Source organism: Cavia porcellus, unplaced genomic scaffold (genome assembly GCF_034190915.1).
Source record: "Cavia porcellus strain 051 isolate PalLab524CR breed Dunkin Hartley unplaced genomic scaffold, mCavPor4.1 scaffold_32, whole genome shotgun sequence".
Classification (NCBI taxonomy): domain Eukaryota; kingdom Metazoa; phylum Chordata; class Mammalia; order Rodentia; family Caviidae; genus Cavia; species Cavia porcellus.
Window position 1 is genome coordinate 38,872,259 of NW_026947515.1, and position 70,874 is coordinate 38,943,132.

At 46.2% G+C, this 70,874-nt stretch overlaps 1 protein-coding gene and 1 long non-coding RNA gene across 3 annotated transcripts; one reads left to right on the plus strand and one right to left on the minus strand.

The window, feature by feature from the left end:
- Positions 1-12,751: 12,751 nt before the first annotated feature.
- Positions 12,752-34,297, plus strand: LOC100727290 (myosin-3). The gene is made up of 40 exons (XM_003466221.4): positions 12,752-13,467; positions 14,112-14,323; positions 15,931-16,074; positions 16,463-16,619; positions 17,087-17,114; positions 17,453-17,561; positions 18,173-18,265; positions 18,923-18,986; positions 19,068-19,166; positions 20,036-20,139; positions 20,217-20,355; positions 20,747-20,865; positions 20,943-21,092; positions 22,059-22,229; positions 22,315-22,621; positions 22,734-22,804; positions 23,608-23,695; positions 23,779-23,896; positions 24,278-24,401; positions 24,483-24,619; positions 24,704-24,959; positions 25,125-25,367; positions 25,458-25,634; positions 25,719-25,864; positions 25,943-26,033; positions 26,970-27,359; positions 27,564-27,690; positions 28,671-28,789; positions 28,941-29,137; positions 29,508-29,691; positions 30,368-30,533; positions 30,828-30,952; positions 31,443-31,751; positions 31,885-32,088; positions 32,165-32,290; positions 32,778-32,948; positions 33,035-33,139; positions 33,295-33,390; positions 33,493-33,630; positions 34,154-34,297. Exons 2-40 carry the CDS (start codon positions 14,120-14,122, stop codon positions 34,178-34,180), a joined length of 5,823 nt encoding a protein of 1,940 aa, XP_003466269.1. The 5' UTR covers positions 12,752-13,467; positions 14,112-14,119; the 3' UTR covers positions 34,181-34,297.
- LOC106026862 (uncharacterized) lies at positions 31,166-44,820 on the minus strand. Of its 2 annotated transcripts, XR_001200450.2 has the most exons (5): positions 36,870-37,153; positions 36,180-36,332; positions 34,580-35,417; positions 33,706-33,800; positions 31,166-33,055 (listed from the first exon to the last, which is right to left on the minus strand). It is a non-coding gene; the product is annotated as an uncharacterized LOC106026862 (long non-coding RNA). The 2 variants fall into 2 exon arrangements; XR_002790273.2 differs by lacking the exons at positions 36,180-36,332; positions 36,870-37,153 and adding an exon at positions 44,443-44,820.
- Positions 44,821-70,874: the final 26,054 nt, after the last annotated feature.

Sequence of the window (70,874 nt, forward strand, 5' to 3'; positions counted from 1 at the left end):
ATTCAATTTTAGCTAATGAATTCAGTACCAAAGTGTACTATATTTCCCCCAAATATTAGGTAACTAGAATGACTGAGCTGGAACCCCCCTGAGCTCGTCATCACCGTAGTGATGACAAGGGTCATGCCGAAGATTGTATATCGGTCTTCTCTTGCTCCGTGGCTACTCTATAATGGCATGTAAATAAGGACAGGTTGTTGAGGTGGTCATTTACTTTCTGATTATTCTTACTGTCTGGAAAACATAAGAGTGGGCAGGACAGCACGTGGTGACGACATGGCAGACAGTCTTTGTAATCCCGCCAGTGGTGATCATGAGCATGTACATAGAGCATTTCAAACTTTCCTTTTGGCCCCTTGGAATCACTTCCTGTCCTCCTATCCCAATCAGCTGTGGACTATCTGTCCCAAGTGGGTAGTCTGCATTTTCTAGATGTAAGAAAGGTATAGCCATTCAGGATGTAGTGTTTTTGTTTTTGAAAGAGCTTATTTACTCAGTATGAACTGCACTGAGGGGAGAGAACAGGCCCAAAGCAACCCTCCACTGTCCCAAGGTGAGTAGACCTCGCAGGAGGAACAGCGCCCCCCACAGGAGAGTCGCTCTGCATGATGGGTGGTGAACCCCCCAAAAGGTCACACAAGGGCAGTGAGCTTGCGAGCTTTAATGGTAATGACACATCTGGATTGAAAGCACAGAGCCATAGACTGTGAGATTTAATAACAGTGTGTTAGTAAATGTTTAATAACCAACATATATGTGCATGTATGTATATGTATTACATGTACACACATGTGACTTACACATTGTGCTGTTTTCAAAGGCATGGAACACACAACTTATGAAGAATAATAACATAGTGCTCTTTCCAAAGTATTCTCAGAAGGCTTTTTACATTTTTGAATCATAGTTGGCCTGTGTTCGCAATCGACAAATTGATGTAGTTCCAACAGCAGCGCCGGGTGACACTTTCCTCTAGGTTAAATAGTAAGAGAAAAGTGCGAACAACTGAAAACTGTGTCAGTGTGTTACTGGCTCCTCCATGATACGGGTGACCTCTTTGCTGACTGTAATAACGATGGATTTGGGTAGGAGAAGAACATCTCCTCTGTGTGCAGCTCACAACATGACAGGTGTCAACATGGCCTACTTCTACATTAAGCTCCTTTTAAGCCTTATTTTTCATTTTCTTAAGATTGCAGTCAGTCAGTGAACCTGCAAATCAAGGGCTGGTGTGCAGCATGTGATTTTTATGGTCTAAAACTTGTACCAGGCCTGGGATTAAGCTCAGCAGTCCAGCACTTGCCTGACATGTGTGAGCCCAGGGTCCATCCCCAGCCCCACAAGCAAACACACACACCTTCTTACCATGGTCTTTCTAAACTAGCAGTGTGGAGTGACCAAATGAGAAATGGGAAGCCATGACCAGTAGCGCAATTTACAGCATTCATGCCTTAGGGGAATAAAACAGGTAAGAATAGTCTTGAGAACACAGATAATAATAAAAATATGAGCCGGCTTTAGTAGCGCACACATGAATTCCCAACACTCTGAGAGGCTGCAACAGCAGAATTTTAAGTTCAAGGCTAGCCTGCATAACTTAGTCACATGCTTCCTTAAAATAAAAAATGCCAGGAATGTAGCTCAGTATGAGGGTGGTACTGGGGGAAGAGATCGGATAAAAGCCTTTGCATGTCTCTGGTCACCTGCCATGTGAGTGACCCCAGCCTTTCAGTCTGCATAAGCATCCCTACCACTGTCCTAATCTGACTTTGACCACATAATCTCTGCACGTGATAAAGTGAATGGTTTTACTGCACTTAGTTATGAGTATTTTGTCACCAGCAATGGAGTGGGCCTCATAGAAACAAGGGCTACCTTGCAGCAGATCGTGGAGCGTCCCGCAAAGAGGGACTTCCTCAAAGATCATAGCTGGTGGATGCTTTTAAGAAGCTGCCTCCATTTACAATGTTTACAACCCTTTCATTTATTCAACCGTTAGAAAACGTAGCCTCCAGCGAGTGCTGGTGTGTGACTGGCACTGTTCAGTGCTGGATAAAATCTTTGTCCTTGCGTGTTTGTCCTGTAGTGGAGAAGGCAGACAATATGCAGACAGATCAGCCTTGTTAGACCAGGCCTGAGGAGAAGAGGCAAAGAGACCATGAAGAGGAAATGCAGTGTCCGAGGTGAGGCTGGACCTTCAGAAACCATGGCCAGGGAAGGCCTCCTGGAGAAGGGGACTTTAATGAAGTCCTGTTTTGCAAAAGCCCAGGCTGGCCCCACCAGGCCCCACCTGGCTGTCCCCTCTCAGCACACACACTTGCCACTGCTGATGCCCAGTCACCTAGGGAGGCCTCAGGGCAACCTTAGGGTCCAGGAGTTTGGGCATCTGCAAACACCGTGCAGCTGCAGCCTGTTCAGTGGGAACCACCTCACTAAAGGGCGATGCGGCAGCGGGATACAGAACCAGAAGGAGGCCCTCACCTCTCCCCCTAGTGACGCTTTTCTAGTCCTGGAAGGAAATGCTACAACACGGAAAATAAGCCACTGGGACCAAGGTGTGCTAATTATAGCAGTGTTACTCATAGTAGTTAAAGAAACCTGAAATTTTAATTACTAAATAGAAATAGAATTATAATAGTGACTAACTTTTAGCAATATTATGTGACTAGCACTGGGCCAAGCACTTCATTGCATTCTCTCACTTCTCCCTCACAAAAGCCAGAGTCAGACTACTTTATCCCTGTCTGTTTGTTTAAACAAAAAAAGGTTGTTCAAAGTTATACATGATTAATCACTTCTAATGTCATGTTAGCTTTTACAGAATTAAATATAATGCAAGGAGTATATCATGATGGTCTCTTGAAGCCTTTTTAAATTTTAATTTGTATAATTTACAAAAAAATTACCAAAACATTTGATAATATTTAAATTTGCATAAAATTAATTCAACGTTGTACATAGTAACAAAGTATTTCTTTTTAGAATCTGTACAAAATTTTGTTCTTATAATGAGAATGATTTCCTCACCAGAGTTCCCTAATATTGACATCTAAGTCATTTTAACTGGTGTGAAGTGCACTTAGCAAATTCAAGAAATGAGGTTTGTGTCCCACTTCCTGTGTGATTTGTGTCTCACCCTAAGGACTTGTTAGTCTGTGTGCCTTTGAAGGATCAGGCGCTAAGACTTACCACTGTGAAAGCACGTGCCATTGAAAACGTAGGAATTCACTTTGCCTGCAATATGAGGAGAACATGAATAAAAAATTATAGCAGAATAAGGAAAATTCCGGAATATAATAACCTGAATCAATAAAACAGTGGATTACTAGTTAGGTTTGAAGCTTAATGCATTCACATTGTCTGTTACATTTAAAAATGAAAGATGTGCCAATCACTGTTAGTAAAGCATACTTATTTCAGACCATTTCATTTGTTAGACTAGTTCATAAGCTAGTAGTTTGGATCATCTGTTTCTTTTCTCAGCATGTTGATATAGTGGCTCTGGGATGACGTGTGGTCATTGGACAATTTCCATGTAGGCTGAGGACTGTTAGTACACACAAACTCACCCACTTGGCTGCTCTGTCCCTCTTTATAATAAATGGATGTCACTTACGTGCCTCATGAATTACATTACCTAGTACTTTGTTCTATAAAGTCTTGTGATTAGAATTCTTATGCAAATCTTCTGGTTAAACATTTCTTGTGTTCTGTTAACTTTTACAGAATTAAAAATAATGCAAGAAGGTATATCATGATAGTGTCGTGAAGTCTTTTCAGTGTTGAATTTCCACTTACATTTTCAGGTCAGTTTTTAGGTTTTCAAATAGCATTTTTGATACTATAAATTGAAAAGCCAGCTTACTCAGTTAGGAAAAAGTGTCAACTGTGGTTTTGGAAAATAACTTTGAACACTTCCTGTGTATTACATAGGTGTATTAGTATAGTATGTGTCCTTAGTGAAATTATATAGTATCTGGTAGCTGAGTAACTATTTGGAGGATAACAGTGTGCACAACAGTAACGGCTGTTAATTTCCTACTGTCTTATTTTTGAAACCCAAGTAGCTCTCATTGTATTGATTTGGTTAGTTTTACTTTATTCTCTTTAAAATAAAAAAAGAAAAGATATATAGGCAAAGTGCTTTTCAAAATTAACACAATTTTTTCTCCATGATTGTTATTTTTTGATATACATTCGGTTTATTGATATTTTGTCTGTTGAGTATTTGGTATTTGCAGTACCAAAGATTGAACCCCCAGCCTTCTGAGTTACATCCCAGCCCCTATATATTGTATAGGTGTTTATACAGATGTAAGTTATTAAATCATGTAGGTCATTAAGCTGAATTTGGATCTTTCTGCTTCAGCCTCACAGAGTGTTGAGATTACCATAACTTTATTTTTTAACCAAGAAACCACTGACATGGTTCAAAGTCAAAAGCATGTGTGATGGAGTAGGAACTGGTGGTGCACTTGAGGCCAGCTGGATTACATCAGCATGGCCCTGAGTGTAGATGCTCCACCTGAGGAAAGTTGCCAGCATAAATAGAGAGGTCTGAGAAGGAGAAGGAGGGCGTTAATGCGTTATTGCGTTGAGTCATTGTGGGTTGTCCTACGAGTTGCTGTTTGAGCCATTGTTTCTCCTGGAGAAGCTCTGGCCCTCACATTGAGCATTGCCTCCTGGCTCCAGAGGGGAAGACATGTGCCGCTTGGTCTCCAGGATGAACTCGACATGCTGGCTTCCTGGCAAGTACCCAACTGTGCTTGTCATAGGAGAAGCTTGGGGCCTCCATGTTGCTGAGGACAGCTTTGGTGCTTTTCAGGAGAGCCCTGGTCTTTTTGTGAGTGTGACTTCTCGGCTCCAACATCGAACCCTCATCCCACTGGCACAGCCCTTTCACCCTGCTGGCATGGACTTTGTGGCTTCCACCACTGACCTTTGGGCCTTCCCGGCACGAATCCATAAAAAGAGACTGCTGTGAGCCCTTCTTGTGGGCTCTGGACCTCCAGCTGGACTCACGGGAGACATTGTCATGGGCTTTAGGTCTTCATTTGGACTCATGTGGGACATTGCTGTGGGATTTAGGCTCTTGGCTAAATATTCAATGTATTTGGTGTTGCGGATAGATTTCCTGCATTTTCTTGTGTCAACTCCCGGTGACCATTATAAAAATAATATTGAAATCTCTTTGTCCTGATTCTCACACAACACCATGTAAACTGACATAGCTCTGAGTTCGCTGTCACCCTGCCTATGTAACTGTTTTCATTAGTTTTTGGTTTGTTCAATAGTTTTCGATTAGTTTTCATTACTTTTTGCAAAAAGTAGCAAGTATATACACTTATCTCTCCTTTCTTGTAGAAGAGGTTGCATTGTGTAGATACTTTCCTTCCTTTCTTCATGCCTTCCTTGTTTCATTTCACTTAGGCTATATAATGAAAATTAATCTGTGTCAGGTCATAAATGTTTTAGTAGTTCTGTTTCCTTCACGTGGATATAGCATAAGTTGCTCAGTCTGCCTCCAGCCGATGGGGATATTCCAGTCTTAAACTACTAGAAAAAGATTCCGCAATAAATAACCTTGTGCGTAAACTGTTTTTGTGTTTGTTAAATTTATCTTAAGAGTAGGTCCCTACAACTTTGTGATTTGTTTTGGTTTTGCTTGGTCAAAAGGAAATTGCGTGTATAATTTTCTTAGGTTTTCCTAAATTCTCCTGTAAAGCAATTGTATAATTTTCACCCTCCAGAAAAGCACGAGCATGTGGTTTTCACATCTTGCCGGCAGCATATGTTGATCAGCGTTTGGACTTTCTCCAAACTAGTCAGTGAGAAAGTACATTTTTAACATGCCTTTATCTTAAAGAGCATTTTTCATGTGTTTAATGTTCACCTAAATGCGTATCTTCTTCTATAATTGTTTTGCTTTTTTGTTTGTCACTTTTTTGAGGGTTTTTGTTTCCTCTTTTACCTTTCACAAACTATTTCTATTTTTAATTTTAAAGAGAAAAAAACCAAAAACCAAGAAGCCAACAGTCCAAAACAGCAACAAAAGCAACATGACACCAGCGACAGCAACAAAAAACCAGTAGTGATACAGGATTTCAAAAGAAAATGATTGGAATTTAATGATGGTTGTTATATTGTGTATTGTTATCTTAAAAATAGCCACTCAGGTTACCAGATGCAGGCATGTACGGCTGATCACACAATGTAATTTCCCTGTGAGCATTTTCTTCCCTTTTACTTAACTCTTGTAACTTTTGGGTCTTATTACTCTTTCCTTTTCTTCCACTAGTGAGACAATGTAGTGCTACATATGAAAGTCTGATTTATTTCAGTATAACTGTGGTTTCTAGTGACATTCATTTACTTATAAAAGCCTCAAGTGTGTTGTTCTTTATGGCTAAGTAGTATTCCATTGTGTAAAAATACTATCTTTTGCATCTGTTCATTGGTTGATAGACATTTGGGTTGTCACCAGGATCTGGTGTTTATAAATTGTGTAGCTGCAGACATGGGTGTGCATACACTTATTCATATGTTAAGGAGATTAGCAGTCTGTGATGCACCTTGCAAATATTTTCTTCCATTTTGTTTCTTGAATTTGCTAATTTTTGTTGTTATCAAGGATGTTTTTCAGCCCCCGCCCACACCACAAAGGATATCCTGGAGGCCACAGTGTCCCTGGACCTCTGGACCACCCAACGCAGTGGACCCCCATTATTAATAGGCATCTTTATGATGTTGAATCGTCCTATCCAATCGCAAGGAACATCTATTTTTATGGTAAGGCAGTTATTAAATTTTTGCACGGATTTTGTTCAGTTTGTTTTTGAACTATTTTGTTCTCTCAGTTGTTTGGAGGTCTTTGTTCCACATAAGAAATCTTATCTTTCAATTAGTTTTGTCTTTTTTGACACCATCCTGGGTATAGTTAGATTTCAAAACCACTGCCTACATGAAAAATTAGAACTAACCTTCAATTTAAGGTTGTGGGTTAAATCGAAATCCCTTCTCAGCCTCCAAACCAGCCGCCCTTGTTCTAGACTCTACCGTCCCGTGTGACTTTTCTCTGTTTTATCCCTTTGGCAACCTCACAGTGGTCTTTGATCTTTTCTTCCATGCCTCTCATCCAGCCGGGAGTCTAAATTATCTGCTCGTTGCTCTGTGATAGTGCTCAGAATTGCCCATTACTTCTAACTGCTATTCCTAAGTCCTTGGCAAGGCCCAGAACCATGCCTACGTTTCTGCAAATGCTCCTTTCTCTTGGAATCCCTCATCTTCTCCTGATCTACTCAGAAAGCATTCCTCTCTGCTGCCTTCATGTCACGCCATGTTCCCAACCAGTGAGGCCATCACGACAGAGTCCATGACGACTCCTGACAGAAGCTGCCAGCTGCCCCTCTTAGGTATGGGGGCCCATCTCCTCTTTGCCCGGTGAGTGTCTCCAACCCGAGTGGTACCCTTCACTTTGATCTATTCTGTTTCCCACTCTGGGAAGTCATCTCCTAACCTTCCCACCCCTGCAAAGCCCTGCCGCAGCTTCTCTCTCTCTCTGTGTCTCTGTCTTTCTCTCTCTGTCTCCCTGCTCTCTCCCCACCTGTCTCCCTCTCTCTGAATAAGGCTTGATATTTTCAAGAAGTGTGCTCTGATTAACTCTGCAAACATCCCAGCTCATGTCATAATTCCTGATTCATCCATGCCCTGATCTCTTCACATGCAGTTGATGACCTGGTTCATAGCACAGCTTTGACCCTAAGCAGAACTGCATTATGATCTTGGCAGGGCCACTTACTCACTGCACAGCCCCAGCAAGTTTCTCTTCCTCTCCTGTGCCTTGTTTTCCTCTTCTGTAATACAGAGCTCGACATCACGCTTTCCTTGCAAAGTTTATGTCAGTATTACCTGAACTAGTACTCACAAAATCTTTACAGCAGTACACAGCAGAGATTTCAAAGCTGGCAACTTTTACCCTTGTATTAATACTGAGTTCTTATAATAGGCTCTTTAGCCTCCTTGAAGGCAGGTCTGATTTCATTTTTTATTTAATTAGCAGTGTGGGGAGCATTTTTCTTAGTGTTAATTAATTTTTAAGTAGCTAATACATGTCCAGGAACATAGTTCAAAAGTTATGAAAAGGTAAACATAGAGGAATCTTGGTTCGTGAACTTAGTTCGTTTTGGGGTTCTGGAAAAGATGACCACAATAGTGTTTGTGTGGGAAAGATGGCCACGGTCATGTGTATCACCCAATGCAGAGTTTACACACACAAACAGATGTTTGCCAAACACTTCTGTTTGCAAAAAGAAGCATTCATGAACCAAGATAACACTGTTGTGGAAATCTAGAAGGCTGTCTCCCTCGCTGTCACTTCTGCCACGTGACTTCCTCTCGTAGGAAAGCAAATTATTGGGAAGTCAGTGAAGGACTTGGCTTTTACTAGCCTGCAGTTCACTGGGAGCCCCTTGTTTCCTCACTCCAGCAAGTTCCCCTCCTCTGTCTCCTTCCTGTGTGCCTCCTCCCACTACCGCACCTTCTCTTCTCCAATGCAGTCATTCCCCCTTACCCCCACCCCAAAATTGAGTTCATCATTAGGTACGCTAAGAAATTAATGGCAATAACTAATACAGTAGAATTATGTGCTGCCACACTCTATGAGAAATGGCCTCTCCTTGAAAGGGTCCAAATGCTGTGTTAATATTTTCAGGCCACGACTTACTTGGAGTTTCTGAGATTGTAGAGAAGCAGTAAAGTGGGGACAAGGTGGGAGCAATACTCACCCTGGTCTTCCAAGTCAGACTCTGCCTCCTTGTGAGTATCCTTTGATTTGTACCCTTGCCTACCTCGCCCGCGGATCCAGCCAGCAGCTACTGTCCCCTCACTTGAGTGCCATAGGCACAGGTAAGCTCTTTTGTACCACTCCTGCGATGCCACGTGGGTAACTTGGGTGCCTGTCTTACCATGTTCTCATGTGACTCAGGAAATGGAGGCCTTGTTGAGGATGGGCTATGCCTGTATCTCTCCCTTGTAGTGTGTGGTCTATAAAAACTGCTCAGAAGTGGATAAATAGATAGATAGATAGACGAGAGGTACTGTACTGGATTAGTTTCTAACTTGGGGAAAGAAGGAATCCAGTTACAACACTTGTTGGAAGAATGGAGAGGCTGCATGTCAAACCCGGAGTTGTTAACTTTATTAGGTGAGACGGTGGCCTGGTGGAGATGCCTCGTACTCTTTGGAGATGAGCGCTGAGGTAGTTAGAGGTGATGCTTCACCATGTCTGCTATTTACACACAGATGCAGGGCAGACGAGACAAAAGAGCCAGAGAAAGAGAGAGAGACAGAAACAGGAAAGAGTAAGAGAGTAAAAACAAATGGGCTACATGTTACAGCTGACTTTTCATAGTGGAATATTGCGGAAAGTGCACACTTCTGACTTGAACTAAAAAGAGTTGTGGCCTCTCTCCCTCTCTCTTTCTGCTTGAACCCTTCCTGGGGCTCTGGGCATTTGCTCAGGACCCCCACCCTTCACCTCAGAGCCAGGGAACAGTGTTGGCCCAGAATTACCGAATTCCCCGTCCCCAGTAACACCTAATCCCCCTCACAGTGGGACGTGGAGAAGGCGCGTGGGCCAGCAGGCCTGTGCTTATCAACGCTGACTTCAGCCCTGGCACCGAGCAGTCCTGGGAATGCTGCTGTGTGCCCTGGAGCTCCAGTGTCCATGCCATGGGGCTGGACATCAAACAGGAGGAAGCCAACTGGGGAGGAAGTGGCCAGGCCTTGCAAAGGGGGGCATTCATGGCCTCCCGAGCCAGCCTGCATTCTTGAGACACAATGCATTTTTCTTCCAGCTCATGGGGGATAAACTCAGCTCTGCCTGGCCATAGGGATTAGCTCTGGCTGTGTGACGGCTCAGAGAATAAGGGCTCATTTTGTGCCCCAAAGCCGGCTAATAATATACCAACCAATTATCCGTCCTGTTTATCAGGGGGAGAATGCCAGACCAGAGAGTATCCAGTTTGCCCCTGAAAGCTGCCTCTTGAAATGGCAAGAGGCTTTCCAAGGTTTTCTCTTTGGACAGACATGTTATTTATTTATTTTTAATGTATGTTTCCTTCTTCTCCTCCACATCTTTCTTCTCCTCCACATCTCCTCCACATCCCTTTCTTCTCCTCCACATATATGTATAATTCCTCAGAGTTATCTTTGAGAAAGCTAGCAATACATTCAGCAAAGGACACATCTATCCGACACTGACGCGTCAGACACAGTACGAGGAGCCCGATACTCCCTGCACACACCGAGCTGGTCTGTGAGGCGGATGTGTCTGTGAGCTCCACTCAGGGAGGGCAGTGCTGAGGGTCCTGTTGTGCGGAGGTCTCCCCTCCCTCCCACAGATCATCTTCCAGCTAAGCAGACTTTGATCTGAGTCTGGTTTTCTTGTGCTTTCTGTGACGTGGGCTGGTGCTCTTCCTGTTCTCCGCCGGAGCCCTTCAGGTCCTGAGTTCCACCCTGACCCTGGCCTCAGGAGGCTTCCTCCCACTCCCGCCTTAGCTTTGCCACACGCAAATGCAGGCTGTTCAGCAAATGAACTCTGCCATCTTCCCTTCCGCTGAACGTTCTAGGACTCCACCGTGCTTTCTCCTTGGTTCATCCCCACGGAGAAGCTTGATGGCAGGAAGGGAGAAGGACAGCAAACTTTAGCAACACTGGGTGGGAGGCCAGGAGCACTTCGAGCTTGTCCTAGATTCAGTAACATGACATGAGTACTTTCTTACAAGATACTCAAAGCATGGAATATTTCTTTTCTGTCTCCGGAGGTGGGTATAGAGATGGTTATAGGTAGATTGTTAATCTGGGGACTGCAAAGAAAAAAGCAAAATTATTCCATCTCTTCTACAAAAACCCTTTCGACAACTCTGGCTGTTAAAGAAAGAGCCCCGCTCTGACCATGCAACCTGCTCCCCACCACCCAAGACACAGCCAGGGCCCCTTGCACTGTCACTTGCTAATACCTCTGATTTGCAGGTGGCACCTAGCTGAATTCCTGTTGCTTCCCATGGAGGTGGTCAACCGATTGTATAATGTCTTGGGCTGATGTGTCACTGGGCAGGCAGGACAGTAGCTCAGGGACCACTCCCTAGTGGGATATGGATGGACGCTTGTTTAGGAGTGACAGTGACAGGAATGGCTGGGTGAGGAGGGGGCCCGAGGGTAGGCATTTCAATCACAATTAGAGGAAGAGGGCACTGAGTGACCGCTGTGGGGTGGGGGCAGCTGAGTTAGCACCTCTTCCTAAATTCCCTGCTTGGTGAACACTAACCTCGCTGGCCTCGGCAGAATAAGCACTATGCATTGCTTGGCTCTGAAATTGCCTAAATCTTGAAAACAAGTATGTGGTCCATATGCCTCATCCCTGATCATACAATTCTGGGGACAAGGGATGCCCCTTCCATTGCCCTTGTGTCTTCCTGAAGTGCTCTGGATAGCAGCCTGCAGGCAGAGGGCATTCAGTAAATGTTCCTCGGTCATGAAACGTGGTGCGCTCCTCTCCCCTCCCATGCCCCACTGAGCAGCCACCGTGTCTGGGCCATCGTGGAAGGGTTGGGAGGGGTCAGTCCTTAACCTCAAGTGGGCCGTGTGTTGACAGGTAGTTCTCTTTAGAATAAATGACCATTGGAGCCTACCAGGCTACCCTCCTGAAGGGCAGGGAAGAAATAAAACATAAAAAGTCGAATGGGAATAGATAAAAGCTTCAAAGATATCTTCATTCTTCCCGTAAGGCTTCGTTTTTCCAACCCTGATTTAGAAATGACCACATTTGTTAGACAACCCTCCTCCCTTGCTCTGTGGGCCACTGGCTCCCCCCGTGCAGGCTAGCAGCTGGCCTGTCCTAATTGTGTCTTAATAACAGCGGGTTCTTAAGCAGCTGTCATTGTGGATACTGGCTGGTGGCATAGCTCCCTGTCATTAATTTACTTGTTGGTACTACTACTGCTTAAGAAAGGATTAAGTTAATAATGAGACGGAAAGTTATACAGTGGAAACAGAGAAGGGGAAGAAGAAAAGAGTCAGGGAGCGAGGAAGCAGAATTAAGCATTGCTATCATCGTTACTATCATTCCCAGCATAAGTTTTACAATCACACAGCTCTGCCACACTACTGGGTTGTGAACAAAGTCTTAGTGAGAATTCCAAGAGTGTGTCAACTTTTTCATCTTCTTGTTTATTCATTTTCTTATATGAGATTTCTTAGCAAATCACTCAGCTGAATGTCCCCATTCCCACGAGGTAGAGGCTTCCACTGATGTCCAGGGGGGGCACTGCAGAATGGGTCATCGGGATCCCTGCAGGAAACTGCCCCAGAGCATCCAGTGGGAAAGCCTGGGCCTCAAGTTCAGAGAAAGGCATCTCAAACTCTCAACTTTCTACAGTTGGAAAAGTGGTTATAGATCCTGTTCATTTCTATATATACCTTTCCCTTGGCAGCAACCAAAAATACGTGTGGAAGGAGCCGGTCCTCAGCTTGTGGTGCCGGTCATTCTCCTTCCAAATATAGAGAAAGAATGAACCCGGGGGTTAGCAGTGGCTTATAAAAGCCCAGGGAGCAGCCGCCCCTCTGTGGCTCCCTCTCCCGTGGGCAGAGGTAAGTCCACTCGCTCCACTGGGTGGCTCTTTTCAGTCTCTGCTGCTTGGAAGCCACTAGCCTGGTATGGCCACTGCCCTGTGCTGTGGGCCTGCCCGGCTTTGGTAAGGTGGTAATCGACTTCTCTTTCTGAGATGTTCCCATAGAATTAGATATATAGCAAGGTCTCCCTGGGCTCAAATGCCCAGCTACCCTCTGCCGCCAGCACCTCCCCCAAACCACAGTCCTGCCGACTCTGTTTCCTCCTCCCATTCTTCTCTGCCCTGCTCTTCGAGGTCCTGAGGAAGCTCGCTCTGCATCTGTCTACCATGGCCTGATATTCTCCTCTGCCTCTCTGGGTGACCAGTGGGACCCGAAGTCTCCCCCGCTTGTCCCTCACACTGGCTGTGGTTTACAGGTGTCTCCGAGATTTCTTGTTTGCAGATGACCGAGACGTCCAGTTGTGGTCTGGTACCAACAGAGTTTTCATTGAGATCTCTGTTCTGTTGTCCAGTTCTAAATAGAGGTCCATGGTGAGGAAAGAAGGTGCCAGAGTGGACCTGGAGGAGACAGACGGTGGACAGCCCTTCCTACATTAATGGCCTATCCGGGGGTCCTGGCCACTGCTCCTGCAGCTCACGCTTGGACCAAAGCTCTTGCTGAATAACTGGTCCTTTGCATCATTAGCTAACTCACATCAAGAGCTGAGTCAAACAGAGCCAGCCGCCTGGCTGTCCTGCAGCCTCTGCGTGCGCGAGTCTGTGTCTGTGTGTGATTGCAGGTCCCAGAGCTCTACGGCGGCTGCTGCTCCTGCTGTCCTTCTGCCAGTGTGACTCTCAGGTGAGAATCAGGCCACGGCCTTAGCGGCTGGGAGTCCGTGGGCAGGCCCAGGTTACTTGTTGCTCCTTCCTCTCTGTGGCCTTGAAGAGCCAGAGCGCTTAGCTGGGGAAGCTCAGGTGCAGAGTCGGGAGACGCAGCCACACTTTGGGCTCATTCCCATCAGGTGCTGCAGGGGCAGGCTTGTTTCTCTTCCTAGCAATGGGAGGACGCAAAAGTCTGGCTTCAGAATGCTTCAAAACTGTCTTAGCTCTTTGCCATGTAGGCCACTTTCTTTGAAGAATGCCTTCATGGTGTGTATTTTTAAATGTTCCCTCTGCCGCACCTGGGTTTTTCAGAAGAGGAAAATGAGGTCCAGAGAGTGTCGCTCACTTCTAAGGCCCTTCATCAAATGGGAAAACCGAGGCACTGGGATTAAGTAGGCTCTGTGCCCTTAGGGTGAAGTAGCTACTCAATAAATACGTGCCAATTTCATTTTCTCAGCAGGAAAGCCTTGGGGTGGAACTCCAGGGGGCACAAGGGGAGCCTAGCTGCTGAGGTCCCTCCTTCTGCAGCCCAGGGGTGATAGGCAGATGCTGGGACTGACCGGAGCTGCCGGGGGCGTGGTCCAGGAGGCCACTGTGCTTACCTTTGGGTTTGCTTTCCAGCTGACACCATGAGTAGTGATACTGAAATGGAGGTCTTTGGGGTAGCCGCTCCTTTCCTCCGAAAGTCGGAAAAGGAGAGGATCGAGGCTCAGAACCAGCCCTTTGATGCCAAAACCTACTGCTTTGTGGTGGACTCAAAGGAAGAATATGCCAAGGGGAAAATTAAGAGTACCCACGACGGGAAAGTCACTGTGGAGACGGAGGACAACAGGGTAAGGTTCATGCCCGCTGCTCTAGCCAGCTGGCTTCTTATAGTTGCTTTGTATATGCATCGAGCCACTGGGATGAGGCTCAGTCCTGAAATGCCTCTTACAAAGAGGTTTCCCAGTAGTCAGTGGAAGAAACAAAGCGAGCACTTATCTCAGGCTTCAGAGTGGAAAGGAGCCCGATTATGTGTGTTAAAAGCAATTAGCTTGTTAGGTGATTTTATCAATGTTCATGTCACTCTGGGTTGGAGGAAATCAGCAACATGCATCTCAACAGTGTAGAGCTGAGAGTTCAGTACTAGGGGAATTGTTTTAGACCACTGTCCTTCAGTTTTCTCGGGTTCCTGTTAATTCTAGCAGTGGCCATCTGGCCAAGGAAGGTATGTCAGAGATCCCAGTCGATCCAAAGCTCAGTGTGGAACAGGGTCTCACTGTATCAGGAAGGGCGTGAACACAGTAGCTTGCTGCATTTTGACCCAAGCCATTGTGGGGATGAGGGAGGAATTTGGGGTTTCAGTACTTTCTGAATCTAGACATGCTCTAAGAAAAATAAAAGAAAGGAAAGAGAGGGAGGAAGGAGAGAGAGAGAAAAATTCAAGAGACAAGCAAAAGAAATGGTGTCAGTGGGTTGGGCGTGAAGGGACAGGGCATTGACACCTACCCTGTGCCACTGCCAAGTGCTGAAGCTCCAAAAAGGTGGTATTTCTGATAATGCAGTCAGGAACGGGCTTGGAATGCAGGAGGGATGGCACAGTCTAGACCTGATGGGTGGTCATCTAAGCAGTGTAAGAGATACGCGCAGTTTTGCCTTCAGATCAGGCAAAGAAAAGGCAGTTTCCTGATCACACTGACCAGAGAGAAGACCAGGAAAACTGGCCATTTTCAGAGATCTCAGAGAACAGAAGGCCCACCCCGCCAAGGTGCTTCCAGCCCTCCAGCCCTAGAAAGCCTGAGGGCACAAGGGGAAAGGACTTTGCCTGTTGAGAGAGGTGCCAAACCCTTGCCAGTGTAAGGACTGCTGAGCGGCCCCATGGCACCTTAGCACCCTTCCCCTTCCTGTGATCCTCTGTCTCCAGAGAGGGGACGGAGGGGTGCAATAAGTGGATTCTCTCATGAGCATGCGCGAGGAGGGGGCTAATGGAGCAGAGATGGAGCCTGGAGGTAGACAGCTCTTTCAGAGAGCTCCAAATGTTGGCCTGCTCGATAAGGGTCCAGGGCCACCTCCTTCCTGCTGTTCTGTCCCTGCTCAGGACAGCCCACGGACGTGCCGTTTCTCTGAGCAGGTGTTGAAGAACCCATCTGCTGTCGGAGATGGGTCTTGATGCAACCAGCACCCCGGAGCCAAAATGCTCCTGCTGGCTCCAGTTCCCTGCCACAGGCCCCGTCCTCCCCATGTACCCTCTTATCTCATTTCTAGTCTCGTTCCCTCCCTCCAGGCCCACTGAGGTGAAAACCACAAAAGCCCTGAGTTACAGAAGCAACCCAAGCCACCTGCAGCCTCACCCTCCCTGCCAGTCCGGTGTCTCCAGTGATCACTTTCGTGGGTGTCTTGGTGGGTGACAGACACCTGCAAAGCAGAGAGCAGTGGGCAAGCACTGTGATTCTCTTTTCAGACGCTCGTGGTCAAACCCGAGGATGTGTATGCCATGAACCCCCCTAAGTTTGACAGGATCGAGGACATGGCCATGCTAACGCATCTGAATGAGCCCGCGGTGCTGTACAACCTCAAGGACCGATACACGTCCTGGATGATCTATGTCAGTGGTGACACCGCCGTGGCTCTCCCAGGGTGGGGCAGGGGCCGGGGGGCTTTGGGGGTTACGTGGTTCTGAGAGATCTGTGCTTGGCTGTTGAACAAAGAGAGGAGTGGGAATGTCAGAAGGAAAGGAAGAGGAGGAGAGAGATGGGAAAGCAAGAAATGAAGGAGTAGGAGGAAGAGGGGTTAGACAAGGGAGCTGAGGAGGAGGATGAGCGAGCCAGGGTTGGGGTCAGCATCACCAGTAGCCTCATCTATAAGTAGAAATTGTATCTCTGCTTCTGTACAGGTTTATCAGAAAGGATCGTAACAGTAAAGGCGAAGGTCATATATAATGTATAATACACACACAAACAGATACATCCCCTTATCATTTTGTCCCCTCCCAGACCTACTCGGGCCTCTTCTGTGTCACCGTCAACCCCTACAAGTGGCTGCCGGTGTACAACCCCGAGGTGGTGGACGGCTACCGAGGCAAGAAGCGCCAGGAGGCCCCGCCCCACATCTTCTCCATCTCGGACAACGCCTACCAGTTCATGCTGACCGGTACGCTGCCGAGGAGGCCGTGCGGTGTGGCACAGCCAGCACCGTATGGGCTCAGGGGCACTGTCCTGTGGTCCTTGTCTGCCTCCGGGGTACACACTGTAAGGAGGGGCAGGGAAAAGATGCCCAAAGCAGCAAGTAACCAGAGCACTGTGACCTTGCAGGCCAGGGTGAGGTATGTATTGTTGAAAGTGCACAAAAGGACATATTTTGGGGAAAAGTGGCTGGCACTTTGATATGGTTCAACTCAGGTGATTCGAGGCCACGGGTTTTACTTGGGACCTTTACGTCTTTGAGTCCTGTTCTGAGTGAGGCCCCTCAAACTCCCACCTAGGCCTGAACAACAAAAATCAGGGGGAAAAGGAATTGTACAATTTCTTTTCCTAAGTCTGACTGTTGGAAAGACAGAGGAGAACGGCGGAGTGCTTTTTAGGTGGCCATCAGCACTTTCTTGTTTCTTTCTTTAACAGACCGTGAAAACCAGTCCATTCTGATCACGTAAGTACCCCGGGCACAGCGTGGCCTCACAGCCATGGCCACAGGCGCCACTTGCTGTGTCCTGTTCATGAGGACATGTGGGAAGCAAAGTGCAGAGACAGGCTTGGGCTGGGCAGGAAGGTGCCCATGCAGGCCTCCGAAAACCAGAGCCATTCATCCTGGGCCAGCTCCACGGTGGCTGTGCCACCCTGCCCAGGCTCTGCCTCCCCAAGCGGTGCCTTGTACTTGTGCCAGGCACGGTTCTGGCCAAGTCCAGGTACTGGGTGATACCTTGGGGAGCTTGGTTACACTAACAGGACCCATTTCTCTTCCCCTGTCTTTCCTTCATCCCGAAATAGTGGAGAATCCGGGGCAGGGAAGACGGTGAACACCAAACGTGTCATCCAGTACTTCGCAACAATTGCGGCTACTGGGGACCTCGCCAAGAAGAAGGATGCCAAAATGAAGGTGTGGAGGGCACGGCGTGCTGTTTTCTGCTCCTGACCTCTGTGCTCACTGTAGAGCAAGGGGGCCAAAGGTGCTTTGGGCTGGGAAGAGACAGCAGGCTAGGGCGTGTCGTCTGGAAGGACAGCTGGTCACCTTGGAAACTCTGTGCATGTTAGATCCCACAGCATGAGCTCCTGAGGTTCCTTAGGAGGTAAGGCTGTAAGGCACAGCTAAGACGGTCAGTGGGTGCAGGCCAGAGACCTTCATCTATTATGGCGGACTCACAAACAGCGATGGGAGAGGACCTCTTCACCTGCCTCTTCACACAGATGTATCACAACAGTGTGAGAGGGATGCAGACCGGAGAAACGAGGAGCCGAGGTGTTAAAGGGACATTCCGTCAAGAGGCCTAAATGCTGCCGGCCAGGACAGAATGCAGAAGTGTCCCGAGGAGGACAGGCGCCGGGTTGGGTGGTCCTCAAATTGGGAAGTCAGGAAGGGAAGGAAGGACAGGGCTCGCCAGAGATGCCAGGCAGCAGGGCAAGCAAGAGTGGCAGAGCCGGTGTGCAGGTTTTACTGTCATTCTGGGCTTTAAAAAAGTTATTTCTTCCTCCCTCCATTCCCTGCACCAGGGGACTCTGGAGGATCAAATCATCAGCGCCAACCCCCTGCTGGAGGCCTTCGGCAACGCCAAGACCGTGCGGAACGACAACTCCTCCCGCTTCGTGAGTCTGAGTCTCCTTTGGGATTCCTCTGGGGCCCGGGAGACAGGTGACGCAGTGGTCCTGGGAGTCAAAGACCAATGGGAGAGACAAGGGGGAAAACAAGACAGAGTCACATGCAGTTTAGTAAACAGGGTGTGTGACCAGCTCCCCGGGGCCAGGGGCACGTTACATAGGGATGGCAGGTGAGCCCTCTGCAGAGCTGGGCTGTGAGCCGAGAGCCCCAGAGAGCCAGAGTCAGGCGGCAAGGCAGACAGGAGGAGGGACAAGGGCTCAAGCCCTGGAATGGACAAGGTCGGGTACGCTGAGGGACCCAAAGAGGCTCCTATGGTGAGGGGGCAGAAGAGGACGCAGACCATGAGAAACAGCCTGGATTACTGCTCGAATAAACAGAGCTGAAGGGTTCCGTAAGAAGGGAAGGGACGTGGTTTGATGCACACATTGAAAAACTCAGTCCAGTTGCTTTGTTGACTGGACACACGAGGAAAAGAAGGCACATAGACTTAGAAGGACAGGAAAGAAGGCATGCCAAATGGAGGGAGGAGACGGCAGAGAGGGAGGAAGGCTTGAGTACAGACCGCAGACAGAGCCTCCTAGTCACACACCCGGGGGAGTTACCGAGCTGAGGCAGGGTCTGATCTCCCATCTCCCCGGGTGCAGGGCAAGTTCATCCGCATCCACTTCGGCACCACTGGGAAGCTGGCCTCCGCGGACATCGAAACTTGTGAGTAGATCTCCTGGGATCCGCTGAGGGTCCCGAGGAGTGGGGAGCAGGCTGGAAGCCAGATCTGTGTTTGTGCTGCAGATCTGCTGGAAAAATCAAGGGTCACCTTTCAGCTGAAGGCTGAGAGAAGCTACCACATCTTCTACCAGATTCTTTCCAACAAGAAGCCTGAGCTCATAGGTGAGAAAGCACCTGGTGGGGTGGGGAAGCCTCCGGGGGTGGCTCTCTGCAGTGTGGATCAAGGAGGGTTGTCCTGTTTGTAGGTGATCCCACAGCCAGCAAAGAAAGTTTGCGTGAGACTTGGGGGTGGCTATTTGGGCAGTGACATGTTAATGTGAAAAATCCAATCAAACCACTGCTGTTTTCAGTGCTGGTTCATAAAAACCTTCAGGACAACCAATCGTTTGCTTGTCCTTGGGCGCCCCCTTGTGTACTAGCACAGAAACGGGCCTCTCAAGTGGGTACTGGCAAAGTCAGCTAACAAAGCTGCTGGGGAGGGTCCTAGAGCCCCTCGTTCTGGCCCTCTGCGTGCAGTCTTGGCAGCAGCCTTCTGGTCTCCAGCTTGGAAACAGGCTACAGTTTTCACCAGATTTTAGAAAAGGCTATAATTATACCGAACAACTGTCATATCCTGTGCGCACGCATGTGCACACACGCGTACATGCACACACACCCACACAGGCAGGTGTGCACACACACAAATGCATGCGCACACACCCATACACCCTGCTGTGGACTCTCGAGCCATACTCAACCAGTTTTTCCTATTAACTTTCCCAACCTACACTCACAGGAACCGTTTCTGTGCAAAGCCAGAAAATTGAAATTCTCTCTCCAGGGTTCTTAATCTTAATGGCAGGGAGACTGCAAACCTTCACTGCTTTATTCTCAGTCAAGGCCTGAATATGGCAGAGGTGTCTAGAGACTTCCTTCTCTAACCTCCATCTTGACTCTGGCGGTTGAAGTCCCACTCCACGGGGTGCAGGAGCCCACATCCACAATGGAGATGTTTTCCTTGTGTGAAGCCCTCAAACCATTCTTCATTTCAGAGCTGCTGCTGATTACAACCAACCCTTATGACTACCCATTCATCAGCCAGGGTGAGATCCTGGTGGCCAGCATAGATGATGCCGAGGAGCTGTTGGCCACAGATGTAAGTGGGACCCTCAGACAGGGTGGGCCACTTCCATTGCCGGGGAGCTGATTGATGGCCTATTCCTTCCATGCCAGAGCGCCATTGACATCCTGGGCTTCACCCCTGAGGAGAAATCTGGGCTTTACAAGCTGACGGGGGCCGTGATGCACTATGGGAACATGAAGTTCAAACAGAAGCAACGGGAGGAGCAGGCAGAGCCGGACGGCACAGAAGGTACAAGGTCGCCACAGGGAGCCCGTGCCAGAGCTGGGAGGTCATTCGCTCGAGGGCATTTGGTGGCTCCTTTGAAAGGGATTCATTGGTCTTCCATTTGGAGAGGTCAGTGATCCTATTCTGGGGCTCAGATGCCAATAGGCAACATTACCACCAACTTTTCTGAATCCCCAGAGTGGTCCAACAGTAAGAAATGACCAGGGCTGTCTAGGAGTCCAGTCTGCCTTTTCAGAAAATCTACCATCTTATCTGAGTGGTACAGCATCCTTTGGCCATGGATAAGCAGTGTAACGATACACAGCCTGGACCCTACCCAGACATACTCTGCCAAGCTCTGATGGTCACAGGTGTCCTCTGGCCCTGCTGGACACCAGCATTCTTGTCTCACCAGTGGCGGACAAAACTGCCTACCTGATGGGGCTGAACTCCTCAGACCTCCTGAAGGCCTTGTGCTTCCCGAGAGTGAAGGTTGGGAACGAGTATGTCACCAAGGGCCAAACTGTGGATCAGGTAAGGTGCCCTGAGGCCGGGAGGAGCCTGGACCCCGCCAGTCACCGTCTTCCAGCTCATGAGCTGACTGCTCACAGGTCCACCATGCCGTGAACGCCCTCTCCAAATCAGTGTATGAGAAGCTGTTCCTGTGGATGGTCACTCGCATCAACCAGCAACTGGACACCAAGCTCCCAAGACAACACTTCATCGGGGTTTTGGACATTGCAGGCTTCGAAATCTTTGAGGTTTATGTTAAATTTATATTTATGCTTTTCTATACCTTGGGATAAGGAACTTGATTTCCCTAATCCTGCAGGGAAAACATCACGGTGTTCACCTTGTAGAAGAGGAAGCAGAAAGAGAAGGCGGTGGGAGGACCGTGTCGGGGTTGCATTGTTGGGGAGGTGAAGACACAGGACGCCATCGAATGTAGGAAGAAGCCTGAGCTGGGCGTGGTGGCACACACCTGTAATCCCTGCAGGCTGGGGAGCTGAGGCAGAAGGAGCACAAGTTTGAACAGAGCCTGGGCAACCTATTGACTTAGATCTCGTCTCAAAGCAAAAAATGACTGGGGCAGTAGCCTTCAGTTCAATCCCCAGTATAGAAGAAAGTTACTACTGGTTTAGGGAGGGCCAGGAAGGAACTGAGAATTTGCTACTAAATCAGTTGTGTTATATAATTGACCAGGTGTGGTAGCGCATGCCTGTAACCCCAGCCTTTGGGGGTCTAGGCAGGAGAATTGCCCTGAGTTTGAGGCCAACATGGACTACAAAGTGAGCTCAAGGCCAGCTTGCACTACATAGTGAGACCCTGTCTCAAAAAGACAAAGAAAAAAATGATGTACTTTTCTGCTTCTGGGTTAAAAGCAAATGCCAGGCATCAGAGTGCATATTCAGTGTCTGTCAGGTGCCAGGCCTGCAGGTGAAAGCAGAAGAAGGTTGAGGCAAGCTAGAAGTCCGCATGGCTTGCAGAAGTGTAGCTACACAACAGCACGCAGAGCGGTGCCCAGACTGTGGGGACTCGGGAGAGGGAAGAGCGTCTGCTGGCTGGAAGTTTGGAGAAGACTCCCTGGAGAGGGGTGGTCAGAGCCAGGCCTAGAAGAACACGAAAGCCTCTGGGAGCTGGGGAGGGGCTGAGGCCAGGAAGAAGCCTGCTGCTGGCTTCTGCTGCTGGAAGAAATCTAACTTTCCACCCCAACTCTGGTGTCCCAGTATAACAGCCTGGAGCAGCTGTGCATCAACTTCACCAACGAAAAGCTGCAACAGTTTTTCAACCACCACATGTTCGTGCTGGAGCAGGAGGAGTACAAGAAGGAGGGCATCGAGTGGACCTTCATTGACTTCGGCATGGACCTGGCCGCCTGCATCGAGCTCATTGAGAAGGTAACCTAGTGCTGCCCTCAGCACCTCTTCCCATGCCCTCTGCTGTTTGCACTCACACAGATGCTTTGCCTTGCCTTAAATCCAGCCGATGGGCATCTTCTCCATCCTGGAGGAGGAGTGCATGTTCCCCAAGGCCACAGACACCTCCTTCAAGAACAAGCTGTACGACCAGCACCTGGGCAAGTCTGCCAACTTCCAGAAGCCCAAGGTGGTCAAAGGCCGAGCTGAGGCCCACTTCTCCCTGGTGCACTACGCTGGCACCGTGGACTACAGTGTCTCAGGCTGGCTGGAGAAGAACAAGGACCCCCTGAATGAGACCGTCGTGGGCCTGTACCAGAAGTCCTCCAACAGGCTCCTGGCACACCTCTATGCCACCTTCGCCACAGCAGACAGTAAGACTCCAGATGTGGGCGGGGCAGCTTGTCTTCCGGTGGCCTTCCCCGCACTGTCCCCAGGCAGCTGCAGACCCTGGAGCTCTGCCGAAGCATTTGCCTTTTGTTTCAGTTGACAGTGGAAAGAAGAAGGTTGCCAAGAAGAAAGGTTCTTCTTTTCAAACTGTCTCTGCACTCTTCAGGGTAAGAAAAACATAAGCGTGTTTGTTTGCTACGCAAGTCAAATAAACATGAACAGCGCAGATCTAAACTTGGCCTATATGCAGGGGGCATGGTGGTACATGCCTAATAATCCCAGCATTCAAGAGGCTGAGGCGGGAGGATTCCCATGATTCAAGGCCAGCCCGAATTACATAGTGAGACCCTGCTTCAGAAAAAGCAAACAAACAGACAACAATAACAAAAAAACACATCACACACAAAACACAAAAAGCACCCTAAAAAACTGAAGAGCTAAAAAGAACCCTGAACGCTTGGCTTAGCTGAGTGTGCTTGTGCTTCAGAGGCTGAGGCAGGAGGATCCTCACGCTCTTTGATGGGTCGGGTATTTCTTATGTAAAATGCTCGGGACCAGAAGTGTTTCAGATTTTAGGGAAGTATCTCCTATACAAAATGAGATTCCTTGGGGTGGGGATCCAGGCCTAAGCACAAATCCATGTACAGCTCGTGGGTCCCTCATACAGGTAGCCTGAAGGTATTAGTTAGGGTGCCTCTGTCCCGCCTGTGACCCAGCACATAAGGCCAGGTGCGAATTTTCTACTTATGATGTCACGTTGGATCTCAAAAGGTTTCAGACTTTGGAGCATTTCAAATTCCAGATTTTCAGGAACACACAGTGGCTTGCTTAAGCTTGCAGCCCTTGGTCTATTAAAGGAGGGTTAAGGGATTTCCCTATCGTCAGAAGTTTAAAGCACGTATGTTCATTACGGCATATCTCTGTCTCTAAAAGCGTACAGCAGCCCGTCAAATTGAGTCTTTATTTTTAGGAAAACCTGAACAAACTGATGTCAAATTTAAGAACTACCCACCCTCACTTTGTGCGGTGTATAATTCCCAACGAAACCAAAACTCCAGGTGAGACACCTCCATCTCTCTCGGGAGCGCTCAGGTTCAGGGTGGTTCCTCGGGAGGCTGACATGTCTTGCGACTGTCCTCAGGGGCCATGGAACACAGCCTCGTCCTGCACCAGCTGCGGTGCAACGGTGTCCTAGAGGGCATCCGCATCTGCAGGAAAGGCTTCCCCAACAGGATCCTCTATGGGGATTTTAAACAAAGGTGCGTGCATGATCAGAGGGTCCCGAGTCTTCTTCACAAAGTGTGCAAAAACTGGCATGTGAGGGGGAGAAATACTGGCTTGAAAAGGCTTCAAAAAACCACCTTTAGGCCTCCATGTAAAATAATCTACCACTTGGTCGAGGCATATATACTTGTCTCTTCCATGTTTTTCTCTGGAATATATCTGTTATGCAAAAGTCCTGGCCCGATTCCCAGGCCTAGAGTCCAAGATGTGACCTAGAAGTGTGGATACGTGCAGGCTTCTTTGCCTCTTGGAAACCCGGCCTTCTTACCTAGAGGGGGAAGGACCTGAACTCACTGGCCTTCAAGCTCTGTGTCTTTGTAGACAGCCTGTGATTATTTCTGTGTCTACAATGGCAGATACCGGGTGCTAAATGCCAGCGCGATCCCAGAGGGACAGTTCATCGACAGCAAGAAAGCTTGTGAAAAACTCTTAGCATCCATAGATATTGACCACACTCAGTACAAATTCGGACACACCAAGGTAATGCGTGAATCTGGCCTCTCGGTTCTCCTAGCAGGACTTCTCTGGTGGAATCACTGTGTCTCCTCTCCCCTCTCTAAGGTGTTCTTCAAGGCTGGCTTACTGGGAACCTTGGAAGAGATGCGTGATGACCGCCTGGCCAAACTGATCACGCGGACCCAAGCTGTATGCAGAGGGTTTCTCATGCGTGTGGAGTTCCAGAAGATGGTGCAGAGGAGGTCAAGCAGGGTCTTTGCTCAATCGTGTGCCCCTTGGGGAAATGGGGGGTCTCTCTTAGGAATAAGCAATGTTGTTTTTTTCAGGGAGTCCATCTTCTGCATCCAGTACAACATCCGTTCCTTCATGAACGTGAAGCACTGGCCCTGGATGAAACTCTTCTTCAAGATCAAGCCCCTGCTCAAGAGTGCGGAGACTGAGAAGGAGATGGCCACCATGAAAGCAGAGTTCCAGAAAACCAAAGAGGAGCTCGCCAAGTCGGAGGCAAAGAGGAAGGAGCTGGAGGAAAAACTGGTGACTCTGGTCCAAGAAAAGAATGACCTGCAGCTGCAAGTACAAGCTGTGAGCATTCAGGGACCTTTTACCTCCGTGACTTGATTGTTTATTAGGAAGGCTGGGTTATTGGTGGGGCATTCTGATTTTCAGCTGGGATGCTAAAGAACAAAATACTGGACTGTGACAAACCTCGTCTCCTTAAAGGAATTATGATTCTTTTTTCTTTTTCAGGAAAGTGAAAACTTGCTGGACGCTGAGGAAAGATGTGATCAGCTGATCAAAGCCAAGTTCCAGCTTGAGGCCAAGATCAAGGAGGTAACCGAGAGAGCGGAGGACGAGGAGGAGATCAACGCGGAGCTGACGGCCAAGAAGAGGAAGCTGGAGGACGAGTGCTCAGAGCTGAAGAAAGACATAGATGACCTGGAGCTGACGCTGGCCAAGGTGGAGAAGGAGAAGCACGCCACGGAGAACAAGGTGCTCTTCTTGGGACTCTTTCATGCTTGGCACCCTGATGGCAAAGCAAACTTCGTTTCTTCTTAATAATTGTCTGTGGCTTCTTTTCAGGTGAAAAACCTCACTGAGGAGCTAGCCGGGCTGGATGAAACCATTGCGAAGTTAACCAGGGAGAAGAAGGCCCTGCAGGAGGCTCACCAGCAGACCCTGGATGACCTGCAGGCTGAAGAAGACAAAGTCAATTCTCTGAGCAAAACCAAGAGCAAACTGGAACAGCAAGTGGATGATGTAAGTGATGCTGCCGGGAGACCTCGGTCCTCCGGGCTCTCTCCCAGAGCATCTGTTCTCAGAGGGCGCTGCTGACTTTTGCAGCTGGAAAGCTCCCTGGAACAGGAAAAGAAGCTCCGCGTAGACCTGGAGAGGAACAAAAGGAAGCTGGAGGGCGACTTGAAGCTTGCCCAGGAGTCCATCCTGGATCTTGAAAACGATAAGCAGCAGCTAGATGAAAGGCTCAAGAAGTACGCACTGAAGCCGTCGGGTCTGTCCTGTGGGTGACTTAGGGATTTGGCCTCATGCGTTCTGCATTCCCCCCACAGGAAGGATTTTGAATACAGTCAGCTCCAAAGCAAAGTGGAAGATGAACAGACTCTGGGGCTCCAGTTCCAGAAGAAAATCAAAGAGCTGCAGGTAGGAGGCCTCCGTAGTCACCCAAGGTGAGCTGGGCACTGCCCGCGGGAAGCCTTCTAGGGCAAGTAAGCAAACCCGTGCAGCACGCCTGCTGCCAGGCTCACTGGCAGTGAACATGACTCTCAGAACTTACAGGACAATTTGCAATTTAAGCATTTAGGCCAACATCCAGGAGAATAGGAAATATGCTAGGTTGGTTACTGCAGGGCTAAAGAACATGTGGTTGCAGGAAAAATTCATGAAAGGAAATTTGAGCAGAGCAGAACTCAGTAGGACATGCCTCGTGAGGCTGAGGCAGGAGGATCTCGGGTTAGAGGTTTGTCACAGCAACTTAATGAGACTGTCTCAAGATCCAGAGGAGCGGGGTGTAGCTCAGAAATTCAGTGGTAGAGGCCTGCATGAGGCCCTGGATTCAGTCCTCAATACTAAAATTTAAAAAGTGAATTTAAAAAGTGACATTTTTACCTCTTGAGGAAAGTCTGTAAATTGGTTTGTCTGATGTACATGGAAATGAATCTGTCCTTTTATTATTGTTGTTATTCATGTACTAAGTTACACATCAGTGGGAGGTCAGGGTGATATTTCAACTCAGGCACCTCATGGAATCCACCCTCTGTTTACCTCCAGTGATCACTATCCTAAAAATTCAGGTTGATCCTCCCCCATCTCCAACTTCCGCATAGGAGAGCTGTTGTATTGTCCTTTGAGTCAGGTTTATTTCATTTTAGCATAAGGTCCTCCAGTTTGACCTGTTTTGCTGCAAAGGACGATTCATTCTTACAGCTGCAGAATATTCCCCTGCGTGCCTGCACGGCCTTGGTGTTGCCCATTCTCCTGCGGACAGGCGCGCGGGTTGATCCCGAATCTTAGCTGTTGTGAGCAGGGAGCCTGTGAGTGGCTGCAGAGCGGCCCGGGCTGAAAATCTGCTCCCCACAGGCTCGCATCGAGGAGCTGGAGGAGGAGATCGAGGCCGAGAGGGCGACCCGCGCCAAGACGGAGAAACAGCGCAGCGACTATGCCCGGGAGCTGGAGGAGCTGAGCGAGCGGCTGGAGGAGGCGGGCGGCGTCACCTCCACGCAGATCGAGCTGAACAAGAAGCGGGAAGCCGAGTTCCTGAAGCTGCGCCGGGACCTGGAGGAGGCGACCCTGCAGCACGAAGCCACCGTGGCCACCCTGAGGAAGAAGCACGCAGACAGCGCGGCCGAGCTCGCGGAGCAGATCGACAACCTGCAGCGGGTCAAGCAGAAGCTGGAGAAGGAAAAGAGCGAGTTCAAGCTGGAGATCGATGACCTGTCCAGCAGCGTGGAGAGCGTGTCCAAATCCAAGGTGGCTCACGCACTCTGGGAGGCTGAGGCAGGAAAACCCAAAGTTCAGACCCAGCCCGGGGAAGTTCTGTGACATATCCCCCCTCCCCCAGGGAGATTGAGATTGGGGTTGAAGGGAAATCCAAGGTGCCTGGGCGGGGCAGGCAGCACCCACTTTACGCCTGCGGCTAGTGGATCCACTTCTCTCCCTCTTCCTCCTCCTTAGGCCAATCTGGAAAAGATATGCCGGACTCTGGAGGACCAGTTAAGCGAAGCCAGAGGCAAGAATGAGGAGACTCAGAGGAGCCTGAGCGAGCTGACCACCCAGAAGTCCCGTCTTCAGACGGAGGCTGGTGAGCCCAGCAGGAATCCCGAGGGGCGGCTGCCAAGCCTAGGGGGCAGGAGTTCTAGGAAGGCCCACTTTCAGGGAGAGGTAATCAAAACAGTCTGCCCACGGGGCCACCCGAGATGTCCTAAAGGAAGAGAACGCCGAGTTCAGTAAAAGCAAGAGGCAGAGAAGCAGGATGGGAAGAGTCGCAGAGCATCACCATCACCCGGCCAAAGCCTTGCGGTTACCCTACCTCGTGTCAGACAGAACCAACTGGCAGAGAAAGGCCCAGAAACCAAGACCTGCGGCCTTTCTGATTCTTACTGCATGAGTCTGCATTGTAGAGAACAAGGAAAGAAATGGGCCTAGTGGTTAGGCTTTTGGTTGTTCCATAATAATGTAAGGGAGCGTTATTTGGGCCTTTTTATCTAGCAAATGTGGCCCCGCCCAGCACTGTGTCCTCATGGCAGATGAGTCCTTGTCCAGCAGCCATGGACATGATGGAGAAAGTGTTACTTCCGCTTTTCAGTAACCGTGGGGTTCACTTCCAGAACCCTAAGTCCTCCCGTCTGCTCCTTTTTCACAGACTTTTAGTTAAGCATATAAAATTGAACTTCACCATATTTACCCACACAGTCAAACTTCAAATTCCTAGAGATAAGTCCCAAGTACAGTATTTCCCTTAATAACAAGTCAGCAAATGGCTGGAAACATCAGCCACGGGGAGGTGTGCTGGGGTTCTGGACGTCTCTGGGGTGTTTAAGTGTGTAATTGTTCCCGACACATTTTACTCGCAGAAGTGGCTTCCAGTTTTCAGTAGTGTCCAGTCCAGCACCATCCTGCCCGGCTGTAATTCCGTGTCCTCTTCATGCACACGTCCTTTTCCCTCAAGAGGGCACGCCATGGTATCCTTGTTCTTCCCCCGACATTAGCACGGAGCCGAACATTCAGCAGGAGCTTGGTGAATGATAAGTGAGTGCATGAACTGTTTCCTTCTGGGTATAGGCGAGCTGAGCCGCCAGCTGGAAGAAAAAGAAAGCATCGTGTCGCAGCTTTCTAGGAGCAAGCAAGCGTTTACCCAACAGATAGAGGAGCTCAAGAGACAGCTGGAGGAAGAGAGCAAGGTGCGTGCGTCCTCTGAAAGAGGGTTCCCTGATCTCATTTTCAAAAACAAACAAAAACGCCGCAGCTTTACTCAGTAGATGATCATAGCATACTTGGATCCTACGAAGCATCCAAGTACTAAATCCACTAGGGTCTCCTTGTCTTCCACAGGCCAAGAACGCCCTGGCGCACGCCCTGCAGTCCTCCCGCCACGACTGCGACCTGCTGCGGGAGCAGTACGAGGAGGAGCAGGAAGCCAAGGCTGAGCTGCAGAGGGCGCTGTCCAAGGCCAACAGTGAGGTCGCCCAGTGGAGGACCAAGTATGAGACGGACGCCATCCAGCGCACGGAGGAGCTGGAGGAGGCCAAGTATGCAGCTCTGGGTGGCTTTGTAAGGACTGGAATCCCTGAGTGCTCCTGTGGCAGAGCACACTGGCCTCGGGCCTGCTCGAGGGTGAAGGCGAGGCGCTCGTTTCTAGATGTTCCCCCACCGTATGTGTCTTTAAAGGCAGCACTGAGACATGTGGGGAACTCGGTGTTAGCACTTTTTATTAAAACAAGCAACTTTGATCTTGGGTAGAGACAAAGCAGGCTATTGATGACTGACTTAGCAGACGGGGAACTCTACGGGCTTATGAAAGCACATGGTGTTTGAACTGCATAGATCAGTGATTGTAACTGATGAATAGTAAGGTTTAAGAAGACAGAAAATTACATCTGCTTCGCTTTCACATTTAAGGAAAAAACTTGCTCAGCGCCTGCAAGACTCTGAGGAGCAGGTTGAGGCGGTGAATGCTAAGTGTGCTTCCTTGGAGAAGACGAAGCAGAGACTGCAGGGGGAGGTGGAGGACCTGATGGTCGACGTCGAAAGAGCCAACTCTTTGGCGAATGCTCTGGACAAGAAGCAGAGGAACTTTGACAAGGTGCGAGATTAGCTACGTGGCCGACGGCTAGCACGTGGGGAGCTCTAGTGCCGTGGAGGAAGGAGAGTGGGTCACACACCTGACTGTTCCCCAGCCGGGTCACCTTGGGGAAGTTCCTGAGATTCCCTAGGATGTGGTTTCTTCATCTGTGGAACAAAATGGAAATGGGATGGGGCGGAAGTCACTGTCACACACTGGGGGTGGCAACATCAATTTCCCCACGGCCATTCAGGTCCAAATCCTTTTCCTTCCCACCTGTGGTTAATGTGTCTGGGTGGCTGACATGTGACACTCAAATTAGGTCTCAGTGGGAGGTTTCGTGAAAACCCCTCTCTCCCGGGATGGCAGATAAGGTTGACGGAAACCAATATTCTAATGAAACACTGAAGTATGGAATTTCGTATTACAAAAAGGACACTTGTGCCTAGCTAATTCCTTTCCAAAGGATTCACCTACTTTTGGAGATGGCAAAAGTATGGGGGGATGGTGATTGTTCCTGATTGGTTATGGTGGGTACATTTACAGAATGCAATCAGGGTTACCCCGTAATCAAAAACAAGGAGCCTGAGAAAAGATAACACCCAGTCTGGGGGTGCTCCTCCTAAAGCTAACGTTACACAGAAGCCTGCAGGAGGCGAGCTCATGCGCAGAACCCCTTCCCGTTCTGGCAACGCAGGTGCTGGCCGAGTGGAGGACCAAGTGCGAGGAGAGCCAGGCAGAGCTGGAGGCGTCTCTGAAGGAGTCCCGCTGCTTGAGCACTGAGCTCTTCAAACTGAAAAATGCCTACGAGGAAGCCTTAGATCAGCTTGAAACTGTCAAACGGGAAAACAAGAACTTGGAGCGTAAGCCCCTGCAGTGTAGAACGGTCCGCATCATTCTCCCTTCACACTCCAAAGCGAGTGAGCCGGAGGGGGGCCACTCGGTTTTCAGACCCTACACCGTCTCTGTGGATGCGCCTCAGAGCGCGCACCTTCCAGTGTGTTCTTACAGAATCTCTATCCACAATGCCTAGCTCTAAGAAACAGGAGGCCTTTCGAATTACAGTAACCCAGTCTAAAAGCATTGAGTCCGTGCTTTCTATGTCTGGGCACCCGAGCAGGGACATCCGAGTGCAATCGAAACTTATTACCTTGCAGAGGAGATAGCAGATCTCACTGAGCAAATTGCTGAAAATGGTAAAACCATCCACGAGTTGGAGAAGTCAAGAAAGCAGATGGAGCTGGAGAAGGCCGACATCCAGCTGGCTCTGGAAGAAGCAGAGGTGAGCCTGGAAGCTGGGGCACAGCAGCAGGGACAGAGGCAGTGACGGGCCCAGGGGACCAGCTGGCCCCGTTTGGCAGCTGCATTTTGGACTCTGTAAAACCGAAGTCTAACACCTGCCCACTAGACACGATAAGGATGAGACTGAATGAGCCTAAGATCTTCGCGTTATCTTGACTATACTGGATTAAGTCATTAAAATAGGTCTAAAAATGGGATTTGATAAAATTTTATTTGAGTTTAAATATCTGTAAAGTGCTTTGCACTCCTATCCCAAAACCCAGAATAATTTACATATTATTTGATCATATAATCAAAATGAATGCTCAGTGAAAGCACTTATAGCTCAGTACGAAGAGCAATTCAGATGTTTAAAGATGGTAGATTTGAGTGTTGCAGAGTCCGCTGAGGCCTACCCAGGGGCACTCTGTCACCCCAAGGGTGGGCTGCACCGGCTCGGAGGCCATGAGCTTTGTTCTTGTTCTTTCAAGGCTGCCCTGGAGCATGAAGAAGCCAAGATCCTCCGCATCCAGCTGGAGTTGACCCAGGTGAAATCAGAAATCGACAGGAAGATTGCTGAGAAGGATGAGGAGATCGAGCAGCTGAAGAGGAACTACCAGAGGACGGCGGAGACCATGCAGAGCGCCCTGGACGCGGAAGTGCGGAGCAGGAACGAAGCCATTCGCGTCAAGAAGAAGATGGAAGGCGACCTGAATGAGATCGAGATCCAGCTGAGCCACGCCAACCGCCAGGCTGCAGAGACTCTCAAGCACCTCCGGAGTGTCCAGGGACAGCTGAAGGTGCGGCTGCTCCCGCGGTGGGGTGAGGGCGGGGTTGGGGGAATCTGCCGTCCTTAGCTGCTCTGAGCTGTGATGAGGCTTCTGATCCTAAAACCTGCACTGCAGATGTTGTCTTCTTATTTCCTCTGGCCAGGACACCCAGCTGCACCTGGACGACGCTCTCCGCGGCCAGGAGGACCTGAAGGAGCAGCTGGCGATCGTGGAGCGCAGAGCCAACCTGCTGCAGGCCGAGGTGGAAGAGCTGCAGGCCACCCTGGAGCAGACGGAGCGGGCCCGGAAGCTGGCAGAACAAGAGCTCCTGGATTCCAATGAGAGAGTGCAGCTGCTGCATACCCAGGTGAGGGAGGCTGGCCGGGCAAGGTGGGCCAGGGTCCACCTGAGCACACCGGCATGACATAGCTCCTCTCGCCCAGAACACCAGCCTCATCCACACCAAGAAGAAGCTGGAGACAGACCTCACGCAGCTCCAGAGTGAGGTGGAAGATGCCAGCAGAGACGCAAGGAATGCAGAAGAGAAGGCCAAGAAGGCCATCACAGACGTAAGGCCTTTGTCTGGCTGCTTCACTGCGCGGCCTTCCCAACAGGGTTTCACGATGCCCCGCCTCTCTCCTACCCCAGACAGTCCCACCAGACGGGCAGATTCTCCGCCAGGATACCCCTGGCGTATATTCTGCTTCAAAACTGTCCCCAGCATCTCTCAGATGGACTGTGTACCAAGTCAGCCTTCCCAAGTCTCAGAGTCTTTTGAAAATACCATGTATGTAGGTGACAGTGGGGAAGACCCTCGGAGGGGTTTCAGGAAAGCCAAGCAGTGTCCCCATCCGGCCCTTGCGGGTCCCTTTTGTTCATTACTTTATGCCCTGGCTGTAGCTCCTGTCCTGTTCCAGGGTGGTGATATGCTCACTCCTGCCTCACCCATTATTAGTTTTTCTTTAGCCTGGTCTCTGGTCCTTGGCCCCCCCAAGTTTCCATGCCCGAAGGCCTTTGAGCTGGTCTGCATTTCTGCTGGTGTTTTCTGCTCCCCAGGCCGCCATGATGGCCGAGGAGCTGAAGAAGGAGCAGGACACCAGCGCCCACCTGGAGCGCATGAAGAAGAACCTGGAGCAGACGGTCAAGGACCTGCAGCACCGGCTGGACGAGGCCGAGCAGCTGGCGCTGAAGGGCGGCAAGAAGCAGATCCAGAAGCTGGAGACCAGGGTACTGCGGGGGAGACCAGGGCTGAGCTTCCAGCCTGTCCGGCTCAGGCCCCGGCCGCGGGCTGATGTCTCCACCGTCTCCCCCAGATCCGAGAGCTGGAGTTTGAGCTGGAAGGGGAGCAGAAGAAAAACACAGAGTCTGTGAAGGGCCTGCGGAAGTACGAGCGGAGAGTCAAGGAGCTGACGTACCAGGTGGGCGCACAGAGAGCCCCGCAGCCTGTTCCCTGCCGGTGCCCCCCACCCCTGGGGTCTCCACCCAAACGCAGGCAGAACGCGGACGCCAGGAAAACTGGCCGGACCGTGCACTTCTGCTCTTCTCTGGAATCGTCTTCATTTTTCCTCTTTAGAGTGAAGAGGATAGGAAGAACGTGCTGAGGTTGCAGGATCTGGTGGATAAACTGCAAGTGAAGGTCAAGTCCTACAAGAGGCAGGCCGAGGAGGCTGTGAGTCGGGTGCACGGCGGTGCTGGAGCGGCGGCCTCAGTTTCCCCGCGGGGCTTTCGGAAAGGGCCTGCTGAGCTTACCTGCCGGCCTCTTTGGTTTTAGGATGAACAAGCCAACGTTCACCTCACCAAATTCCGGAAGGCTCAGCACGAGCTGGAGGAAGCTGAGGAACGTGCCGACATCGCGGAGTCGCAAGTCAACAAGCTCCGCGCCAAGACCCGAGACTTCACCTCCAGCAGGGTGAGTCCTTGCCCGGGAAGAACCCACCGCAGCTGCAGAGGCTTCTAAGCTGGAAAGAACCACAGGGAATCTTACCTTTACAGCCAGGGAATCTTGGGCTCAGGAAGGGAAGTGATTCGTTTAAAGCTGTTTAGCTGAGCGCAACCCCTCCAAGGCAGAGGAAGCCAGGTCTGCAGGTCACAGAAAAGTTCACGTAAAGAATAAACGTTGGAACCGCGGGGTTCTATGTAGGCGCCCTCTGCTGGTCAGATCGTGCCGCTGCAGGAGCACCTCAGAGGCGCTGCGCGCGCCTGCAGCAGCTGCGCTCATGCGAGAGGCCCGCGGCGCAGTACGTGGAGCCGGCTCTCGGGCCGCGGGTTTCTTAGGTTATGTTGTGACTCAGTGTATGCCGTCACACGTTCTCCAAAGGTGCAAAAACATCCCGTGTCCCACTTCAGACAAGCAGCCCCCGATACTGCCAGTCAAGGGGAGGAGGAAATGTGTCTGCCCCCTGACTTGATTCGAAGCGCCCATTTCCTTCCAGATGGTGGTCCACGAGAGCGAGGAGTGAGCGAGCCCTCCCGCAGCAGGCCGGAGGTATGCACAATGTATATCCTCACGGCGGCTGACCACTATACGTAATTCCCACGCGACTCTTCACATGCAATAAAATTGGCCTTGTTTGCAATTTGGGGACGCTTCCGTGTATTTGTTTTCGTCTACCCATAAAGAAAGGATTTTTTGTTTGGCGAGCTTTATGCTCCATGTTGGAATCTCAGTAAGCAGATGGCTTGATGAATCGTTGTATGTATGTGGGAGGGAGAGATGACTTTGGTTTAAACTTCATAGTAGAAGAAAGAGAAAAAATATTTCTGGGTTAACTATTACTATTAACTATGCCAAACGTGTGCGTGTGTGTGGGGGGCAGATTTTCAAGAATCATGTCTTAATATTTGAAGGAAATACTTACGCCATGTTCAAGAAAATCCAGTGTCAAGTTGGGTAGTCATTAAGCAAGGGATGAGTCCCATCTCCTCTAAGTTCCAGCAGGAAAATAGGTGAGGAATGCGGGAAATATTTGCTGGGTATTTGCCCTCTGCTAGCACTGTTTAAAGTAGCGTCAGGTCCCTTCCGGACCTGGTCTGGGTCTGCCACGGGGTCCTGTTACCTTGTCTTGATCTGTGCTCTTTCAGAGCTGCACAGCCAAAAGCACATCCCTTGTCAGGATGAATCTGTATTTACCTAAGAGGACAAACAGAAGCGGAGGTCCGAGTGATCATTCAGCTGCTGTTGGGAATGGCGTCTTCTAACATGGGCTCACTGGTTACTCGTTGTAATTCAAGTTATCAGGAAGCATTGCCAAATCCTTTATTTATTTCTGGATTAGGCTATGATTGTGTGGCGAGTGGCCAACAGTCTCCACACCAAGTCTAACATCTCCCAGAACGCACCATCGTAAGAGGAAGGTGCCTAAGTTGATGTCAGATTTGGCCTGTGCGATTTCCAGTCGTTTTGACTTGTTTTCACATGCAACTTTATTTTAATTAGTTAATTAGCTCTGTAGTCTTGAGGATCAAATCCAGGACCTTCTGCATGCTGGACAAGAAGTACAGCTCCAGCTGCTGGAGCTGCTTTCTATATTTCATGACAACACTATGACAAAAAAAAAAAAAAGAGGCCTGTTCTTCTGGTCAGGACTTGCTGAGAGGAAATCAGAGCAAAGAGATCAGGTCTGATCCATGGATCCCTTCTGCCGAAATCAGGCAACAGAGGAAATAAACGAAGTGTCTCACTGCAGAGATTTCCAGCTGTTAGGTAAAGAAGAAGAGAGACTGGGATAGCGCCAGCTTGCTATGAAGTAGGAACCCTTAATGAATTATGGCAGCTCGAGTCACAAAGAGATAGGCAGCCAGACATGATGTGCCTCGTGACAGACGAGCCCACCATTGCCTGCAAAGAATTCTTGCCCAACAGACTCCCCGGGGTCCCATCAGCCCTCCAGATGTGACTGCCATCAACCTGTAAGCAACTTGGGCAAAGACATACGGTACAACCTGTGACACCCAGGATGTAGGAAACAGTGCACAGGTGATCTAGTTTTTCCAGCAAATGAATTGCAAACAGAAAAGTATAGAAAAACAGGAAGCGAGAACCCACAGATTAAAGAGCCTTAATGGGCCTGCCCACCAGTTACACTGTATGACTGGTTTTGTATTAGATCTGACTCATATAGAGGTTGATTTGTACAAAGAAGTGTTAAAACACGGATACACACACACACACATGGGCACTCCAGTTCATGAAGTTTGGTGGTGACGATGGATTCTTGTTCATTCTTTAAGGTATTATGTGACAGTGTGAATTCACGGTCTGAAATAGTGCTGATCTTTAAAAGCACACACAATATCTACAGGTGTAGAAGGAACGGCCAGCTTCATAGTCAGCCTGTTCTGTAGAATTTAAGACTCAGATTTGTTACAAAGAAGCTTCTGCTTCTGATGTGTTTTATGCATGACAGAGCCTTGAACCTGAGCATTTCCGAGACTGTGGTAACTCATGTGTCCACTCACCAGCAAATCATGACATTTGACCTAAAGGCAGCAAAGGGAGTCTGGTTCTGGAAGCTACTTCTGATCACCTCATTCTGTTAGGCTCTGATTCCGTGAAAGGCATAAATGAGAAAAATGCAGTTTCTCAGAGTGAGTGCTGTGATGAATTTTACTCTGTAAAGCGAAAGACACTGGTGATTACAGAGAACAGAAGTCTTGCTGTTCAAGACAGAAGGTGAGAGCAGGAATCTCCTCCAAATAAGGAGATGCCAGGAGACCCACGCCTGCCAGAGGAGGGCTTGTCTGGCAATGGGGAGGAGGAGGATGAAACCAGCCACTATTTACTGACCTCTTATCCAGCATGGGCTCCCTCATGTCATCGCTATAAAGATCCAGAGATGAGGAGATTGCCCGATTACAACTGCTTATTTATGGACTCAGAAGAAACCAAAACACAGAGTAACTTGCTCAAGGTCACAATGGCAGAGCTGGGATTCTCTTTGGAGCCCAAGACTTTTTACAGAGCACTGTCTACCTAGGCAGATGACTACACAGAGACAAGAGATGTCTCCAGGGAGCACGGAGCGTGGGTGTGTTTTAAAAGGGCTACTAAGACACCAAGTGTCCTTTGTTTCTTTCTGATTACTGTTTCTATTAGTTCCCCAGACATTCCACTATGCTCACCCTCCTCTTGCCCATCAGCTCACTCACCCCGTGCGTCCCCCTCAGCAAGGCCAGTCAGTCTTTCAGTAGAAATGCGCCTGTCCTTGAGCTCACTCTGAGGTCCACTGGATCTTATGCACCTGAGCTCCAAAGGGTGACCCTCCTCTCCTCTTCCAGCATACGCCTTTGAGCTGGATCCCATCTCTCCAAGTCTGAAGGGCCGTTTCCCATTATGTTTCTTATTTTTAAATAAGTAGCTTCACCTTGCTAAAAGAATTATTTTTCTGGTATTGAAGTATAGAATTTTTTTCCCTATCATCCTCTGGCTTTCTGAATTCCCTATTGAGCCTCAATTCTTCCAGAAGTGGATTTCTATGTTTTAATACCTGTTGTAATTTTTTTTTAATACATAAGGAATGCATACTCAAGCCCAGGATTACCAAAGGTCTGTCAGCTGCAAAGGGTTGCCAGCAAGGATGGCAAACTCCTTTATTTGGAAGGGATGAGATCTTGGTTTATGATTGGCAGGTGGCCCCTGCTTAAGGACAGGGAAGACACAGTTTCTAATAGGAGTAACATGTCCCTAGGGAGGAAAGTGAGCTGCCACCAGATGGTGCGGGCAGCGCCTCATCCCTCCACGCTGGGTCAGGGTGACAGCTGAGTGTTTTAATAAGCAAGAGTGCTTTAGAACCTGTCAGCCACCCAGAACATGGAGCTCTATCTGCACTCCCCCCAGTAATCCCACTGCTAAAAACAGCTGAAGTTCAGAGCCTCTGAGGCTCCTTGTTAGAACCGAGTGGTGATCTGGTTACCCCCGCTATGCCGAGACATTCCGCAGGTTCTTGTGTCTCCAGCTGCCGGCCCTCAGGAGCCGGGAGCCTAGGATGGCAGTATCTAACATGCTGCCGCTTTTAATGAGGGTGAGGAGCACGAAGCCCCCGCTCCTGTAGATGCATGGGTCTGCTCCTATGACTCTCTTTCAGCAGCCAGGGAAGGGTTAGGAGAGGACCTAGCACCAGCTTGTGAGAGAAGAGGCATCTCAGATAAAACAGCACCATCATTACGTGGGGCTCCCCTGTGTGGCCTTCTAGCCTCAAGGGCAGAAAAGGGAATAAAAGAACCCAGGTAATAAAAATAAAATAATAATAAAACTAACCCACACGGGTTGTAGGCAGTAGAGGAAGGTGACAGGAGATGAAAGACCACAGGAGAGTCGACGGTTTTAGCAATGCTTTGTGCACAAGAGGAGCTCAGGATTCACTTGGAATTCCACGAATGAAAAGTCAAGTGGAGGAATCTGTCACCTGTGAAGAAAGGATCCTTCCTCGTGCCAACTGTTTGCCCCCAACATCAGTAACAAAGGGAGAATAATAACAGAATGATAACCCAGAAGTAGTTCCTCATGAGTCTGAGAACAATCCTAGCCGTGACCCTGATTTTCTTCGCTTTCTGAAACAACAGCAAAGACCTTGCTGTTTCGATATTCACACAGGCTTAGAAGCCCACTTGAAGATCAAGTTTCTGAAAGGTGGCCCTTGGGGTGAAGGCTCGGATCCGTGAGGCTCCGGGTGGGGAGGGTGGTAGGATGGGAGGAGGGACATACATTTCCAAATATGGCCTAGCTTAGGGGCTGGGCAAGATGAGCGTACTGCAGCAGCTGTGCCTATTTTGGGCCTGGGGTCTCTATCTCAAGGGCAACAGGTGTTATGACTCAAAGAACAGGCCATTAACACATGGGCATTTATTTTGAGGGCATCTCGGCATCTAGATAAAAGTCAGTCTTTCAATTAATTATCTCCAGCTGGAAACATACCCCCCCCCTTTCTGTTTCTCATATTCTCTTTTAAGACAGAAGATCTCAAAACAGCATACAAGGACATTCAGTGACCGGTGGCACCTAAAAGTGCCTGCCACTTCCACTGTGCCCTCCTGAGAAGGGTCAGAGGGGCAGTGTCAGCCAGGCTGGCCCCAAACCTGGAATGGGTGCTTTCAGCAGTGAGGGACCCCGAGGTCTCTAAGTCTCTTTCTCTCCATTTCTAGAAGAGTCCACAGGCTGAGGCTCATATTCCTGACTCGGAGCCCAGGGCATTTCCACTGTCTGACCAGCTGGTGCTGGGCAGGGTTCATGCTTTCTCAGCCGTGGCTCCCTCCAGACTTCCTTCAGATTCTGTCTTGTCTTGTAATCCTGGACGATCGATTTCTTTTGTTTATTGCCTGAAATATGGGGTAAGGGATGAACACACACTTGTTTCTCTTTTTTTTTGTGACTCCCAACATCTTTGTAAGAAAATATTAATAGCAGTTCTATGCTTTAAATCATCCTGATAAAGAGTTTGACAATCCTAACTCTACAGAAAAAAGAAGCAATTTTAACAAGCTTCTTTTTGCATTTTATGGCTTCACTGATACTCTTTGGAGAATTTTAAATGCTGGCGATATGAAGATCCAGTGATCTAAGCTGTACATGGGTTACAAATTGTTTGTTCCCGAAGAGTATATGAGTGATCTTCAACTTCTGATGGTAACTGAAAATCTCCTAAATTGAAAATGCATTTAATACATCAGGCCTAGAGATAGTATCTCACGGCATGTAGCTGACCTAGGAAAAGATCCAAGCACAAAATTCAAAGTATGGTTTCCATTGACTGCGTATCATCTCTGTACCACTATAAATCAAGGATCATCAGCCTGGTTCTCAAGGTGAATGATATCACAGCACTTGGATGGCTCTTCTTGAGTGCAGAACAGCTACCTCCACATTAGTTAAACTGGGTGCCATCTCCATGCAGTGATATGTACAGAGCTGATTAAGCCTTTTTTCTCTCTTCAGTTGGCTTTAGGCAATGTAAACAGGGCTGGCTGAGGTGCTATTGTGTAATTTTTGGAGCCAGCCGACAGTTTCCTGTTTTCTCACCTTGTGACTCCCTGTAAACAGTTGAGCACAGCAGGATGGCAGAGCCATACAGCTCCAGCAATGTCAACTGTGTCTGAGCCTCAAGATGAGAGGCTATGACTACCCAGGGCACAAAAATTTACATATCAGAAACTAAAACAACAACCTCCTAAACATTCAAATGCTACCCCAATTAAATGCAGGTTGGTTTTTATGCAGACTGCACAGGTATTTTCTGACCTCTTAGCTAAACCTAGCTCACAGACTCATGTAATTCCTGCCATTCTCACTGATACTCATCTTTGAGCCACTTCCTTCTTCATGAATTAATAAATTCCTGGTGAGAACCTGCGTCAGGGACTCTGTCCCATGAATCCTCACCTGGTCCTATTTAGGACCCCTTGGCTGCATAACTGTAAATATGTCTTAGTGTTTTTATTCCTGCTGTAGATTGTAACAAAGGCAGTAGATTGAAATTAACTTGCTGGGATTCCAAAAACATTTTTTTTTCGGGGGAGGGTACTGGGGATCGAACTCACGACTCCATGTTTGCAAGGCAGGCACTCTCACGCCATTGAGCTAAATCCCCCAGCACCCAATAACGTTTCAATGGGATCACAAATATAAGCTTCCCAGACCGCAAGAAAGGCAAAGAAGGGATTCCAATATTTGGATTACAGTAAGAGTTCATTCGGATTAGGTGACCCACTGAGCTCTCAGGTAGAACATGACACATGACTGCCACTGCTCTGCCCAGACCCCTCAGCAGAGGACACTGGCCTCAGACTGACACATGGCAGCACATGTGGCCCTGCTTCCCTCTCCTGCCTGGCTACATCCCCTTGCTGACATCCTGTCACCCCTGGGTCCTCCTCAGTCATCAGCAGCCATGCTCATCCTTTGTAGACCTTTCTAGGGGCACTTAAAGAAATTTCTGTGCCACCCCTGAGTAGCAGTTACGACTCACTGTCTCCCTAATGTGACCCAGTTCCTGGCTTTAGAACTTGCAGTCACATACACACACATGCACACACACACACACACACACACACACACACACACACACACACGCACACGCGCGCGCGCGCACGTGTTTAGAAAGTTGTTGGAAGAACACTGAAAAATGAATGAGAAAATCTGGGTTCCAGCCTTAATTTTACCTCTAGTTTCTTTCATAATGCTGGGCAGCCTGCCATCTAGAAATTAGGGTTCCTTACCTGAGAAAAAGAGATTGGCATTATTGTGGTTTTTATTTTTTAAATTTTTGTACCGGGAATTGAATTTATGATCTCACACTTGTCAAGCAAGCGCTGAATTAAGGGTTCTTAAACCCGAGGGGGCATCAGCATTGCTTGATGTTTCTTTTAAAAAATACAGAACTTGGAGCTCCTCAAAGATTCTAACTCAATAGATTGATCTGGAACATTCGAATCCCTATTGAGAGGCTCTCTGCTTATGGCAAGGATATTCATGTGCTGAAGACACACTCTTAGAGTAGCTGCTGAGAAAGCAGATTCTTAGCTGGACATGATTGTCACATGTTGTAATCCTAGCACTCTGGGAGGTTGAGGCAGAAAGATCACAAATTTGAACCCAGCCTGGGGAACTTAGCAACTTTGCAAAGCCCTATCTTAAAAAAAAAGTTAAAAGCTGAGAATGTAGCTCAGTGCAAAAGTCTTGGGTTCAGTCCTCAGGACTGGAAAAAAATAAAAGCAGATTCCTGACCCCAACTCAGACCTACTCAGTGGAAATTCCCAGCAGAGAGATCTGATAACTTGTACAGCTAACCGGCACTCCAGGAGACTTGTCCTGAAGCAGGCCTTGGAAACAAAGTCGCCCAAAGGCCGGCAATGTTGCGTCCACCTGGGAGTGTGTGTGTCAGAAGGGCTGAATCTCAAGCCCTTCCTCCCACTACCCAGTCAGAACCTGCATTCTAATGAGAGCCCTGGGGACTGGTGGCACTAGTTTGAGGAGCATGGGCTGAGGTCTGTGCTGCAGTCTCCTGGGAGGCTTGCTGAGCCCTGCCTTGGGATTGATTTCTGATTCTTAGCTCTGGACCCGGCCTGGTGACTCCCATTCTGCTGATCTGTGGATCACACTTTAAGAACCAGACCCCAGGAGGTCTCTCAGGACTCTATTTCCAAGCATCAAATGTTTCTACTTATTTCCCTCTCTCATTAATCTACTTGCGCACTTGTGAATCTCACCCACCCTGAGTGTGTAAGCTCCCGTGGGCTACCAGTGTAACTGCTGAGGTGCTGTATTTTTGGGTATAGATTGTATTTGTTTAAAAGTTTCAAGAAAGTCACAGTGTGGAGGCTGGATGTGGGTTCCCCCAAAAAAGAGATATCCTTTCCTCCTTCACCTGCCTGTCTTTTTTGTTTTTATCAGTACCAGGGATCGAACTCACAACTGCACACTTGCAAGGAAGGCACTTATGCCACCGAGCTAAATCCCCAGCCCTTTGCTCTGCCACTTTCAAAGCCCCCTTGTGCTGCTGAAAAGAGTATGTTTTGTTGCTCTTAGAAACAGATGTTTTTACCCCTGTCCCTAGAACTAGAGGCTTGGCACAGGCAGCTGGAGAGTGGCGGAACTAGGGACATGTTCTATCTTCTTTGATGAGGGTGTAGAAGGTGCTTCAGGACAGACGGCTTTGAGATCACCGTGCTAAAGCTGTCACAGGAATCTCCTGCTGTGGATGTACCCCGCCTGCTCACGTGGGACCTCCTGACGCATCTGTTCTCTGGGTCTCGCTGAGGCCCCATACAAGTGCCCACTGGTGTCTCCCAGGCCCAGGACCGACCCCCACACCAGGGCTCTAAGACATTTCTGTGGCTCGGCTGTCTCTCACACCTTAGCACTAGAATTCCACTAGGGCACGGTGGCTCTGCCAGACCCCTCAGGGCCCCCAGAACCCTCAGGGCCCCAGGGCCTCGGGCAGTTCTCCAGGTGTGGGGCTCTGCCGGTGAAAGGAAAGCAGAAGCTCCCGTCACACTTTGCCTGTCCTTGCTGGAGAATCCGGAGTGGCGCTGAGCCATAGTGGAGTTTAGGCTAGTTACACCGAGCCTGTCCTAAAGTTAAAGTTTAGTTGATCATGGAATTTTTTTGCATTGTTTGATTTTTAAAATGTATTGCAGTACAGTGCGATTAATCTAAGGTTTTGAATTCCCTCCTTCCATTTTTAGCCAAGAGGGACTGCCTCTCCCATCTCTTCGGCCTGGCAGTGCGCCTTGTGTCCCGCTATGTCGGAGCACTGTGACCAGAGCTGTTTCTGTCTCACCCTGGGTTGAGGCAGTTTGGAGAGCAGCCGCCAGGCCTGGGTACAGAGTTTCAGCCAGGGTCAGTTCTCCACCATTGGTAGGAGAACCTCAGGATGATCCCACCCCAGGAGGCCCCTCATTCTCCCTTTGGGCCCACTTCTGCCGGCCTGTACCCCCCCACCCCCCAAAAATCTCAAATCCCAGAGTGCCATCACCTAGCCACACCCAACTCCCTGCTAGTGGAAGAGAATTTCCAGCCCCCAGCTGGACATCACGCTGTCTTCTAGAACATTCCTGTGCCCTACACACAGCTGGGTTTGATGTTCTTCCTGAGGGACCCAAACGCCAATCATTTCTCATAGGTTCTACTGAGGATTCTGTTTCCTCTCTCCTTGGCTTGTGGAACCTTCTTGACTTCCTCCTCCTTAAGGAGCTGGTATTCTCTGTAGTTCCAGGTGACACCTCTCTCATGGTCCCTGGTTACCTTCTGAGGGCCCATGCTCCCCCTGCCGGGTACAGTGACAGCTGCTCACTGAACCAACGAGAATGGCAGCCCAGCCTGCTCAAACACGGCAGGCTCTGCAACCTCGGCTGAGAGCCACCTGGAAGAGCTTTGCAGAATCCTGAGGCCCACACATTGTGGTAGCTCCGTGGGAGGCTGTGGCAGGAGGGTGCCTCGAGCCCACGCAACACAGTAAGATCCTATCTCAAAACAAACAAAATTCCCAAGTTATGCACAAGACCAGTTAAATGGATTTTTGTTTAACTGGTCTTGTGCGTAACTTGCACGCTGGGGTATAACATCCCTAACCTCTAGATGAGAACAAGGCTCAACTAGTCAGAGAAGCTGGACTCGGAAAACAGCCTGGGGCTCCATCAAGTCAAGGCTGCCACCTACAGGCAGGAGGAGAATAGGGCGCTTCTGTTTTGGTTTACAAATACAGTGTTATAATGAATGCACATCTCTACCTATCTATCTATATTAAATATCATCGGAATCCTAGGTGCATTGCCATGGAGGAGGCAACCAGAGAAAAGGATGCTGGCTCCCACAGGTAGGATCCCTAGCTGGGGCACAGCAGACCGAAAGGGATTGAGGCTCAAGTCTCCACACTTCTCCCATGTCTGATTCTCCTGCCCTGCAAGATGTTCCAGCCCTACACGCCCACCATGTCCTCCGGTGCCCAGGAGGATGCTTGGATATGCTGCTGATACCCCCCTTGGTACCTCCACTCCCAAAGTAGTGCTTCCTCACAGGAGCCGTGCTCAGAATAAAACTCTCCTGGCCTTTCAAGGGTCATCGGATGGCCACCGTGTCCCGTGAGCCCATGTCTTGTCAATATGCAAGGGAAGCTCCCTTTCCTGGGTCTGACCCCACTTTCAGGTTGTCCCCTTCCTGTGCTAGACAGGCAACACACCCAGGATTTAGAGAACATTTAAAAAATACAGAGACGTAATGTATGCTCACCATAAAGTGATGGCTGTAAACCATGCAGCGGATGTGCCCTGCCTTGTCCGTTCTCTCATTCTCACCGTCCTGGGGTGAGGGGTGGGGTGGGGAGGCATCGTGAACAGGTTGGTGGTGACTCTCAGAGCTGAGCGTCATGCTGCTGTGAGACTTCCTTTCTGAGACTCAGTTTCCTCATCTGTAACAGGTGCATAACTATAATAACTGCCCTAGAGGGTTGATGGCACAAACAATGAAAAACCCAGGAAGACACTGTCTGTAATAATGGCAGTTCCCAAAGACGAACTGAATTATCTCAGACAACTGCTGGATACAGACAGGGGCATGAGATACTCTTAAGTTTTCCTGCTCATGATGCTCAGACCACGTGGAACTGAGTTCACGTGGATTAGTAAAAATAGCCCCAAAACCCAGTTGTGCAGACAACCTTTAAGAAATGGTGTAACTGGCTGCACTTGATGGAGATTGCCACCAGAGGGCAGTGCTGGGTCACTGATAAGAGAATGACTTCAGAGTCTCAGCAAAGCCTTCGCTGGTTTTTGCTTCTGGTCTAATCAGCTCGCGTGGTTAGCACAGACGTTCGGGAGTTTTCAATGTGCTGGTCTCCCCTTTTTGAAATCAACAGTCTAAAGGCGCTGTGTCATGTAGAAGTAGAGGCATCCAAACTTTTCCCAGTGCCTCTTTGCAATTTAGGGTGACTTTGACACCTTTGAGCTCAGATTCTGCTCTGATGTCCCACAGCAGGCTCTCTGTTCTCACACTTGGTGGCCAGGTCCCACCAAGGGGTGGTTTCTGTGTCACAGATGGAACTTCCTTGATCCCTGCAGATTCAGAGAGAACCATGCTTATACTCAGGGATTTTTCTGGACAATATGGATAATAAAAGAAGTCTCCAAATCTCAAATTCCTGTATCATGGTCCAGGTTGGACCCTACCATGCTCCCTTATCCAATTTAACAATGGTGACGGCATGCATCCTGCCAAGCTGTCTCAAACTTCAAACAGTCCCCAAAAAGACAGGACAAGAACCCAGCACGGTGACAGTGCACCAAATCAGATGCCTCCTCCTTCATCCCATTGCTACTGAGAGGTAAAGGAAGTATTTACAGAGACTCTGCTTTCCAGGGCCACGTATATGGCAAATATTATTTCCCTCCATCAAACACTGAGAAGCCCTTGGACTCGGCAGAAGGACACATGCATCCCTGACTTAGCTCCTGTACCACCTGGCCTTGAGGTTAGCACTTAAGAATGTTTTGATTTTGTGTACTCTCCAAGGAGAATAAGGGGAAGGGTTCTTGTATGATTATGCAACTTTAGAGGAAGGGAAATTGACAGGGTCCTTGACATGAGGGCTACAGACTATTTTAAGAAAGAAGAGAGGAAGGATATAAAGAATCAAAGGCCTTAATACTGCTTAAACCAGAGAGATCACAAGATCCTTGTGGGGGATTTATTGCCGAGATGGAATTTAGCTGACTGTATAATACAAGATGCTCAAGATGCCAAGAGAAGAAGGGACAATTTTGGCTCGTTTAATCACTCCAGGAGCAAGAGAGAACACACCAAAGAAGTTCAGTATGAGCGTGGACACAGAGAAGACACAAGGCCTCAGATCTGATCTTGTTTATGTACTAAAGAGCACACGGATCTAAAAGGGAAACAGTGATTAAAACAAGCGTTTAGCATGGGAAGACGTCACCTGATGGCCTCAGCAAGAGAGCCATGACCCAGGCACATGTCCATAATGGGCTGTGACACTTACAGGCAAAATATTGTCTAAATATTTCCAAACGTCATCATGAGCAAAGCATGTTACGAATAATAACCCTAAATTATCGAGGAAAGATAAATACTATTAATTGTGCTCTGCCGAGAACAGAAACAAGGATCTGCATGTTATATTATTCCATTTATGTAAAATGTCCTGAATAGGCAAATCCATGGAGACAGATGTGTGGGTGCAAGAAGCTGAGATAAAGGAGAACGAGAAGCAGCTATTTGATGAGGGTGCCATTTGTTTTGGGGGTGCTGAAGTGTTCTGAAACTAGATAGCAGTGGTGGTTTCATGTCTCTGTAAATCAAAAACAAAAATCACTGAATTTTTAATAGGTGGCTCTTAAGGTATGCAAAACTGCTCAATAAAGCCCTAAAAATGATTATAGGAAAGAATGTACCGCAACTTACAAATATTCCATCAGAAATTATTCCAACGATATAAAGGAATAGATTCATTGATCTAGATAATTAAGAATGTGAAAACTTTCATCCTCAGACATGTGGGAAGATAAGGCGTCTCTATATTATCAACAGAGTTGAACTTGGTAAAACGACCAGAGAAGGTATAGAACATAGCCCGAGCTCAGTGGAATCATGGATTCTTAGAGAACGTGACCATTCAGACCTGAGCTCTTATTTCATTGATGGAAAAGCAGTATAAAACAGCACAAAAGCTGCCAAATGAAAATAAATGTTTTGTATCCCAGTTCATCAGGCCAACTCAATAAAGAAACCTGCGTTTCCAGGTTTTTTTGTGTATCTTCCATAAATGTTCTACTCACATGCAGGTATCTATCTACCTGTCTACACACACACACACACACACACACACACACACACACACACACATTCTAATGGAAGAATGCAAATTAATTTTAAGAAAGAGCTCCCTTAATTGAGAGTACATCCTTAGTAGAACCGTCATATTTTTTAGTATATATGGTGCCAAGCAGGCATACTCTAACCCTGTTAATGTGTTAGAAGTGCTGCCTTCTATTTAAACACATTAGGAAACAGAACCTGACAAGCTGATGCCTGAGGTCAGGGGTTGGCATCCTACTGGTGCATGAGTGACCCTGAGTGCCACTTACCCGTTTCGTGGTGTCTCCGGCATAAACCACGTGGCATAAACACGCACAGCTCCACTTGGACCTGCATCTGCCTGTTGCATGGTTTCCTCCTTTTGAGATGAAAAACAGCCCAAGTACATGTCTGTTTCTGTCATCTTAGGGTTTCCTTTCTTTGCTCTTATTTAATTTTAATTTTATTTGATACATAAAGGCAAAGGCTGTATATATTTGTGGGGTACGGTATGAATTTGATGCATGTGTGTCTTGTGAAATGTCAGGATCAGAGTGGGTATGTCGTCTCCTTAAACTTTTTTTTTTTTTGTCTTTTTCCTTTTTATCGGTACCGGGGATCGAACTCACGACTGCCTGCTTGCAAGGCAGGCACTGATGCCACTGAGCTAAATCCCCAGCCCCCCACCTCCTTAAACTTTTATCATCTCTCAACGGTGAAAGCATTCAAAAGCTTCTCTTCTAACTTCTGATACACACAGCAGATTATCATTATTTATCGACACCCTACAATGCAATAACTCATCCAGACTTCGTGCTCCAGTCTAACAGCCCCCACAGGTCAGCTTCTCCCTTCCTCACCCTCCCGCTGTCCCCCCAGCCTGGTAAACCCCACTGCACTCTTAGCTTCTGTGAGGCAGACTCTAAGATTTCACACATGACTGAGGTCATGCAGTAACTGTCTTTCTGTGCCTAGCTTATTTGACATAACATTAGAAACGAACTGCAGAATTCTCCGGCCCTACCTAAGTTTATGTGGAAGTGAGAGATATGTGAGACAGAGATGTCGCGTGGGAGGAGTATGGTGGCCCACGGGGATGGAAGTCTACATCCCAGGGAGAAAATGAACCCTGGCCTGATGCACGGGGAAGGCGGCTGTTTCAGCACAAGGTGGCTAAACGGCGATAGTGCTACGTGTAAGATCACTACCTGGGCACGTTTAGGAGGAAAAAGAGACCCACAGCAAGGTGGGAATGAGTATTGGCTTCCGATAAACTGTACAGTGCAATTTCAATCCGATAGGTACCATGCGGCTCCACAGAGGAACAAAACTACTGCTTGAAACACAGCACCAAAACAGGAGGAATACAGTCCAGTCCCCAAAGTCCCCTTGAAGAACCTCTACCTCCAAGGTATTTTTAGTCGTGGTAATTGTAGATGGTGGGCAGAGCTCTACAGCCCTGAAAATAAGATGACCCTCAAAAGAGTAAGGTCAGCAGATGCCATCTCCGTCAGGCAAGCCTGCAAGGAGGACGGGATTAGCTGTCTACAGGGCAGCGCTCCAGAAGTAACCCGTCTTGCAGAATGCTTTGGAGTAACCTTACCAAGAGATTAATGTGCCTCCCTGCTGGATGGCATTAGCGAGCAGCAAAAACAATGTGACCCTTAGGAAACCCGTGTGTTGTGGTAACCAGGAAAGTAAACGGCCGGGCGGGTGGTGGGCTCATGTCTGTCTGGAGAGGGAAAGGTAGAAAATGGAAATCTATCAGTGTGTGGCTCTGGGTAATGAGCTTGATCTTTTACATAAGAACAGTCTGCAGTCCCAACACTCTGGGAGGCTGAGGCAGGAGGATTGAGAGGTTGCACCCGTTCTGGGCAATATGCACCCAATTTAGCAAGACCTTGTCTCCAAATGAAAGAAAGCTGGAAATGTGGCTCAGTGCAAAGGCTCTGGGGTGGGGAGGGCAGGGAAGAGGCTTAAGAGTGGGGGTCAAACCATCAGATCCTCGGGGATTGATACAAACAGCGCATAAGACCATTTTTGTTGTGATCACTAAGCACTATAGTTTGGAACCAGGATAGTATCTAAGGCCTGTGCTGCTATTGAAAGGTGGTGGAATCTTTAATAGCTGGGACCTGGGGGGAGGTCTTTTAGTCACCGGGAGTATGGTATCGGAAGGTACTCCCTTCAAAAAATGCTCACCTCACTTATTTGTTATAGTAACAGAAGGCTGACTAACTTGCCAAGCAGCTTTCTGATCTCACTGGCCAGGAAGGGGATCCAGAAGATTTCCTTTCACACAGTAACAAGCTGGATTGTGATAACAGAAAATTAGCCTCCTGTGAGTCTGGTTAGCATGAGCCAGTTTCTGGCCACTTGGTTAATCTTAAATGCTCCCCAAGAGCCAATGAGCCCCTTCTACTGTTCTGAATTGTTACTTACTTTGCATCTATACCCAGGAAATCTGAATATCAGTTAATCTTAGATTTGGGAGGAACCTCAGACATCATCTTTTTCAGTGCCTATCGGTGTGCCTACACATTACAATCACTGAAGGGTCTTTTAGAAATACTGATGCCCTTAAAGTTGCAGCCTCCCAGGTTTGCTCACCGAACTGATTTGGAGGTGTAAGATTGTAAAATTTGCCCAAGTATTTGAAAGATAAAGGCAGGGCCAAGAATTTATGATCTTATCCAATCATCATATTTTCTAGATCGATAAGTTGAGATGCAAGGAACTCAAAGGATGTGCCCAAATAACATTCCCTTCCGCTTAATGTTCACATGAATTCAGCGATTTATAGCATTCTAAGCCAGACTATGCTGTGTTTCAGGAAATGGGTCCTGGGTCCATCCTTTTGCATACGATCTTTATAACATTTACCATAGCCACACGGCCTCTACAAACTTAACTGCTTTTTACATGAATATCTTTAAACTTAATACTAGATAGGCTGTGTGCTTGGGAATAAAGTCTCAGATCTATATCTTAAAATCAGTGATTTAAAAGGGAATCCATTTAGCATCAGGTCCTTTTACTTTGCTTAGATGTCACACTTTGGACAAACATCACGCATTGGAACACACAGGACCAAGGTCCTGGGAAGACTTAAGAAGGCCGTGTGAAGGCAGCCAGGACTCGCTCACATGAGCTGCTGTAGACACTGCAGGGGACCCCAAGTACTGGGCAGGCGATCCTCACACCTGTCAGCCCTTAGAGGTGCTCCCCGAGGAGGGCTGTTGGCAAGGGGGTGGGGTGAGCAAGGTGGGAGCAGTAATGGGAAGACCATTTTACCTCTCCTAGAAAGGCCACAGGTCAGCCTGCACCAGCAGACTGGCACCACAAAGCCGCCCAGCATCACCTGGAGTCTGCAGATGCAAACACACTGAAATTGATCTAGATGCAGGAGAAAAATAGCAGTTACAGAATGTAGTAAGGTCAGAGTGAAGAAGCTTTAGCCTTTGGGTTCATAAAGATTCAATATTTTTAATGTGTCATTCTATTCACCGCGACTCATTTCCGTTTTTCGAATAAGCTCATTCATCTTGCTGTCTTGTTTAATATGCTCTATACTAGCATGCCACATCTGAGAGGAGAGAAAAAATAACCTATCCACCAGTCTCTCCTTGATGTCAGCTTCAGGATGAGTTAGGTTTTTTTGAGTTTTGACCAATATATTCTTTTTAATCAGAGTTTTGATGACACAACCTAATGACAATCTTATGAACATTAGGTTCCCTAATGTTCAAATTTAAGGGCCAGCCTGGGCTACAAAGTGAGCTCAAGGCCAGTCTGAATTGCATCGCAATTTGTCAAAAAAAAAAAAAAAATTAAGGAAAAAGGGATGAAAGGAATTGAAGAATCCACTGTCAAAAGAAATGGGATGACCTGGAATCCTCCTGAAGAAAATCTAAGACTTTGACCTTTTTTCCCCTTTTCTCTCTGTTTTAAAAGTTTTTTCAGTGGTTTCAGTAATTGTACAGCTGGGAAAATCCCTTGGCTGGGCTCTGATTCAGGTGCAAGAGAAGTCACAAACTAAGATGCTCAGTGCAGTGATGCTCATAACAGAAAACAATCACAAGTGCCTGAAAGTCGGTCAGTAAGAGAACAAATAAGTTGTGGGTAAAACCATCTAGTGGAATACTACTCAGCAATGATAACAAACAAACCAGGGCCATGGGTAACTGAAAAGAAAGAACTGATGTAAAATAGCAACAAATAGCTACATGCACCGTATTTCTGTGTGTTTTTACAACACGAAGCAGTGCTCATAGTGTCTGTGACACACACACGCGCACACACACATATAACAAGAGTGTGAAACACTAACAGGGAGATACACACCAGCTTCAGGTAACATTGCTGCGAGGATGAAGGCAGGAGGCAATGGTGTATCTTACCAGTGCAGTTATTTTATTAAAAATCTGAAGGAAATATTTTTAAAAGTTTCTTAAATCTACATGATAGGTCGTAGATATTTATTAAATTATTTTCCAGTTTTTCTGTAAGTTTAAGACTTCCTAATCTTAAAAATTGTTTAAATTATTGTCTCAAAAAGGCAAGCAAATTATTTTAGCCTTTTATTTCTTCATTGAATTTACTTAAAAAGTGACAAAATAATTTACGTCATTTTAAGACTTCAAGCAATGAAGAGACAATTAAAAAATTTGATAATTTCCTATTATCTTGATCCAATTCCTTCCACCCCAGAATTACCAATTTGACATGTATCAATTTGTCCTTCTCTATAAAGTTTTTAAAAATTGTTTTTGAAAACTTTTTTTTAAACATTCACTTTTTGTGCTTTAATTATTTTTACTATTTTCACAGCAGCATGTGGCTATTTTTAAAAAAATACACAAAATGAAATGAGCATATGCACGGCAAATGAAAACATGTTCACAGTGTGCACTTTTAATTCACGCTTTGAACAAGCTTAATATATATATATATATATATATATATATATATATATATATAAATCCTAGATCAAAGATTTAGGGTGTGCCTCATTTGCTGTGTGGTTCTTGTCACCCACAACAGTGAGAGGCTCTTGATGATCCTGGGGAGTCAGTATTTTGGGTTGGTGAATTACTAAATCTGTAGTAAAGTTCAAAGTGGGGATCCACCTTTGTCCCCCAGAGCACAGCATGGGTGATGGTCAGAGACAGGACCCTCCAGCGCCTCCTGCCAAGCTGCCCGGTCAGTGACTGTGGCTGTTCACACCCCAGAAACCTCCAGTGACAGCCATTTCTTCTCTGTCCTTCCCTTCCCTTCCCCTCCACCAACTGACACAAGAAGTGTCCATGTCACTCACCGCTGGGTAACTGGAGCCCTGCAGCTGTTTGGGTCCTTGTTTGGAAGGACATCTCAGGGTTGCCCTGGGCTCCCGGGATGGCCAGCTTCCCAGAAGGCTTCATCCATCAAAGTGGGGGGCGGGCTTAGAATCCCTCACAAGAACTTTGCAAGAGCAATGAAACCACTATCCCAGGCTCTAAGCAAAAGAGATTTCCATTTTAAAATAAAACTCTCCCTTATCATAGTTTGGGTAGGGACTCATGATGTAGCCCTGGGGGGTGTGCAGGAGGAAAGACTCTCTCTCTCTCTCTCTCTCTCTCTCTCTCTCTCTGTCTCTCTCTCTCTCTCTCTCTCTCTCTCTCTCTCTCTCTCTCTCTCCCCATCTGCAGACAGCCTCAGCTGTGGATGGGCTTGCCTGGTGAATGGATAGTACTTTCCTTCTCTCTTTCCTTCTTTCCCTTATGCATTGATTTCTTTTTCCTGTACTTCTACCCAATCTTAAACACTGCTTTCCAAAACAATCTGTTGGCAATAGATTGCCATCAGCAGCTTTGCCCAAGCCACGTGGATATGCATCCCCAGAGGACAGCTCTGGGGGACTGTCCCTCAAGAGTGAACCCTAACATAAAGCATTCCCTTGGGGTGATAGGAATGTGCCAACGCAGGCTGACTATGACAAGCAGGACTCAGTGGCATGGAGGAGGCTGTTCTTGGATGAGGGCAGGGAAGGATATCCCTGCACTTTTCACTTAGTTTTATTGTGAACCTGAACTGCTCTTTAAAAAGTAAAGGATATAACAATATTTTAAAATTAAGAAATCAACAAAAATGCACGCCATCCCTAGCTGCTAACCAAAGATAATGGGGAAAAAGAGACAAGAAATTTCAAGACGGTCCCCAGGGTCTGATATCAGCAGGCAGCTGGTGATCCCGTGGGGGAAGGGGGCTGAGTTCCCTCGCCTGGTGTCAGGATCCTCTGGCATTATCATCTTACACAGGGAGATGGAAGAATGTCTTTCTGATCCGAGGCTTGAGCTCTCCTTCCTTGACCCTCATGGGTAAGAAATCTGAGGACAGAATGAACCTGCCAGCCCTGTGCTCCCAAAACTGCAAACCTGGCTAAGAGGCAGGGTGAGAGCTATAAATCCCACAGGACTGTTCTCAGAAACCAAGGGATGGGGTCACCTGAACTTGACTGACCTACGGACCCTGAGTTTCTCTACTGACCCTGCTCAGGGAAATGTTTCTATAAGTCGCATCAGATGCTCTGATTACAAACCCAGCGTTTGTTGAGTACTTCCTGTGTCGGTCACACCATGGAGTCCTTTACATGCAGGCCTGAGTCCTTTTGCTCTTACTTACTGAAGTGCTACCTTTATCTCTTAGAGATCATGGACCTGAGGTTTAGATAGAACAAATAACTTTAAAATCAAAAATATGTGGACTGAGAGGCTCAAAAACACTCAAGTCCGGCATGCACCAAAGCCCATATTCTTCCCCCTGTATCCTGGAGATGATTCAGGAGGAGCCCAAGCCCCATCATCTCAGGACATTGCATGAGCATGAATTGGATGTACACAGCACAAACACAAGGACCAGTGTGAGAGTGCTTTGGGTTTTACAGGAGCTGCATCTGTTCAATAGCATCCCAAACTGGAATGGGCCCTCACCGCTATCCACCTGTCCAGATTCTTCTGTGCCTGCCGTCCCTGCCTTGCCCTGCACAGGGGCCACCCGGGGGACGGATGGTCTTTTCTGCACACTTTCCAAGCTTCCCTAATCCTCCACGTGCTCCAGGAGCTGCAGAAACATGCTTCTTTCTTTGTCAGACAAACCTGTCTTGCAAGAATAAATTGCATGCAATAGGTTGACTTTAACTCTTTTGGGAAGACACCTAGAAGAGGAATAGGAGGGTCAAGCAGACATCTATCTTTGGTTTTTCGAGGAATCTCCACTTTGACGGTCCTAGTGGTTGATACTAGTGCTCGTTCCCACCAGCCATGTAGCCAGGCTCCTTTCCCCCTGCGACCTTGCTGGCCTTTGCTGTTATTTGATCTCCTATTGATAGGCACTCTCTCTGCAGTGAGATGATATTTGTTGGTCGTTTTCATTTGAACAGGAAGCGGAACAAGAATTGGGGGAAATGTGGAGGGGTGGGAGAAGGGGACAAAAAGAGTTAAGATGTGTTTTTTCCATGTACAAACTCCCCACAACAAATGCAATCGTTATGTATTGCAAACATGTACTGATAATTAAAAAAGAATACATTGCAATGTTTGTCCCTCTTCAGGGAAGCCTTTCCTAGGCTTGCAAGAATTATTTTTTTGGTTCCACTATGATCTCATCATACTGTGCGACACTCTCACATCTAAGTCCTATGAGATTGCTGCTTATATTTCTGTTCATGTCTCTTCCCGCTGGAATCTGTGGAGGCAATAGCTGCTCATCTTTTTGTCCCATCTTACTTCCTGTCACAGTGTGGAGCTGCCAACACGACTGTCTAAATGTGTTACTGAAAGTATCTGTTGTAGGGGCTGGGGGTTTAGCTCAGCGGCATAAGCACCTGCCTTGCAAGCAGGCGGTCATGAGTTCCATCCCTGGTACCAATAAAAAAAAAAAAAAAAGAAAGTATCTGTTGTATGAGGGAATGCACAGAGTGAGTTTAAACTGGAAAACAATGAGGCTTTGGAGATGAGTGGGAAATAAGATTTGGTTTGCTTTTTCAGATTCCTTGGCTCAGGATTACTGGCTAATAGTCACACTACCCAAATCACCAAAGAACTAAAGGCCTAAACTTAATCTGACTAGTGTCAGTCCTTTAGGTAAACCTTCAGCTTTCGATGATAACCTCCTCGTGACGAATTCTGTTTTATAAAAAACTGATCCAAGATGGAAGACATGTCCTAAAAACTGAATCTGATGACACAAAAGAGATTTTTATTCAGAGAGTTAAGGGAACTTTTCCCATTTGTTGACATAGATGGGAAAGTCAAGCATTTTTTTTCTGTGATCCCTGAAAAACTAGGGAAAGTTGCTTCTTCTGGAAATAAATAGAAACCAAACTAGAAGTGTTCTATTTTAATTTCTTGGCAGCAAACAGTCCTTCTGGATCTACCGCATACTGCTGACTGGGCCTTTACAGTTCTTCCTTATCCAGGTTCTACAACAGCCAGAGCAAATGCACAGTGTGTTTACATCAGGAATGCTGGTTGCCTGGCCTAAAAGCCATCTGGTCTATGTGTCTTAAGAGGTTAGAGACCCTCTGATGTCAGACAAAGGACAATACATTAGGGACGAGGCAATCATACAAATATTTGTGGAATTTAGCCTCCCACTGTCCCCCAACCAATTGGCAAAGGGTGCATCAAAAATTAGGTCCCGCATTGGACTGTGTTAGTCTAAGCTCAAACTGTATCCCAGGTATTGCTCTCAGTAACTGTCAGGTGGTAAAAAGGGACCGAGCCAAGAGGTCGTATGCACCCTGCCACTGCACTCTCTGTCTCTCATCAGCTACATAAAATCAGACACACATAAAATCAGAGCTCCACCCTTTGTACCAGATGGTAGATAGACCTAGTACTCCAAGTTGATCAGTAAAAACAAGCTTGTTCTAAGAAACACTGCTGGGCAAAAGCAAAGCTTAGCTGTGAATTTATTAGTCGTGCAGGAATCACATGCAAGTTGTTAGCACTCAGTGTGATCTGCATTGTGTTCAGCTCCGGACTGCCAGGGCGGTGGGGACAGCAGCACAGTGGCTCTGGAAATGAGTGTTAAGAGCATTCTTTTTAGGAGATAAAACTCCTGAAGCACCCACTTAAGGGTGTTCAGAAAAAGATTAACCTCTTGGCAGGGTAACCCAGTATACCCCAGGTTTATCGGGAAGAGAGCTTCCTCCACTCAGGCCTCAGTCTCTCTCTGAACCACGTGGTCCCTAGCTCTACCATTTTCTAATCCTACATAATAATCCACCTCCATAACCCTGAAGGGACCACTGTCAGTGCACTTAGGATCACTCAGCCTTAGATTGTACCCTCCTAACTACGAATCGGTAGTTTTATGTTTTTATGACTATGTTTCTATGAATTGTGTATAGACTCTTCTGAGATGTGTGAACCAGTTTCGTGCATCTTACATTTCCATTGAAAGTTAAAGTAGGCCTGCAGATTCAGTTACTGTTGTTTTGAGGGGGCATGTTTTACAGAGCTTCATTATTTTAAGAAACTTTAATTATGCACTTTTTGACCTAATCCTCTTAAAAAGCAACCTTGGAGCCAGGGCAGGGGACAGGGTGGTACAGTGGTTACTTAGCCTATGTGAGGCCCTGGATTTGATCATTAGCCCAGAAAGAGAGAAAGACAGAGACAGAGATGCAAAAAGAGACAAACAGAGACAGAAGAAGAGAGGAGAGGAGGGAAGGGAAGAAAAGAGAAAGCAAAGGACAAGAGAGAAGAGAGGAGAGAAAGGAGAAGAGCCGCTGTATAACACCTCTGCTTCTGTGAGTGGACAATGTCCTCCATACTCTAGGACACCACCGTAGCAGGGATTACTGTGAGTGGCTGTACCACAGGCTTCTCCAGGAGAGAATGTGACAGGAGGGCCAGACGGCAGCCCTGGAATTAGCACAACAATGAACCCAACAGCACAGAAAGTAAAAGAGCGCCCTGCTAACATGATGGAATGCTTTATCTACATTCCAAAAGCTTAAAAGAGGTACGGGCTTGGAAACCCTATAGTGAGGAGCGCAGGGACTGGTCATCTCACAGCCCCACTGTTGCTTGGGGAACATTTAATATGCAGTGACTTCCGGCTTCCCACCCGCTGAGGCTGCTGTTGGAATTGTCTGAATTTGTTGAGAAGCTTCCAGAAGTTCCAAACATTTCCTATATGAAATTGCACTCATATACAGTATTCCTCCAGGAGGTAAGTGCCCTGCTCTTAATGCTTTGCATGAATGATGACATTAAACCACAGAGACAGAATTGAGAGGAACGGGCTCAGCACAGACTCGCATTTAGGAGTCTTTTCTGGATGTCAGATCATTTAGGAGACGTGAGGACATCTTTTTAAAAGTCCCTTGCCCTCTAGGAAACCTGTGATCGCCCATATGGCCTTCTTGCTTCAAGACCCTTGTGCTTTCTGTTCCTTCTCTTAGAATGTTCCTTCCCCTGAGGTTTGCAGGACTGGTAACTTCTAACACGAAGACTCCGACTCAGAGGCTTTCTCCTCGGAGACAATGACTTCTTCACTGAGCATCATACTTCACGTTATTCTCCTTTCTCCTTCGTCACTTACCACCTTCTTTCACTTCCTTCACTTTCCAGGACCATTGCTTGCTTCCTTTCTTGTTCATCATTTCTCTCACTTGAATATTAGCTCCACACGGAGAAACTTGTTTTTATTCCCAGAACCTAAGGCGTACCCGGAAAGAAGCAATTGTTCAACATGTATATATTTCCAAGGGGAAGGTGTGATGCAACCTTCCTTCTAGGAGGTCTGTTAAGTGCAAAAGAAAAGATTTTGAAAATGTTCAAAGGAGACTGAGAGCTGCATCTGGAGTTGATCAACAAGTGCTTTCTGAAAAATCTAGATTTGAATCTGGTTCATAATGAAGCAAAAAGATGAAGATATTTGGGGCTGTAGGACAGTACGTCAGAAAGGTATGAGCAAAAATTTAGCGTGGATAGTGACCCTCGGGCACAGACAGCTGCCTGCATTCAGTCTCCTGTGTGAGGTGACTTCCAGTGCAGAGGGAAGATTTGGGACATCGCTCTGAGACGGCAAGACACCACCCAGCCTCCCAAATCACCAGAGGCCACACTGGCCCATGCCCAGCGTGGACAGCTGCCTCTATGCCTGTATCCTGCCAAATGAGTTGAAAGTGCATGAGGTGATTTCCAGTTCACGGGGAAACCTTGGAACATCACTCAGAGCCTGGAAGTATAGGAAAATGACAAAGTCAAAGAGCAAAATGCAACCTCAAACCACCAGCCCACCCCAAGCAAGCCTAGGAGACGTAGACAGAAGAAAATGTCCACCATACACCTGAAATACCTGAAATGATAGTAACTCAAGTAAAGAAATAACTACGGAAAGCTATAGAAGAACTAAAATCAGAAATAGTCTTGCAGGTAAAAGAAGAAATGATAAATGCAATGAAAGAAATGCTGAATACATATAAAAAAGACACAGTTAAAAAATTAGAGGAACAATGCAAAAAGATGGAAACCTTGAAAGAACAATATAAGAAATAAACAGAATGCATGAATCAGATTCAAAGAGATATACAGGAAATAAAAATTCCGCTGAAAGTTGGCAAAACTGCCTCGGTGAAAGTGAAGATAGAATCTCAGACCTCGAAGACAAGATTGCAGCTAGTGAACAGGAAAGGAAGATCTTTTAAAAATAACAAGGAATCAGGAAATAACAATTCAACAGCTGCAAGCTGATGCAAAGAAGAACAATAAAAAACTGATAGGTATAAACAAAAAAGAAGGTGGTAACACAAATGATATCAAGAGGCTATTTACAGAAGTAATAGCTGAAATTTTCCCAAACATGAGCATGGAAGCTGACATACAGATCAGTGAAGCATATAGAACTCTAAATAGCATAACCAAAATAAAACTACATCCAGACATATAATAATCAACATTCCAGAAGTCCAACATAAGAACAGACTATTAAAAGATGTTAGAGAGAAAAGACAGATCACCTATAAAAGAAAGCCTATCAAAATCACAGCAGGCTTCTCAACACAAACAATAAAGGAAAATGACTTCCAAACCCAGATTGATTACCCTGCAAAACTGTCCTTCAAAATGGATGGAGAAATAAGATACTTCATGACAAAGAACAACTGAAGAATTTCATGATCACCAAACCAACCTTGCAAAGAATACTGAAAGACATTCTAGATAGACATAGGAAAAAACTACTAAGCAAGACAAACAATTAAACAGAAGGGAAAGGTAAAGAATCAACAGCAGAAAGATAACATGTCAAAAGTAAACCAATATATATCAATTATATCCATTAATGTAAATGGCCTCAATTTACCAGTTAAAAGAAACAGACTGGTAGAATAGATCAAGAAACAACATTCAACTATATGCTGTATAGAAGAAACCCATCTAACCCAAAAGGAAATTCACTGACTGAAAGTCAAAGGATGGAAAACAATACTTCATGCAACAGGAACTGAAAAAAAATAAAAAAGCAGAGGTTGCTATTCTGTTTGCAGACAATGTGAACTTCAAACCAAGAATGATCAAAAGAGATAAAGAAGGTCACTACATACTAGTTATGGGAAAACTCAAAGAGGAAGAGATAACAATCTTAAATATCTATGCACCAAATTCAAGAGCACCCAGATACACAAAACAAATATTAACAGAAATGAAAAATCAAGTAAGCAATAACACGAGACCTTAACACACCATTGCCATAAAGGGACAGATCAGCTAGACAGAAAATCAGCAAAGAACAGAACTGAATCACACTTGTGAAAAAATGGACTTGGTAGATGTATACAGAGTTCCACCCAACATCAGAATATATATTCTTCTCTGCAGCACATGGGGCATTCTTTAAAAGACCATATTGTAGCCCCTAGAACATGCTTAAGTAAATGTAAAAGAATTGAAATTATCAGATAATAGTGCCATGAAATTAGAAATTAATGACAAAAGAAACTGCAAACCCCTCACACACATGGAAACTGGATAATACACTCCTGAGCAATCAGTGGGCCACAGAAGAAATTCAAGAAGAAATTAAACAATACCTACAAGCAAATGAAAATACAAATACAACTTACTGGAACCTGTGGGATGCAATGAAAGCAGTCCTCAGAGGACAATTTATTGTGGTGAATTCCCACAACTGGAAAACATTCAAACACAGATAAACAACCTGATGCTACACCTCAAACATCTAGAGAAAGAAGAACAAGTCAAGCCCAAAGCCAAAAGAAGGGAAGAAATTATAAAGATTAGATCAGAAATCAATGCAATAGAGACTAAGAAAACAATACAAGAATCAACGAATCAGAGAGTTGGTTCTTTGAAAGAATAAATAAAATTGATAATCCTCTAGCCAATCTTATTTAAATAAGGAAAGAAAAAAATCCAAATTCATGCAATAAGTAATGAAAAGGGTAAAATCACTATAGACCTTGTGGAAATACAGAAGATCATCAATACTTATTTTGAAAACCTCTACTCTTATAGGCAGATGAAATGGACAGATTCCTAGAAACATATGAATTACCAAAGCTGGGTCAAGAGGATGTAAAACTACCGAATAACCCAATTTCAATTAATGAAATTGAAAATGTAATTAAATCCTTACCAACAAAGAAAAGCCCAGGTCCAGACAGATTCACTGCAGAATTCTACAAGAAATTCAAAGAAGCCTTAATGCGGACACTCAAACTCTTCAATGAAATTGAAAAGGAAGCAATTCTCCCTAACTCATTCCTGGAAGCAAATGTTACTCTAATACCAAAACCTGAGAAAGACCCAACCGAAAAAGAGAACTACAGGCCAGTCTCCCTAATGAACACAGATGCAACGATTCTCAATAAAATATTGACAAACAGAATGCAACAAATCATCAAGAAGATTATATACCACGATCAAGTGGGATTCATCCCAGGAATGCAGGGATGGTTCAACATATGTAAATCAATAAATGTAATCTACCATATCAATAGAGCTGAAAAGAAGAATCACATAGATGCAGAAAAAGCTTTTGATAAGGTCCAACACTTATTTATGATAAGAACCTTACAGAAAATTGGAATAGATGGTCTTTACCTCAATATTATAAAAGCCATCTATGACAATCCAACAGCCAGCATATTAAATGGCCAAAAACTGAATGCTTTTACCTTAAAATCAGAAACAAGACAAGGATGTCCATTATTGCCACTCCTGTTCAATGTAGTGCTGGAAATATTAGCCAGAGCAATTAGACAAGAGAGAGAAATAGTAAGGACAGGAAAAGAAGAAGTTAAACTATCATTATTTGCAGATAACATGATACTCTACATAGAAGACCCCCAAAACTCCATTGAAAGACTCCTAGATATAATAAGTACATTCAGTAATGTAGCTAGATACAAAGTCAGCACTTAAAAATCAATAGCATTCCTATACACAAACAACAAAATCCCTGAGAGAGAAATAAGAGAAGCCACACCCTTCACAATAGCATCCTAAAAAAATGAAATACTTAGGAATCAATCTAACAAAAGAAGTAAAAGACCTATTCAGGGAAAATTATAAAACTCTGAAAAAAGAAATCAGAAAGTGGGAAGACATCCCTTGTTCATGGGTAGGAAGAACAAATATTTGAAAATAGCCATTCTCCTAAAACTGTGATACAGATGTAATGCAATTCCAATAAAAATACCACTAGCATACCTCACAGATCTAGAGAAATCACTCCTAAAATTCATCTGGAACCAGAAGAGATCTAGAATAGCAAAGGCAATTCTAAGCAACAAGGGCCAGGCAGGAGGCATCACAATTCCTTACTTAAAGTTATACTACAAAGCTACTGTAATAAAATCAGGATGGTATTGGAATAAAAACAGAGCTGAAGATCAATGGAATAGATTAGAAAATACAACTACAACTACAAACATATTCAGCCACCTTATCTTTGATAAAGGAGCCAAACATGTCCACTGGAAGAAAGATAGTCTCTAATAAATGGTGCTGGAAAGATTGGCTCTCCATACACTGAAAACTACAAGACCCATGTCTATCACTATGTACTAAACTAAAATCTAAATGGATCAAAGATCTAAATATTAAAATGGAAACACTAAATCTGTTGAAATACAAAGTTGGTAGAAATCTTGATGTCATAGGGGTAGGTAGAGAATTGATGAACAAAAATCAAACCACGTGGGTAGTATTTCCCATAGTCAACTGGGATCACATCTTACTAAAGAATTTTTGCATGTTAAAAGAAATCTCCAGCATATCAAAAAGAAAACCCACAAATTGGGGAAAAAAATCTTAGTCCACTGTCCTTCAGACCGAGGTCTTCTGTCCAGAACATTTAAAGAATTAAAAAAAATTAGACCCCCAAAATTCAAAGACCCAATGCAAAAATGGGCATCCGAGATGAATACACAGTTCTCAGATAAAGACATACAAAGGGCAAATAAATACATGAAAAAATGTTCAGTATCTTTGATCATTAGAGAAATGCAAATTAAAACTACAATGAGATTTTACCTCACTCCAGAAAGAATGGCCAGGATCAAGAAAACTACCAACAACAAATGCTGGAGAGGCTGTGGGGAAAAAGGAACTCTCCTGCATTGTTGGTGGGAGTACAGATTCATGCAATCACTGTGGAAATCAGTGTGGAGATTCCTCAAAAAGCTGGGATTGGAAGTCCCATTTGTTCCAGCTATTCCACTTCTAGGCATACTCCCAGAAGAACTGAAAGCATCATACCACAGTGATATATGTGCACCCATGTTTATAGCAGCACAATTTGTAATAACCAGATTTTGGAAACAACCTAAATGCCCATCAACTGAGGAATGGATAAAAAAGATTTGGTATTTTTATACAATGGAATACTACTCAGCTATAAAGAATGGTCACGCTGAGATATTCATAAATAAATGGATGCAACTTGAGACCACACTTGTAAGTGAAATAAATCAAACTGGTATGAGTAAATACCATATTGTCTCCCTAGTGTAAGAAATGGTAAAAGTATATAAGATACACCTCAATAAATACAGTGAAAGGATAAGAATTTGCTCAAAAGGAAAAAAAATAATATCTCAGGGAAAAGGAGGAAAAAGAAAAAGGAAGGGAAAAGAAAAAAGTATCTAAAATCGCAAAACCACACTTAGGATAGCTGAAGATTGCGCTACAAATCCCATAATTTTTGGAACAAAACAGCTAACATTCATAGGATTGGAACAATTTTGTGTGTTAGTGCCTGGTGATCTGAGGAATTCTTTTTTTTTTTGGCTTTTCCCTTTTTATCGGTACCGGGGATCGAACTCACAACTGCCTGCTTTTGAGGCAGGCACTTATGCCGCTGAGCTAAATCCCCAGCCCCTATCTGAAGAACTCTTGAAGAACAATATGTAAAATAACCCTAGTTATGCTCCTACCATCTCGCTTTAAAGACCTATATCATCATTGTTTTGGGTTCTTTGCTATTGTTACTTGTCTTTTTTGTTTTATGTTTTTCTAGTAATTTGTTTTGTTTTTTTTTTCCCTCTAATACAGAAAAGATAGGCGTACATGTAGAGACTTATACATGCATAGAACTTCCCCTAAACAGTTTATGAGAATCAATTATGTTATGCGTGATGAAATGAACAGCTACTTTGAAAAAAAAAGAGACATTGTGGTGGCCATTGCTGATTCCATAACGTCATGCTGTGAAATCCAGTAATGCTGCTGTTCTTTGTTCAGAGTCAGTTTAGCCTGTCTTGTATTGTTTAATTTCAACATACATAAAGGTATGGACAGCTAATCTGAATGAGAACAAGAGACATTATGGCAGCCATTGTTGACTTCCCTACTGTCTGTTTTGAAGGCCTATAATGCCTTCATCGCTTTGTTCTGATCAGTTCAATACTATTTTGCTTTTTATGAATTCATTGTGTGTGAAAATGTGGACAACTATTTGGAAGAAAACAAAAGACATTACAGTAGCCGTGGTGATATGCTGTTATCTTGCTTTGAAATCGGTGTCACTTCCATTGTTTTCCTCTGATCTACTTGTTTCTGTTTTGTTATGTTTAGTTTTACTCACTTTAAAGAAATTTAGCACAGAAAGGATTTTCAGAAGAGAAAAGACACTAGTGTGGCCGAGCGCAGGGCTTTGCAGGAGCAGGTGGTGGCAGCTGAACCACAAAGATGGATCAGCCTGGTCCGTGGAAGGATTTCAAGACCAGGACCAGAAGTTATTACCCAAGAGAGAAAAGACTCAGGTATGTCCACCTGCATCCTTTCTAAATAAAACCCATCGTGATGTAGACAGAAAGACCATCAAACATAAGGTAGGAGCAGGTGATATGTGTACCTCTGTTTCCCACCTAGAATGTAGGCACATGCATAGAAAGTAAGAGAAAAGAGAAAAAAAGCTATAGGCAGCCAGCTTTTCCAGGGCTCTGCCGAGCCTGCTTGAGGATGCGGAGCACAGTGACCTGGGTGGGCACAGTCAAGGCCAACGGGCTTTCCCAGGGACCCCGCGTGCAAGGTCAGTACGTCCGGACCATAAATCTACAGGCAGCTCTGGAACTTAAGAAAAACTACGTTCCCAAGGAGCTCCACTTTTCCAAAGACTGACTTTGCCATTTTATTTGTTGATTTATTTTTTGGTACTGGGAATCAAATTCAGGTCTTTCTGTTTTTCAGGCAGGTGCTTGTGCCAATGAGCTATATCCCCAGCCCCATTGTTTTTTTTTTTTTTTTTGAGACAGTGTCTCACTATGTGGTTCAGCCTGACCTTGACCTCACAGCAATCCTGCCTCAGCCTCCTGAGTGCTGGGGTTACAGGTACCACCACACCCAGCTTGATTTTGCCATTTTAAACTATTTAAGGTAGAATAAAAGAGAGCAAAGAAAAATCCTCATGTGGCAATCATTTGCAGTTGTGGCAGGATGATCAATTGGAATTTGGCAAATGGGAAAATACTATTTACTCGCCCCAAATATAAAGTGAAAACAAGTGTTTTAAAAACATTTTTTTAGTATTGATATCCAAGCAGAAAACACCAAAAAGACTCTGCACACATGAGGACAGAATGGCGCTGCAGAACTTAAAAAAGAACCTGACAATGTCCAAAAGCAAATGGGTAACACTTGAAGCTTCCTTGACACAGATCAGCTTCTGTTTGTGGCTCAGAAAACCATATGCTCTGTTCACTCACTCCTCGAGGATCATCTGCTCCTCCCAAGTATTAAGATGTCAGCGAAAATCTACCTTCTGAGGAAATTCAATCTGCCAGAGAAGAGCTGCTGACGCTCATAAAAATAGCTGTCAGACGTTACAACCCCGCAGGGACACAAATGATGAAGGTCGGGGAGCCTAGGGCAGGAAACTAGCATTCACAACGCTCAAAGATTATGAAATTCAGAAGCTCAGAATATGGGGTCAAGAAGCCAAGAGGGAGTCTAAAGTGGGCTTCTGAGTTTCTGGAAATTCCCTGAAATTGAACAAAAATTTGTGTGCCTTGGTAGATGCTTTTGGGAGATGTTTATCTGATTTGCAAGAGTCCATGACCAAAAAATGACTAAGAGCTATTGGTTTGTTATCTTATTTCCTCAGATATTTTTCCACCCTAAAAATTACTTTTTATTGCCCAAGAAATATTTGAATGCATAATTTTAAGAGCAATTTAAAAATCAAGGAAAAGGCCAAAGTTCCTTTGCCCACGCCTGTTCCACACCTAGTTCCCTCACTCCTGAACTCTACGCAGGTAATGATTCTTGTATCTTTGTATACATTTTCACAATTATGCACACATACAGAGAAATATACTATTTGGGTCTGAGTCATTAAACCTAAATGGTACCATGTTCTGGATACATGGCTGCAACTGGCCTTTACATCCCATAATATCCCGGGGGTGATCATGCACGTGGAAGCCCCTCATCCTTTCCTCCTGGGGCATAGCACGTCACAGGAAAGCCACGCTCAGCATATTCAGTCAACATTTAGGTTTGTTTGGTCTTTCCTCACACCGAATGTCTTTGTGTTTCTTTATGCACCAACAGACCCACAGTGTGTCTCTAGCAGAAAGGCCAAGAAGGGCATCACTTGGTCAATGGACATGTTTTAAAATTCTTAATTCAACTGTCGACATTTCTTCTACAGTTGTTGTATGGTTTCACTCTTCCAACATCTCTGAGACTTCTCCCTGTCTTCTGTTGTCCTAGATGCTACCAATCTTTTAAGGTTTTCCCAATGTGAAAAATCCAGTTATGTAGCATTTCCTTCATTTCATTTGTTCTTCCCTATCGATAAGCTAAAAATCTTTTCATGCATTTATTGATGATTTGTGTTTCCTTTTAGTGGATTATGTGTCCTTACAGCAGTATTTGCCACACTTGGCTGTGCATCCAGACCATCCAGGGGGCCGAGGACACGGCTGCTGGGCTCCACCCCAGCTTTTCCCATCCAGGGAGTGTGGGTGGGGCTCATGACCTCACGCACTTCTGGCGTATCCCCAAGTGACGCTGATGTGTCTGGTCTAGGAACCGGCATTTAAAAGCACCAAACTAGAGAAATTGCCAGGTCCTTGTACCTTTTGACTGTCCTGTCTCTCTGGTTCCCAGCTGTGGCTGAATTTTAAAATCATCTGCAAACTTTATCATAGTTCCTGGGTCTCACTCAGATAAATATGGTTGGATGTCCTTCTCATCCATGTTTTTGAGGTCCCCTGATGAGCATGGTGTCCAGCCAGCACTGAGAACCACTGGTGGGTGATACCAGCTGCTTTGAAGGATGGCAAAACCTTCATTCTAGTTCATAGCATATCACAGATATACAATGCTTTGTCTGAGATTATCTCAAAACACTCTTGTCCTGTGTTTTATCCAGAGGCACAAGCCTGTGAATGTACAACCAAAAGAAAAGAAAAATGCAGATTTGCTCAAAATGCTTAATTTTGTCCTGCTTAATCTGAGTGAGACCCAGGTACTATGATAAAGCTGTGCAGATGATTTTAAAGTTCAACCAGAGTTGGGAACCAGAGAGATAGAACAGTCAAAAGGTACATGGACTGGAATAAGATTAAGCAGATTAGGGATAATCTAACATAGCAGATCTTCAGACCTGGGTTTTTAATTCTGATTCTACAATTTACCAGCAATTATGTTCATTAAATGGTTTTCATTGTAGCTACCTGACAGACTTATGCTAACAGAGTAAGTTATTACTATGTCCTGGAATGTCGGCCCAGTGGAAACTCAGCTATCTGTACTGCTTCATGACCAGTCTGAGATTAAAATCTGGTTTCTGGATTCCCTCCCTGCCTTGATGAATTGTATCTTAACTCATCTGATAAAGCAATTCCAATTCTTATCCAGCCCTCAAAATGAAATCTTCATACCATTTTTAAAACCTGGTCACCCACGCAGCTTCACTTTTACATAACTGGACAGGAATTTGCTTACAAAGAAAGGCTGTAATAACATTATTTTTAGTACCAAGGAAAAGGATAATGAATCAGTCACTCTATATGATTGAGCATCTAGACATGTGAGCAGTGAAGGAATTCCAGGGAGATGACAAGCCCACCCTCAAGGTCTCATCACAGTCTGGAAGAGATGTGATATCTAAACACAACCGACAGAGTCAAGCAGTTAAAATAGTTCAGTGATGGCAAACTTTGAGGCGCTCCAACGAGCAAAAAATAAAAGATCTCTTTGAGTGCCAGGAGTTTACTAAGTAGAAGGGAGGGAAATTCGTCCATGGGAAGCCCAATAAAGAACAGTAAGGTAACAGAGGTGGTGAGCACCGCAGAAGCCCTGGAGGCAGCAGGCGGACACCCTAAGGGGGCTCGCCCAGGGAGAGAGCTCTGGAGGCTGGAGAGGATGAACGGGTGTCACTTGATAGATTAGATTTGTTGGTAGTGGTTCTTCATTATCCTTGGATTGGGGAGAAACTTGATTAATTATATTTTTCCATTTTCTTATTTGTATGTTTTCGAGTTTAAATTTATGTTTTCAATGGATACAAGCATTGGACACAAACACACAACAGGGATTGCTATTAAAAAAGAAAGGAAAAAGAAAAAGTCTTCTTGCATGCCTGCCCCCAAACCACCCCATTTTGTTCTTTGGAACTGATGTTAGTCGCGTTTTGAGTAGCTTTTGAGGGGCTCTCCCACATAAATACAGTCAATTCTTGTTATTTGTCCTAGTTATGTTCTATAAAACCATTGTGAATGTTGGATTAGCAAATACTGAACCAACGTTCCTTGGGGAAATGTAGGATTTGGCTTCTGTGAGTGTCTAGTCTCAGCCTTTTTATTAACTAATAAATAACCTTGTCCACTGTAGTTTTATTTAAAGACATCTTACTTAATATATATTATGGGTCAACATGGATGCATAGCCAGCAGTGCTTAACATATGTCCAAACAAAGCGTGTCTAACGCCTGAATCTTTCTCCGCAAAACACAGCCTTTTTGCCCTTAGGAACACCAACAGCACATTAGCACCTGGGGACAGTTTTAAATAGTGAAATGGCTAACCAAAAGCACAAAAATGAAAAAAAAAAGTAAGATTGAATGGGCTACAAAAAGGACATTTGTCCATAGTAGGAGAGTTGGAACAGAAGGCCAGTTCTCAGATTTGGGGAGATTTTGGGGGTAGTTATAGGACTCAGCTCTAATCCATTACTTTCTTTCTGTAATATCCCAAAGTTTAGTTGGGAAAAGGAATTTATTTTATTTTCTTATGAAGACTATTGGAAGTCTAGGGTTCTGGTCATGCACGTTGGAGACAGAATGGAGTCACCCTCTAGGAATGCTGATGTATCCGACGTCAGACCCACGTGCTGTGTCTTTAGCCTCAGAACTCAACATTCTGCATTAATTTCTGACTCTGTGCAGAAACCCAGTACACAGAACCGCTAATGAATAAGCATGATCATTTTGGTGGTTATTCACTTGGCACAGGCCAGTGATTCTCAATTGGGGTGGCATTTCTGCTCCCTGGGAGCATCTGACACTGTCTGGAGATATTAGTGCTTGTCACATCAGGGAAAGAGCTCACCACAGAGAAGAAGGGTCAAGACATTAAACATTCTGTCCCCACAGTAAAGAGTTATCGTGTCCTTGGTGCTTAGGTGACAAACACTGGAGAAGGGAGATCAAAGCAACTTTGATTATACTCTGCCAAGCATCTTGCTCAAACCACTTAAAATACATTGAAATATATTTCAATAGATTGTTCTAGTCAACATGCTGACGGATCGTTATCCTTGGGACTCATGATTTACAGTTCTAAGTTTGACGTACGCATGGCAATCAAAAATCCACACTCAGGAATTAATTTTAGAGATTCATGCTTTCAGTTACACTGTGAAGCATTTCATTTTTCATGCTTACACTGCTGACTCAATACATTTTCTTATTTTATTACTGCTTTCAAAGCTGTCACTTAACAATGACACTGAATGGAGTTGACACGAGCTCATTGCATGTGATCTGCAGCTTTCACAGGCTCCCAAAAACCTCCGCAGCCCTGCAGAAGTGAGAAGTAAGACTGGTCCATGCCCCCAGGTATTACCCTTAGGCAGCTGTAAGTGTCTTAGCAGAAGGACGCGGACAGCACACCTACAGAGACTGAGTACTCACTTAAGGACTGCATTAATTACTGTGTATAGGAAACGGGATGTTAGGAGACAAAACTTCTCTCTGATAGTCTTATTTTGTGCTTTTCAATTCTGCAAATAATTTTCTCTGCTCCAAATGTGAATTAAAAGCATCACACCAGTAAGCGTTTTTATTTATGAAGCACCTGAGGATCTTGCTAAATGCAGATTCTGCCTCAGCAGTTTGAGGTACAGCCAAGGCTGCTCTTCCAACAAGTTCCCAGCTGAAGTTGATGCTTTGGCCCATGGACCACCGAGAGCACCTGGAAGGTTCTAGCCCTTTACAAGAATTTGCCGCTATTTAAAAGTCAAGAGTCATAATATCCAGTATGGTATTTTGAATCATGTCTATTCCTTCGCCACCTTAATCATGCAATGAAATTGAAATTGCATGTTTGCTTACTTGAGGATATAGACAAAAAAAATTTTTATCAGCAGCAAAGGAATGGTCACAGATAATAATCAGTAGGTATCTATTTTGACTTTAAAGATCACCCTTTTTCAAAATGAAGGCCCCAGATTTGCTTTTAAAGATGTAATGGCATTTTACTGCCAAATAATGAAAACCCATTGGACGAGGCACCAGCAGAATTAGGTACCCTGCTACTGGGTCACTATGTACAGTCAGGCGGCCTTCATGGGCCCCAAACTGAAATGTACGAGGCGTCTTTATCTTCTAAAAGACCACAGATCTAAAGTGAGGAGGGTTGAGAATGGATACCGGGGAGGGGTCCTGAAGGTTTTGAGGTCAAACACCTTTGTTGTGTATTTGTAAAGCTAGAAATATATCCTGGGTGCCTGTTTATTACTAATCTTAAATCATATATATGTTCTTTTGTATTATGATATCTTACAATATTAATAATGATTTCAAAAGTGCCATTACTAGGAAGTCAGTGATTTTATGCTTTTAACTTAATATTTATTCTATAAACAGGTCAACTTGTGCTTTCCTATAGAACAACGATATTGATATTTGCCAAACATATTTTGTGGCATGTACTTATAAAGGAGCCTTTGAATACCTGTATAAATATATATTAAATATGAAGTGATTTAGCAAAAGACATGCTAATAGATGTAGAATACAAATCACAATCCGATAGTGATTTGCAATACACATTTCACACTAAACTTCAAGAAGATCAACTCTTCCTTAGTAATTGTGGCTTCTGTGG

Excerpts from the sequence above, each read along its gene's own strand:
- LOC100727290 (XM_003466221.4), top strand. The coding sequence starts at position 14,120 with ATGAGTAGTGATACTGAAATGGAGGTCTTTGGGGTAGCCGCTCCTTTC. Across the intron at positions 23,696-23,778 it reads CAACGAAACCAAAACTCCAG|GGGCCATGGAACACAGCCTC; the intron begins GTGAGACACCTC and ends GACTGTCCTCAG. Across the intron at positions 29,138-29,507 it reads GAGGAGCTGGAGGAGGCCAA|GAAAAAACTTGCTCAGCGCC; the intron begins GTATGCAGCTCT and ends TTCACATTTAAG.